Below are 70134 nucleotides of genomic sequence, written 5' to 3'. Positions count from 1 at the left end.
AATCAAGACATAGGATGAGAGTTGGGAATGTCAAGTTACCATTGGTTCATCCTCATCGTCAAGACAAGTTTGAAACTCAGTAGACAGAGATGAATTGTTCTCACCTAAATTTGCAAACAATGTAAAATTAGATGGCAGTAGTGTAACTGATTCAGGTATATATTCTAGTAAATTGTCTAAGCAAAAAAAAGTAGTGTAAGAACAACACAACAGCAGTAAAATAGGAGCAAAAGAGCACACTTGAATTGTCTTACCTAGCATGTCAGCATTAGACCAAGCCTGCATACACATTATAGCCTCAACCATCTTTGGTGCAAGCCTACTGCGATGAGGGCTAAGAATTCTACCACTTGTAGAGAATGCAGATTCCGATGCTACCGTTGTGACCGGAATAGGCAAGATATCATGAGCAATGAGTTGTAGAGTTGGATATTTTATCCCTCCAAACTTCCACCAATTGATGATATCAAAATCAGGTGTTCTTGGCAAAGTTGGCTCTTCTAAATACATATCTAGGTCTGTATGAACCAACATAGATGAAGCAGTAGGTTGTGAAGACATGTATTGTTCAAATATGTCAAAAACTTCTTCCTGTGAAGCTGAATCAGTGGGCTGTGAAGCACTAGCAACATTTGATGTTCCCGCAGAAGAGGCATCTTGGTATTGAACCAACAATTCTCGTAGCAACTGCTTCACGCGTGCAACCTCCTGACTTGCAGCCTCAGGTCCATAGAGAGGACCGTACAAAGCCTGCACCATATGGAGTTTGTATCTTGGGTCAAGAACAGTGGCAATAGCGATCAGACCATGGATATCTGTCCAGTACTTCTGAAACTTCTTTTTCATCTCCTCGGACATTTGGTGCATCACTTCATACTTCTTTTTCATCTCATCAGACATATCTTGCAACAGCTCATAATCAAGTGTAGTCCATTTGTGAATTGCCAACTTAATACCACAAACCTTAGGGAAGAACATATTTGCTGTAACATAACTAGTTCCTGACCATAAGCAAGTGACATCATAGAATAATTTGAGCCTAGCAATCATCTCTTTGGCGAAATCCCAATCAGCAGTTGTTGGACAGCAATTAAAAAGCCTTTCACGCAGACTAAGACGATCAAAAACATCCCTATACAACACAGCAATACTAAGCATTATGTGTGTGGAGTTCCACCTAGTTTTGCAATCAAGGTTCAACCTCCTAGAGTACTCAATGTTCATCAAGCGACAAGTTTTTTCAAACTTCTCATGTCTTTTTGGAGTTGCTGACCAAAACCCCACACTATCCCGCACCCTCTCAATACCATCCCCCAAAACAGCAAGCCCATCTTTCACAATCAGATTTAATATATGAGCACAACACCGCATATGCAACAGTTTACCACCTAGCATGAGAGAGGAGGAGTCTAACTTATCTAGGAGATCTTCCACTGCCTTGTCGTTGGTTGTGCAGTTATCAAGAGTAATGATTGACATCTTTCTCTCAAGATGATACTCTACCAGAACTTCATGTAGAACATCACAAATCACTTCAGATGTATGTGGTGCTGGTACATATACGAACCTGCAAAATCATAAATTATTGGGTTAGAAAGCATGAATAAGAGCAAATGTATTCAGACAAGCAGTAAGATAGGAGTAATGGTATTGTACCTTAGAAGGAATGACTTTTGATTCCAAGAACCATCAATGTAGTGACCTGTTACAGCCATGTATCCTCTCTTTTGATGTCCAGCAGTCCACATATCCGAAGTCACAGCAACTCTATTCTTGAAGTTTGCAAAGTACTTGATCAACTTATCTCTTTGTCCTTCATGCATTTCTAGAATATCTTTCTGGATGGTATTCCTACACACAACCTTGAACATAGGCTGCAACATAGCACAGAACTTTCTAAAACCTACATGATCTATCATAGCAAGTGGGTACTCATGACAACATATCATCAAAGCAAGTTCTTTCCTACATAGTTCTTGATCAAATATGTAATTCTCCACATTCACTTTCCCATCTTCCGCCTTGGTCAGTTTCAACTTTGCTTGCTTCCAAGCTGTTGTGGTCTGCCTAGCAGCACATGTTGCCAAATGCGCGTGAAGATGTGATGTCCCATCCTTTGTTTCTCCTCCAAGCTTACTATGGCACCACTCACATTCAGCCTTCCATTTTCCGCCCACAAGAACCCTCTCAAATTCATCCCACACCTTAGACTTGAGCTTTCTCTTCACACCCGCCAACTTGTGTGCATCCTGCGGTTTAGTTGCTCTTGTTGTTCGAGATGGCACCTCCAAGTCAACAGATTCAGCTGGCGTTGTATTGGCACTAGAGCTTGGCGTTGGAGTGGGAGCTGCACTAGAGGCTGGTGTATCTCCATTCGCAGCCGATGCATTTGCATCTGATTGTGTTGGACTTGATGCCATTGTTGATCCAAACAAGCAGTCCTAAAACAAAGGCACACAGCAAAATATTTAGAGAAGTTTGACATAGATAAGCAACACAATAATCAAGAATAAAAAGGATATGTGGACTGCTGGAATAAATATAAAAGGATCACAATAGTCATAATATTCAGCAAATATTCAGCAAATGGATATGTGGATCATAATATAAAAGGATATTCAGCAAATGGATATGTGGATATGTGGATCATAATATTCAGCAAATGGATATGTGGATCATAATATTCAGCAAATGGATTATAATATTCAGCAAATATTCAGCAAATGGATATGTGGATCATAATATTCAGCAAATGGATCATAATATAAAAGGATATGTGAACTGCTCTATATTTAGATAATGACTGAACAAATATTCAGCAAATGGATTACATGACTGAAAGTTCCTATCCTTAACACTTAACAAAAGCAAGCATGGCAAACATAACAAAGCACACACATCCCACAACATCAAATATCTAAGACTTCTATTCTTCATTCTTCACTGCTCCATGCAGGCATGTAGTAAGTCGACAGTTCCTCAACCTGAACATTAGACAAGTGGAAACATTAGTAAGTTACCATTGGCAAGTGGAAACATTACTTAAGATTAAAGAATAAGATGATGGTTGAGGATGGCAAGTTACCATTGGCCTGCCTAGAAGCACATCTTGCTAAATGAGCATGCAGATGTGAGGTTCCATACTTTGGATCTCCACAAAATAGCCCGTGACACCATACACAGTCAGCCTTCCATTTTTCCTCAACAAGAACCCTATTGAACTCATTCCAAACCACAGATGTGGTCTTTCTCTTCACACGAAGTGGCTTATCTTGCTGAACATATTCACCTGAACCCGATGCCATTGCAAATCTACAACAAGACACATTCAACAGATCTCGGGTCGCCGGTGAGCTGCTCACCTTGATGGTCTCGGGTCGATGCAGATTTGCTTGAGGTGGAGGAAGAGGATGCGAGTTGCTGGTCGTCGTCGCGGTCAGCTACAAAGGCACACAACGAAATATTTAGAGATCACAATAGTCACAATAATCAGGAAGCATACACATTCAACAGCAAGATCACATTGCAATATATTTATATAAAAAGGATATGCAGACTGCTGGATATTTAGATAATTTTGACATATAATTGATACATACACATATTCAATTGTGACTGGCCAAATATTTAGATGATTCTGACAAACAGTGAGATGGAAGCATTCGGCCACAACACTTCACCGGAATTGCAGAAAAACAAACATGTCAAAAATCTGACATAATTCACTCATGACTGACAAGTTTACATAATTCACTCAATGTGTGTGGACTGCTGGATATTTACATAATTCACTCATGACTGACCAAGTAACAGATCCATACACATTTAACAGCAACATTCAATTAAATGGGAAAATAACTACAAGAACTAACAACTACAAGATCCATACACATTCAACAGATGCATACACATTCAACAACACGAAATGAAACAAAAAATTACGAGAAAAGGTGCAGATGCGGCCGGTTACCTACTTACCCTGATGGTCTCAGCCTCTCGGGTCGATGAGGATGCCTCTGGACTCTGGTCACTGCTTGTGCTTGAGGTGGAAGAAGAGGAGGGGAGTCACTGGCGTCGTCGTCGCTACTATCATCGCCGGTCGCTGTTAGCTTTTGGCCCGGCCGTCGCTCGCCATCGTCGTCGTCGTGGACTCGCGAGGAGGCGAGGAGCAGGAGAGCGCGACAGGGCGCGGGACCAGATGGGAGGGGGCCGGTGCAGGGCGCCGCCAGTGTTCGTCGTCGTCGCCACTATCACCGTCGCAGTAAGCTTTTGGCGCGGTCGTGGCTCGCCATCGTGGACTCGCGAGGAGGCGACGAGGTGAACGATGAGGAGGCGAGGAGCAGGAGAGGGCGATGGGATGGGCCGCGGCACCAGATGGGAGGGCGGCCGAATGAGACGCCGGCTGGTGCAGGGCGCCGCCGGTCGTTGTCGATCTAGGGTTGGATGGATGAGTGGATCGGGAGGGATGGGGATTGGTGAGAGCGAGAGGGAGAGGCGGCTGCGGGGATGGGAGTGGAGGCGGAGTGGCAGACGAGTCGATTAGATTTTAGGGTTTCTTGTATATATACTGGGTAGCCAGTTTGACTGACAGGTGGGGTCCCGGGTATCCATGGAGGCTCCATGGAGCCAGTTTGCCCCCCATCCCCGCCCTGCTTGCTTCTCGGGTACCCGCCCCGTTATACCCATGGGGGGATTTTGGCCCCCATCACCGCTTCTTAGCGGGTAAATGCCCACGGATACCCGCCCCCACAGGGAAATCTGTCATTTTGAGCCCTAGATAACGAGGTTCTGCGTGAAGGCCCTCCTCCCATCGATGGCCGCCGCTACACCGTAGCAGTCCCAACCCAATCTGTTCCAGTTCAGGGCCGGTTTAAACACCTTTTGGACCCGAGGCATAGTAAGACCTATATTTTTATAATAAACTTTTGTAATTATTTAAACAAGTTATATAATATTGTACATTTAATTACAACACATTTACATTACGAAGCTAGCATATTTAACAACATAAGAATGTTGGTAAATCATACCTATTCTCTTTTTGTGATGTAGTTTAAATATATATCAATACAAAATTACACGTCTCAGATTTAAATTGTATGATATAAAAATATCTTTGAATTATTTTATAAAAGTTGTATTAACTATATAGTGTATAAATTTATAATTGCATGTGTGTGTATGTTTATATATATTAATGTCACATCATGATAGAGATTTTTAAGGCGTATAATCCAACAAAAAAATACCGGCTTCTAGTGTATTATTAGTTAAAAATTCTAGGGTATGCCAAATGTGTCTTGCTGAAATTTAAATTCTATTTTGAGAAATATTTTATTAACCAAAAAAGATTAAAAAAATGCAGAACGGTATGGGCTGGTGCATTTACCAGGCGGTTAGCTACTGCTTTCTGTCGCAATAGGCAAGACAAAGTGTGACGCCCGGATAATTAAGCTACAGTAATTCTCTGCTAATGGTGCCACGTCACTTCGATTGCCGTTGTTAATCTCGCGTTAATTCAAAACTGATTCGGAATTCAAATTTACAATACAGTCAAACGATAAATTTTTCAAACATTAAAACTAAAATGTTCATCATGTGGCAACTATTCCATAACTAATTATGGTGGTGAACCAATATTTTTAAGTGGTGTTTAGATGACCTAAAATATTTAATACAGGGGCAAAACAATATTTTATTCGCTTTTAAAATAATAATAATTCCAAACCAATTCAAAAGCCTTCCAAAACTATTGTGGCAGTGCTACAAAATGCATTGGTAATTATGTGACAAGTTGCATATTTTAGAAAAATCAATTCGTGGCTAAAATAAAGACAAAACAAAAAAGTGAAAACAGAAAAGGTAAAAGAAAAATAAAAGCCCCCCCACTGTGCACTTGGGCCTCAAGTGCACAGTGAGGCCCAGCCCACCAGCTCCCCTCATCCCCTCTCTCTGTTCATCAGACAGAGGCGTGGCGCCATCTTACCCGCCATGGCTGGGTTCTGGACACACGTCGGCCATCCCGCGGCCTCCCGCTCGCCGCCGACGCCTACAAGGATGCCTCCTCGTCCCCTGGCAAACCCTAGCTTAGCCATTCCCCCCTCGCGCCGCCTTCTTCTTCCTCGCGCATGGCCGAGCCACCATCGCCATGGATCTCCTCGCCCGCGTGCTCTCCGGCCACTCCGCGCCCTAGGACTATGCCAGCGAGCTCCACCGTCGACCACTTCTTCGACTACAACCCCAGCTCGAGCCGAGGAGCGCTGCATCGCCGGATCTCCCGGCGTCTTCCCCAACTCGGGCACTGCACCACATCATCGTCGCCTGTCGCCAGATGCCGTTGCTCCGAGCCTTCCCCGACCCCCTCGAGCTCGCCAACGACTTCTCCGTGAGCACCTCCACCGATTTTTCCCTTTCCCTAGTCGAACCCGTCGCCGTTGACGCCATACACCACCGCGGCTGAACTCTCTGGAGCTCCACGGTCACCTGCACGCGCGTTCCTGCTCCTCACTCCTGCCCATCCCTGCGCCTCTCCTCACCACGCGCGCACGCGTCGCCGCAGCCGTCCGCGCCTGCCTTCACCCGGCTCGCGCCGGCGCCGCCCCCTGCTACCCTCGCCACGCCCTCGCATGGCCTCGCCTTCACCTGCCGCGGCTCTGCCGCCATCGCTCGCTCTTGGCCGAGCCACCCCGCTCCCTGCCTTGCGCGCGCCCGTCGCTGCACGCCGTCCCGCGCTCGCCTCACCGCGCCGTCAGCTTCGTGTAGAGCCCCACCGCGCGTCCCTCTATTGCCGAAATCAGCCGACTGGAGTTTCCCCTGCCGCACTGGAGTTAGTCGTCGACGTGGCCTTCGTTAGCCACTAGCCACCACCCCTGATCCCCCTTGACAGGCGGGCCCACCCTGTTGATAATTAGGTTAGCTAAATTGACCCTGTTAAATAGAGTGTTACACTAACACATGGGGCCCACTGGTCAGGTTGACCGGTCAACAGTCAAACTGTTGACTGTTGACTGGACCTACTGGCTCAGCAGAGGCCCCACCAGTCAGCCTCTGCTGACTGGGCAGTTGACCCAGTCAACTAGGCCCACTGGTCAGCCTCTCTGCTCGTCAGCTGGGTACAGTTCTTGGTACACTTAACAATTACTGTTTTGGAATAATTCGAATTTAGTAATTATAATAATTCTAGAAATTGATTAAAACTTTGAAAATTAATAAAAAATAATCCGTAACTCAGATGGAAATACTTTGTACATGAAAGTTGCTCAGAACGACGAGACGAATCCGAATACGCAGTCCGTTCGTCCGCCACACATCCCTAGCATAGCAAACACGCAACTTTCCCCTCCGGTTCATCTATCCGAAAACGCGAAACACCGGGAATACTTTCCCGGATGTCCCCCCCCCCTTCACCGGTATCACCTCCTTTTGCATTAGGTCACATCTAGCACCGCGTATTGCCATGTTACGCTTTGTGATGCTTTGATTGCTCTGTTATTTATTTTGTTCCCCCTCCGTTACTTCTTTCTGGTAGACCCCGAGGCTGCCGGTGACCCCCAGTTCGACTACGTTGTTGACGACCCTTCTTCCTGTGCAAAAGAGCTTCCAGGCAAGCCCCCCTTGATCACCAGATATCGCCTATTCCTTCTCTCTACTGCTTGCATTAGAGTAGTGTAGCATGTTACTGCTTTCGGTTAATCCTATTCTGCTGCATAGCCTGTCATTGTTGCTACAATTGTTGATACCTTTACCTGCTATCCTAATACTTAGTATAGGATGCTAGTGTTCCATCAGTGGCCCTACACTCTTGTCCATCTGCCATGCTATACTACTGGGATGTGATCACTTCGGAAGGTGATCACGGGCATATGATATATACTTTATACTGTTACATTACTTATGATACTGTTCGGAGATGGGGGCTGAAGGGGCAGGTGGCTCCATCCCGGTAGAGGTGGGCCTGGGTTCCCGACGGCCCCCGACTGTTACTTTGTGGCGGAGCGACAGGGCAGGTTGAGACCACCTAGGAGAGAGGTGGACCTGGCCCTGGTCGGCGTCCGCGGTTACATCAATTAACACGCTTAACGAGATCTTGGTATTTGATCTGAGTCTGGCCACTAGCCTATACGCACTAACCAACTACGCGGGAACAGTTATGGGCACTCGACGTCGTGGTATCAGTCGAAGCCTTCGTGACGTCAGCGACTGAGCGGCGCGTGCCGGATTGGAACGTAAGCTTGCTCTTGTATTAAGGGGGCTAGTTCTGCTTCCGGCCGCCCACGCAACGTGCAGGTGTGCAATGGGCGATGGGCCCAGACCCCTGCGCCATAGGATTTAGACCGGCGTGCTGACCTCTCTGTTGTGCCTAGGTAGGGCTGCGACGCGTTGATCTTCCGAGGCCGGGCATGACCCAGGAAAGTGTGTCCGGCCAAATGGGATCGAGCGTGTTGGGTTATGTGGTGCACCCCTGCAGGGAAGTTTATCTATTCGAATAGCCGTGTCCCTCGGTAAAAGGACGACCCAGAGTTGTACCTTGACCTTATGACAACTAGAACCGGATACTTAATAAAACACACCCTTCCAAGTGCCAGATATAACCCGGTGATCGCTCTCTAACAGGGCGACGAGGAGGGGATCGCCGGGTAGGTTTATGCTATGCGATGATACTTGGTGAACTTACCATCTACTCTCTTCTACATGCTGCAAGATGGAGGTGGCCAGAAGCGTAGTCTTCGACAGGACTAGCTATCCCCCTCTTATTCTGGCATTCTGCAGTTCAGTCCACCGATATAGCCCCTTTACACAGATACCCATGCATATGTAGTGTAGATCCTTGCTTGCGAGTACTTTGGATGAGTACTCACGGTTGCTTTTCTTCCCCCTTTTCCCCCTTTCCTTTCTTCCTGGTTGTCGCAACCAGATGCTGGAGCCCACGAGCTTGACGCCACCGTCGACGACGACTCCTACTACACCGGAGGTGCCTACTACTACGTGCAACCCGCTAACGACGACCAGGAGTAGTTTAGGAGGATCCCAGGCAGGAGGCCTGCGCCTCTTTCGGTCTGTATCCCAGTTTGTGCTAGCCATCTTATGGCAACTTGTTTAACTTATGTCTGTACTCAGATATTGTTGCTTCCGCTGACTCGTCTATGATCGAGCACTTGTATTCGAGCCCTCGAGGCCCCTGGCTTGTATTATGATGCTTGTATGACTTATTTTATTTTAGAGTTGTGTTGTGATATCTTCCCGTGAGTCCCTGATCTTGATCGTACACGTTTGCGTGTATGATTAGTGTACGATTGAATCGGGGGCGTCACACAAAGTCATGTTGCAGCCAAAGCGGAGTAGCATGTCCTCGCCGTTCGCATAGTGGGTTTTCTGGTCCAACCCACACTCCTGAGCTTAGCCTCCTACAGATGGGGGAAGTATCTGGTGCACTAGAGCTTGTGGTGCTACTGGTGCACCGAACTTACATTGTGCTTTTAAAATCTTTTAAAAAATTAGCACACTCATACAACAACAATGTAGGTTGTCACAACATTTTAAGTCAAAATTCGGGACATAACTTGAAAAACAAAAATGAAAAATTCAATAGTGAATACTACGTAACATAACTTGGGCTTTAGATTTGGCCCATTTATCACACTGATGTTAAATTTGTCATTTTTCCATCTCAAACAATATTTTTAAAATTTATACGAATTTTTGTGACATCATACATTAATGTTACGTTAACGTGCTAGATTTTTTTCAGATTTTTAAAAATATTTTATGGCATCTGGTGCACCAGTAGCACCACAAGTGCGGGTGCACTGGACACAATCTCCCTGCAGATGCCCACATGATTTATTTCCTTCTCTCCCGATTTTAAAAGTGCAAGGGGTTTATTTTTCTTACATTTTACTTGAGAAATCCATATCTTGCTTACGTAATACTCCTATTTGGTGTGCACACCCAACCCTCATGAGGACGGATCCTATTTGGCAGGTAGGTCGTTGGATAGTGACCTATTGACCCCCCCCCCCCCCCCCCCCCCAAGCCTATTCCTCTCTTTCTCGCCCGGGCCACTTTCTTACCGCAAGGACCGAAGTAGCAGTGTCATAATTTATTTATTTTTGGAGTCTCTCCTTCCGGTTTTGGAAAGGTTCAACTGGCTTTCCTTTATTCTCCGTGTTTTCTTTGCTGGTTTTTTCATTTTCCTTTTTTTATCTTTTATGTTTTTGTTTTTTTAATACGGGAATTATTTCCTAATACATTAATATTATTTGAAATTCACGAACAGTCTCTAAATTTGGAACATTCCTAGAAGCATTAACATTTTTTTGTTCAGACATTTTCATTTCATGAATATTTTTTTGAAACAGCGAACATTTTCCAAATTCCCAATTTTGTTTGAAATACAAGAAAAAGTTTTCAAATTCATTTCTTAATTCGTGAACTGTTTTTTGTGATTCGTAGGCATTTTTCAAAATTGAACAATTTTTGCAATTGTGATAATTTTTTTAACATGTTTTCAAATCTACAAAAGAAATTTGAAATCTGAGAACAGTTTTCCAAATTCATGAATCATTTTAAAATGCGGGAGCATTTTCCAAATTCATGAATGTTTTTGAAATTTGGTTGAAATAAATTCAAGTTCACATTTTGTTTTTGAAATCCGAAAAGTTGTCAAATTTGTGAATATTGTTTTTATTTGTTGGAATAGTTTTTGAAATTCAGAATATTTTAGAAATCACGAACTAGATTTAAAGAAGAAAATAACAGAAAATGAGAGAAACAAAATTAAATAAAGGAGCCACGTCCTGAATATGGGCCGGCACAGGGCAAGAGCGGGTGAAGTGGGGCTGCGTGTTTCCTTTCTATTCGCCGCGTAGGTCGGGTAATAGGGAGAGCTCCTAGCTGACGCTCACGAGCATTAAACCTCACGATAGAGAGGATACGTTATTTACAAGTTGAGCTGCTGAATGCTAGTGAGTAACATGCCGCGCGAGTATTTAAGAACAAAATGCAGCGGATAAAAAAATCGTTTTTTCACCATTGAACAGCTTTGTGATATACACTGAACAATTTTTAAATACACATTTGTGATATACGCTGAACATATTTAGGTACACAAATGAACATTTTTTTTAATACTCTGAACATTGTCTTTGTATGGTGAACATTTTGTTGCATGTATGATGAACATTTTTGTAATACACGATGGACATTTTTATAATGCATGGTGAACTTTTTTCTAATACATGGTGAACATTTCCTTAATATACGATTAAGATTTTTGTAATATGCGGTGAACTATTTATATAAAACACACAAAAAAGGAAAAAATAAAGAAAATAAATGACAAAGAAAAAACGAAAAAAGAGGAACCAAAACAACAAAAGCAGAACAAAACCGCTGAAAATGGACAACCATTGAAAAAACCCATAGCAAAAAACCACTGAAGAGAAAAACCCGGCAGGAAACGCGCCGTACGTTGACCGGCCCAACCGGAGTGAAGGCACGACATTCTCAAAGAGCGTGTTTGGTAGCCCGCATCGGGCCTAACCAGGCCCGTGCGGGAAGAAAGAAGCCTGTTTGGTTGCCCGTTTTCACTGTTGGGCCTGCATCGCATACTTCTTAAAGCACCTCTGGGCCTGGCTCACTGGGAACGCACGAATCGGCAGTTTCTCCAGGGCCAGGCCCGAGCGGTGCACGTGGGCGGCGGCTGCACGCGCGCGGCCACGCTCGAGAAGCCGCGTTGCTTCCCGAAGCATCGGCAATTATTAGCCTCACCGCTCCCTCTCCCCACTCTTCCCCACTCTCCCAACTCTCACCGGCGGCGGCGGATCGGAGCAGAGAAAGAAGACCACCGGACTCCATCACCGGCGGCGGCGGATCGGAGCAGAGGAAGAAGACCACCGGACTCCATCAATGGCGGTAAGCACTTCTCTCTCTTCGACATGCACCTTAGATTCGATCCACGGCGATAGATTCGATCCACGGCGGAGGGGAATGGGAAATAGAGGTAGATAAGCATAGGGGTAGTTCATACTAGTTCATAGCAGTTCATACGAGTTCATACATGCAAGATCGGAATGCAGAAGGGGGATTGGGGGATAGGGGGTGGACAACGGACACCGGCTGACCGCGGCAGCCGTCACCGGCGTGCGGAGCGGCTGGTCGAGCCGCTGGCCTTCATCTTCTTCTTCATCGCCGTGCAGGCCGGCGGGTCGTCGTTGTCGTCCTCGGTGGAGTCGAGGTCGATCTGCCAGGTACGACGGCCTGGCTCCGGCGCCCTCGCTGGCATGTAACCGCTTCTTCTTCCTCCTCCTTAGGCTCTCCACCGATGACCGCCGGCGGCGCGATAGCCGTCTCCCAGTACACTGCGGCACGACGGTCATTATAGGAGCCCAGTAGGTCTTGTACTTGCACCACTTCTTCCTCTGTTTAGCGTCGTCGGAGATGGCCTGATTCATGGCCCAGCGAATGATGTCAACTGCCAACGCGCCCTTCGCTGGGTCAGGAATCAGCGTCTTCAGCTCTTCTTTAGTGGCCTTCATGAGCACTGCATTAGATTCGTTCTACATGTCCGGCATGGAGCCGAAGTTCGAGCACACCTCCATGGTGTTCTCGAACTTGGTGCGGTCACCAGCTGACCACCCAAGGAAGAAGGCCCTCCAGCCAATACCCCAAGGGAAGGGGTTGGCGTTGGAGCTGGAGCTAGAGCTCATGGCGATGGGGAGGAGGAAGGTTGACAGTGAGAGAAGAGAGGGGGTGGGTAAGTAGTGGTGGGCAGGGTGAGTAAATATAGGGGGGATGGAGAGGAGGAGAAGAGTGACAGTCATGCTGTTTTAACTCCATGTGCTTCAATTAGCCATGAACTGCTCTTCAATTAGCCATGAACTTTGTGCTGTGCTTGACTCCATGAATTGTGTGCAGATCGAGGAGAGCAATGAGATGGGCACGGAGGTGCTCCCGGCCCTTGACAACAAGGGCAAGCAGCCCCTTCACCCAATGCCCGACGACGTTGTGCTGCCGCCCACCACCGAGGAAGACCCGAAGACGCCTGAGGGTGGCGACGACGAGGGCATGGAGGAGCCCCCCAGCAACAAGCGCCGCAACTACGGCATCAGGAGGATGGCCCAACTCACTTCTGCAAGGTCATCCTTGCACCGAAGCTTGAGTGCGTCCCCATGCCCCTGGACTTCACCAAGCACTTCGTCGCGGTGCCGACGGAGTTCAAGCTCATGAACAACACCGGCTGCTCTTGGAAGGTGACGGTCAAGCTAATGAACGGCAGGGTGACCCTGGATCAGGGGTGGGCCACCTACGCAGCCGTTCATCAGATCAAGATCGGCTACATGGTGACGTTCAAGCTCCTCATTCCCGACACCCTCAAGGTCATCATCTTCGACGACGATGGCATTGAGGTCGTCAACAAGTGCGGGAAGCACGACGAAGCCTCCGCCGCCAAGGAGTAGGGCCGGGCCACCTCTTTCCAGCGTACTATCGAGTCTGCTTTAAACATATTTATGGTTTAGGCGTTGAACTGTTATGAAGTGTGGTACTGCTTATATCTGAATTATGCTAGTTGATACTCTGTTTATACTCTATTGTGCTTATGATGTGTGCTGCCGAAGTATGGTGGTAACCTCATCAACTAGCCAAAGAGGTTACCACACACCAGGCGTTGCATACAACCAAACATCATGCCTTGGGTTTGTCCACTAACATGCAGGCAACCAAACACCAGGCAGTGTGGTTCTGCCCATGCAGGCAACCAAATAACATGCAGATGGTGCATTTGAGGCTGCATTTGCATAGCCAGGTTGGGTGGAGAAGTGTATGCAATGCGGGCACTGTAGCGCACCGCAACCAAACACGCCCAAATAGGATCTGCCGGGAACAGGACGAGTGTGTACCTGGGCAATGGGCCGACAATAAAAGAGTCGCAACACTGCGGCCTTTGCATCGGAACTTCCAGAATGTTCTTCGGACCATTTTTTCCCTTTTTTGGCTCTTTTCATCTTGTTTTACTTGGCTTTAATTGGATTTTTATATTTTCGATTTTTTACTATTTATTTTTATTTTCGTTCCTCTTTACTTTTTTTTCCAATATATGATTTTTTTTTGAATTTGTGAAAAAAAATCAAACACATGAAAGCTTTCAAAATTCATGAACATTTTTTAAGTTCTTGAATTTTCTAAATATGTGAAGATTTTAAATTTCATGATTTTTTTCAAACTAGTCAGTTTATTAAAATTCATGATCTTTTTTCAAATTCATGGGCTATTATTTAATTTTTTAATTTTTTTATGCAATCATGCATGTGGACTGAGGAGAGGGATGGGCTGGTCTTTGTGCCAAGGCTCGGTCTTACATTTTTAAGCTTATGACCAAAGTTTTAAAATAGTGGGCTTTGGAAAATAGCGGTCGAATTGCTAGTGTGATAAACTAGTGCTACAACACGCTAAATGAAACTAAACAACTTAGTGGGATGCCCCTCCAAACGGTAAAGCGCCATTATAGTCTCGAGATAGGGCGCTATTTAAAACTATGCTTAACACCCACTCTTCAGTGTAGGCTTTAGAAACCTTAAGACCAACCTTACGTCCACATTGGAGATACCTAAGCTTGTGGGCTACCCTTAAGAAGATTCTCTTAAGATCAACCTCCACAATATATAAAGCTAGCATAAGGGCCTCATTTTGCTTATGTCCTCCTTGCAACCAACATTATGGCTGCCCTAATGGGGCTCAACCGATCAGTGTTCATCATCACCACACCATTCTTCAAAGCCGTCGTCATTCGCCCGTGCTCTGCTTTGCAAGTTCATGATGATCCTACATATCACGATGGACAAATCAAGTAGCAAGATGAAGCTAGTTGCAGTCAAACATCACCAGCTAGTTCAGCTTCCATACATGTGCAATATTTTCCCTCGCGTTCTGTTTGATGACGTTCTTCATCGCATTCAGGTGCTCAAGCTCAACAATGTCCTTTTTAGACGCATGCTCGCTGTGGTGATGCAGATGTGTGCTGTGGGTGGTCGAGCTAGGCGACTCATGGCTCGTACTATTATTTGTTCTTTCGATCCCATAGAAGTTTGGAAGCCGATGAACAAATTCAAACTTGAGAAATTAAACTCATAACATATTACGAAACTCTAGTGGTACTCTATTTAAGGAACAATCTTACCTATAAGTATCTTCGCAATTGAATTGCTAAATACAACGGCATCCTTGTTTTGTTGGGTCCATCCCAAATTCTCCTCTCTAGTGAAGCTATGCCTTGGTTTCACATTTTACTATGAGTATTTTTCTTTTTTTAGGCAAATGAGTATTTTGCTTGCAAAAGGGAAAATCTGAGTTTTTTTCAGATGCGGGAGACACTGACGGGTGGGGCCACTTGGTCAGCTCAAGGTCGAGCCAGTCAACCAGACCACGCAAATCCACACTGCCCTCTCCCCCTCGCCGCCGGCGCCACCGCCACCGCCACCGCGCCGCCGCCTACACCAGCACACCATGCTCCGCCTCCAGAAGTGCATCCTCACCCAGCTGCTCCCTTCTACCTCTGCCTCCACCTCCCCACTCCACCGCCTCATCTCCGCCGCCGCGCCCGCCGCATCCCCAGGCCCCAGCTTCGCCGTGGAGGACTACCTCGTCTCCACCTGCGGCCTCACCCGAGCGCAGGCGCTCAAGGTCTCCACGAAGCTTTCCCACCTCAAGTCGCCAGCCAATCCCGACGCCGTCCGCTCCTTCCTCGCCGGCCTCGGCCTCTCCACCGCCGACGTCGCAGCGCTCGTCGCCAAGGACCCCAAGTTCCTCTGCGCAAGCGTGGAGAGGACCCTGGCTCCCGTCGCCGTCGGGCTCGCCGGCCTCGGCCTCTCGCGTCCCGAGATCGCGCGCCTCGTCTCGCTCGCCGGCGAGTTCTTCCGCGGCAGGTCCGTCGCCTCGAGGCTGGCCTACTTCCTCTTCCTCTTCGGCTCCTACGAGGACCTCCTCCGGGTGCTCAAGCACAGCCCCAATCTCCTCGGATGCGACCTCGACCGGGTCATCAAGCCCAACGTCGCCTTCCTGCGGGAGTGCGGGCTAGGTGCTTGCGATATTGTCAGGCTGTGCAACCGTGTGCCATGGCTGCTCGGCAATAACCCGGAGCGCGTCCGGGCGATAGTGGCGTGCGCTGAAGGGCTCGGTGTGCCCCGTGGATCGGGGATGTTCGGGCAAGCGCTGCAAGCTGTCGCATTCCTCAGCCAGGAGAAAATCACCGCCAAGGTCGAGCACTTGAAGAAGATGTTCCGGTGGTCGGATGCTGAGGTGGGCGTTGCTGTTTCTAAGGCTCCAGCGGTGCTGCTGAAGGCCAAAGAATCGCTGCAGCGCAGGTCCGAGTTCCTCATCTCCGAGGTGGGGTTGGAACCTGCATACATTGCTTTTCGTCCAGCAATGCTCATGTACAGCTTGGAGGGCAGGATCAGACCCCGGTACTACGTTGTAAAGTTTCTCAAGGAAAATGGATTGCTTGATCATGACCGGGACTACTATAATACAATCGTGATCAGCGAGAAGGTATTTATGGAGAAGTTCATATGCCCTCACAAGAAATCTGCACCGCACCTTGCTGAAGACTATGCAGCAGCTTGCAGAGGGGAAATGCCTGCGAGATTCATATCTTCATGAACCAACAACAGGGCATTAAAATTTGCAAACGTGTAGTGCACAATAAAGGTTTCGCTCTGCCACCCAATAGAGGTTTCCTTGTTCTTTTTGTAACTATATGCTTTTTTTCCTGCTATTGTACGTCCCCTGTTTTTCTGAATCTGTTGCATGCTACCTTAGTCGTTGCTAGCTCCTGATGAAACTGATACTTGCATTCCTTCATGGCATGGTTTTGAACTTCTTCATCATCATGTAATGTTGACACAGTCCTCATGGTAAAATATATCCAATCGAATTTCCGAGGGCTTGATCTTGCGCCTTTTATACATACAATCCGTACATTGTTCGCCTTCAAGGGCTCATCTGCTGTCTTTAGATGTCATGTGCTTGACTCCCAACTCCCAAGTATTGAGCTGTCATTTGTCGATGCCATTATTATACTCCCTCCGTCCCAAAATTCTTGTCTTAGATTTGTCTAGATACGGATGTATCAAGTCACGTTTTAATATTAGATACATCCGTATCTAGACAAATCTAAGACAAGAATTTTGGGACGGAGGGAGTATATAATAGTGACTAGAACCCACTAAGAATCAAAATAGAGTCACAACTTAAGTATCGAAGCATTTTTTGCTTATACACTCCTTTCACAATAGAGGAGAAGTGGTTTGTGCTTGCAGAACAGGGCATGCTTATTGATAAGTGATAACTACTCCAAGGATATAACACATAGCATAAGCCATTCCTTGATCAGTTGGCTGCATCTTATATTAATATTTCTTGACTAGACTAGTAGACTTGAGCTTAAGCATGACAGCTGTGCAAGTAAAAGCTCTGAAAGAGACAACTTTATGTATAAAGTAATTTCAGAGCTCTTGACAAAATAAACCACGAATGTTGTAGGCAGCACCAAAATGGACTGTACATCCATATCAGAAGCTAATATCAGCTGGAAATTTTACCCAGAAAGATTACTGTAATAGGTGAAAAAGAGGAAATATGTGGATTGGATTGAGATCCATCTAATTTCTGATTAAATTTACTAGAGGGAAAATGTGTGGATTGTCGAACTCGCTCTCTGGCCACGACTTTGACTCATGAACTCGAGTCGGACTCATTCACTGCTGATTTTTTTTGAGGATCGTTCACTGGATGGCACACAACGAAAATTAGGTATCATGATCATCATCACAGAATATACATTCTGCTGCAGATATGCATATTAGATTGTTCTGAAGGGGTGGAAAAACGGATAAGCACACCCAAGAATCTTCACTTCCAACTAATAAGCAAGACTTGTCAGAACTAATTATGGCCTTAAAATTGCCGGTATGAATTTTCTTAATTCTGCTACTTCCTCTTTTTTTCTTTTTCTTTCATCATGGCATCAGGATGCATCGAAGTCACCTTTTTATGCTTAGAACATGTTCTGCTAATGTGCAGAAGGTTGCAAAAGCGTACAGACTTGTTATTATCTGCATGAAAAAAAAATCCCTAAACTGAATCTTGCCTTGTACCTGAATGAAACTTATATAAAAAAAATGTCTAAATTGACTGCCAGTTTGTGCCCACAACTACATCTGGCAAATATTTCAAAATGCAGTTATGTCAAGAACAGAACTATTCTAAGACTGAAACTAAACATTCAGAGAACTTTCAGTGGAACATGCACTTGACTTTAGGGTTTTTATTACTTGGAAGGGAGCACATAGGGTAAAGCACGCCTCTGGCGGCTAGGGTTAACCCAGTTCAACAACATGGTTCAAATGAAAGGAGAATGGGGCCTTTATAGCCATTACATTCAGGTAGCAAGTAAAAATAGAAGAAAGAAGAAAAGAGCAATCAGGCCGTTGCTGGGCGTTGAACAGCGACCTCCGGGAGTTTCTGAAGCGCCGGATTCCTGATCACAGCCAAGGATGAAGCCCATTTTTGAACTGGTATCTTTCGAGGAGAGCTGTCCGATGCAAGATCAATGTCGACTGGGACCTCTAAAGCGCTGGACAGTGCAGGTGTCGATTTCTTCAGCAAACTTCAGACATAATCCTGACAAGTTATTCATGGACAAATGGAGTAACCAGTAACTAGTAATCAGAATTATATGTCAGGTACGCTATAAGTCGACACTTACCCTCAAGTCTCATGTAAGTCACAACTCAAGAGTAAATATTTAAAGCTTGTCTGAATCACCTTGACAAGGTTAAAAGTTACACTGTAGAAGAGTTTTATGTATTAACACATCAATTCTGGTACGTTCTCAAGAGCTTTTATATTTGCCTGGTATGTTCTCAAGAGCTTTTATATTTGCCTGTCTTGAAGACTGAGATTGTGGAAAAAATGAACTAAAGTAGAAAAGAGATGCTAAATATTCTGCAGTTCAGACATGCTGTGTTGTACTTTCTTTAGTTTAATCTGATATGCCTAATGATTATACATTCTTGACATCCACGTGAAACATTGATATAATACTGGTTCTTTTGATTTTTATCACGTGCCTTCATCATTTGTTCATGCTGATCTTATTATTTATAAACTTTTCTTTTGCTTTGCTCTAGCACTGCTTCTTCATGCTTACCCGACTAATGAGCATCTTGTATGAATTGCAAATGCAGGATAATGTAGGAGCTATGGCTCAACAGTTTTTTAAAGGATCATCTACCAACTTGAGAAATGACCACATGTTCCAAAATAAGGAAATGGATCATGGTAATTTGGCAATTGGTTGACCACAAGAGGTCTCATCTGGTGTTGAGCATATGATCTCAGAGGAGCAGGAACCTGTGCAAGAAATCCAGAGAGAATGTCATTTGTCAATTGATATGCTTCCTGACATCATTGTGGAGAGAAGAGCAGAGTTAGTTGACAATGATCATGGCAATCGCTGATTGTTGGTCCCGTGGCCACCGCTGTATCGCCTCCACCACGTCCAAGCTCAGCTTTAAATTCAGAAGATTGCACGCGGCTCTGCGGCAATGGGCAAACAGGAAAGGAAACCTGCACCTGCTGATCTCAAACAATAGGTTGGTGCTTGATTACCTCAATGTGGTGGAATAAAGGAGGCATCTGTCTGACACTGAGTTTTTTCTCCGTCTGCTTGCAGTAAGGAAGTTAGGGTCATTACTCCAATGGCAGTCCATGTACTGGAAACAGAGGTCCATGCTTAATTCAAACAACAGGAGTCCAGAGCCGGATGGCTTCACCTATGAGTTTTATAAAGCTTATGCTATGCTTATGAAGGATGGCCTGATGGTGCTTTTTGATGATTTCTACCACTATCTGGAATCAACTGGGCACATATTGCTTTGTTACCAAAAATCGAGGTGCCCTTTTACCCTTGGAGATAAAGCACTACCTTCTGATATCCTTGGTCCACAATTTAACCAGACTGCTCACAGAGGTTCTCGCCATCAGGCTGCATCATTTCATTTCCCTGCTCATTCACTGCATGCAATCTGGGTTTATCAAAGGTTGCACGATTGTGGAAAAAATTTCTTTGGCATCTGAGTTGGTGCAATGTGCACGGAAAAGGAAGGTTCCCATGATGGTACTCAAGCCTGACTTGTAGAAGGCGTTTGACAGTGTGAGTTGGGATTGCATCTTCAAAATGCCGAGATGCAGAGATTTTGGCGAAAGATGGGTTCAGTGGATCTTTGCAATTCTGAGCTCAGGCAGAGCTAAGGCTTTGATCAATGGCCATTTGTTTGAAGGGATTCCGTTTAAGTGCAGAGTTTGTCAGGGAGACCCACCGTCCCCATATCTCTTCATTCTAGTGGCCGATATTCTGCGATTGTGTGTTCAGGCTGCAGTTGAAGGTCGCCTCACTACTCCTATTGATGGCCTGGATGTCTATCCTGTTTTGCAATATGCCGATGGCACGTTGATTTTGCTCAAGGGAGATGTGCCTCAAGCTGTTCAGATCAAAAGGATTCTGGCGGATTTTTCAGATTTCACCGGCCTTAGCATCAACTACCATGAGAGCACGTTTGTGCATATTCACATAAGCAATGAAGATGCTATGATGGCATCGGGCATTCTAGGATGTCCGATTAGTATGTTTCCATGCACTTATCTAGGGTTGCCACTATCCATGCACAAGATTCTACAGAGCGCTCTCATGCCAGTTATTCAAAAGATTGACAGCAGACTTGCAGTGCCTGCAGTAATGTTTCGTACCATCCAAGGAGACTGGACACACCTTTCTGGCGCTCCTTGGTAAGTTTCATACCATACCGCTGGTTCAGCAGACCTCAGTATGCTATCTTGGCAACGGCAGGCTTGTTTCCTTGTGGTTTGGTGTCCGGCGGGACGTTTTGCGCTGCTTTTCCCAATCCTCAAGACATTTGCTATGGGTAAGTTCCGCTCGGTGTACTCCCATGGTGGGGAGACATGGAACGTTAAGCTGCACCCGAACCTGTCACGCTCGGCTGTAACTGAACTTCAGCATTTGCAGCGTCTCCTGGATGGTATTCAGGTTTTGCTTGTCACAGGAATGGATTGCAGAACATTTTTTTTCCAGGCAAGCAGGCTACTGTCAGTAGTTACAATGGCTTACTCACCTTCATGTGGGTCGGTTCGGGATCGGCAGAGCTTATTTGGGCCTCGATCCTTCCCAACAAGTGGAGAGTGTTTTTGTGGCTTGCATGCAGAGGTCGCTTCAATCTCAGTGTGAGGGATTTCATGCTGAGGAAGCACTGGAGGAACATCGATCATTGCTTTTGTGACTTATGTATGCCCTGCAGCTGAAACAGTGAACCATCTAGTTCTACGATGCGCCCCGGCTCTTGAAATTTGGGACAAGCTGGGTGTTCTCCGCAGTGCCATGGAGTCATTCTCGCTGCTGCAGTTCATTGAGATTTGGCAGACTGAAGATCATCTGTGGTTTGTCATCGTCGCCGCTTGTGCTGCTCAGCTATGGAAGGTCCGAATGAAAGAGTCTTTGTTGTCGTCTTTGTCTCTCATGCCAGCTCATGTTACAACACCAACGAGATGCTAAATCTTTGGAGCTGTCGGACGGAAGGTCAGGATCTGAAGCTCTTTATTAGGGCCAAAATGGAGTTCCTAATCACCGTCTGCAGCTCTTTATTAGATGCCAGTTGACGCTGATAATAATTATTTTGCACATTTCAAAACTTGGCACACAGTGGTCATTCCAGTCATCCAGTGTGCCATGCTTCACTTTTCATGGTCATTTTGCGCGTTTCAAAACTTGATTTATCGGCGTGTTCATTGCCATTGTATATGGTTTAGTGATGCCAGACAAGTGATCACAAACACCTTTAATTTTGTATCAGGAATCTTCAACCGGTGAGTGTCGAAATACATGTTGAGACAGACAATATTGCTGATCCAAGTACGTTGCTAGAAGGGGCCGGCAGCTTCTCTTGTTAGTGGACACAGATCAAGTCCACTTGAGGTCACCAATTTTGGCTTCCTCGCAAAGGCTCACAGCTTCTCTTGTTGGAACTCAGGCTGATCTATCGAGTATGTCTCCCGAAGAGAGCATAGATCTGTCTGCTCCACAAAATGTAGCACCTTCACGGCATCCACCTGCCGAAGCAGAACAGACAGGTTTGTTGGGCACACAGGTCGTTCATGATTTGCAGCCTGAAATGCAATGCAACCATCAATCCTGTTTTCAGATGCTCCGCTTCAAAAGATGCACCCTGATGACAGGAGCCAAATAGATAGGATAACTGGTCTGTTGCAGGGGGGCAATGCAACTTGTCACCATTCAGGTGAGGTCAGAATGTTGGCAGGTAAAGGCAAGAAATGATGGCAATGTTGCTGCAGATCCAACTTACTTACACTGCACAAATACCAGTGTCTAGAGAATTTGAAACTCAAACTTGCCAATCAAGTATGCATGTGGAACAAAGTATGATTCCGCATGCCGAACAAAGTGTAGAAACTTTGCGGCATCCACCAGGCGAGTCAGAACTGACAGGTATTATCGGGTGAGAGGCAGCTCGGGATTTGCAGCCTAAAGTGCAACCGTCAACCTCAATCCAGGATCAACCTGCAGAAGAAGGAGCACGTATTTTCGGTGCCACGGGTGGTCTGGATTTGCAACCTGAAATGCAAGCATCGACCTCAACACAGAGTGTTCCGTCTGAAAGAACCTATAATCTATGCTACAAAGTCTTATTGTCCACCGAAGCATAGAACCTTCACTTGATTCATGGAGTAGAATCGACAGCCTCAATACAGGATCGACCTGCAGAAGCAGAAGGAGCACGTGTTATAGGCCGCAGTTGATCACTTGCTACTTGAATGAAGGCGCTCTAATAAAAGGAGACAAAAAAGTTGGTTTTCAGCCAAACACGAAAACCAGTCGGTCTGAACTAGAGCCATCAATCAGCCTGAATGCATGACCGACCTGCAGAAGCAGAGCCTGAACGGCAATCATCAACCACAGTGGAGCATATCCCACTTGAAAGAAGACGCTCTGAAGAAAGGAGGCCTACCCAACTCCCTCCAGTCAAAACTCATTTATTTAAGCACCAGTAGTAACTGAAGTGCACATGCTGGTAAGTGGCATGGCAAAGACTCTCTGTATGCTCATTTATTTAAGCACTAGTAGTAGCTGAATGTTCCACAAAGCCTAAAAACTCCACATCTTGTCGACCATGTGCAGCCGCGCCTTAGATCCTTATGGTAAGTCCCGATGTGCATGACGGCGAGCTGATACCAAGTGCAACGAGCAGAAGATGTTGTGGTTAAAGAGACAAGAGAGACTAGACGCAACAGTTAAGAACCTCTTTGAGGATCTTTGTAATGTTGCTAGAAGGAAAAACTTAACCGTGGCGCATGCCATGCTTGATGGGCAGTGGATGAGAGGGCCGGAGCGCCTCACAACTTTGGATGATCTGAATTCTTTCGTCTCCCTTTGGAGCGAAATTCAGCAGATACATAAACCTCGCTGATCAGCCCGATGAAATCAACTGGAACTGGATTGCGACGAAAGCTTACGCTTAGTTCATTGGCACAATCGAGCGTCGAGAACTGAATGCTACCTGCCGCGTCAAAACTGAAGGCAACATCAACTTCTTCCTGTGGCTCCTTGTTCGGAACCGCTTGCCAACTGCTGACAGACACAGACTCCAAGCCCAGGGCTGTGATCACAATGCAACATGTAGAGAATGATTTGGTGCATCGATAATTGATTGATCGTGCATTAGGCACATATATATAGGTACAAGGGGTGCGACCGGTATCTTGTCTCCTAAGACACAGAGGGAAACAGACACTACATGTACTGCATACGAAACCCAGACCAACGTACATGTACACATGTTCAACACCCCCCCCCCCCCCCCCCCCCCCGCGCGCAGAGACAGGACCGAAAACCCTCAAATGTCGAGGTGGGTAGTCCCTTCGTCATGACATCGGCGAACTGCTGATCTGATGAGCAACAACGCAAGGAATCCATGCTCCTGGTGGCGTCCGGTGACTGGTCGTAGAAGAACTTGATCTGGCCGAACACCTCTGCAACACCGCGATGAAAGTACTGGGCACCAGCCAGAAGATGGACATGGGCAGGTAATCATTGGTGGGTGAAGCAATCCAAATGCTCATTTGGTCAAATACAGATTGCATACCTAGGGTAATAGTCAACTCTTCTAAAGTGGCAACTAACCCAAGAAAATTCAAAACCATAGAGAGATGGCCAACCCCAACGACACCCAAAGAAGTAACACAGCTTCCTCGGCCTGGCAGGCTACTACCGCAAATATGTCAAACATTTGGGGATCATAGTCGGACCATTGTTGAACTTACTTAAGAAAGTTCAACCGTTTCTATGGACACTTGACACTGACACAACTTTCCGATTGCTGCAACAAAGCGTGATATTTGCACATGTTCTTCAGTTTCCAAACTTACTTAAGACATTTACGATCGAGACACACACATGTGACTATAGAGTGGGTGTTGTGAGCACCAAGGAGGACACCCGATTGCGTACATGAGCAAGCCTATGGGCCCCAATAATTGCGGTCTGCCGACATATGAAAAAGAGTGCTTAGCCATTTTGATGGTCGTAGAACAATGGAGCCCATATCCTTAGACATGTGAATTTCTGATCCGCACAGATCAACAAAGCTTGGCGCACCTGGATGATCAAAGATTGTCTACATCCTGGCAATAGGAGGCATTCACCAAGCTCCTAGGCTTCCAGGACAAGATCTACTATAAGAAGGGGGACAACTAACGGCGCAACTCGCACTCTCTCCTGAAGATTGCATACAACATACAACCTGTCCACGATCTCTAAATGCAAACCAGCCTGGTTGGAGGATATCATCGTCATTTATGCAAACAACACGCAGGTGCGATGGATCTTCACCAAATTAGCCATTCAACAATACTGAAAATAGTATGTTTCTATCTCCAATGGACTATTGTACTTCAGACACAGACTGTGGCTGGGTGGCGCACTTGAACTACAGCAACAAATCCTTAGAGCCTTCCACGATAGTTCGATTGGCAACCACTCAGGGCACCTATCGTTGCTTGTGTCACCCATTCGCTTGGCCCAAAATGAAAGAGCACATTCACAAGTGCACAATCATGTTATGTACGCCAACATGCAAAAGATGAAAAGGGCAAAATTTCCAGGGCTGCTGAAATCACTGCCCCTACCAGAGGGAACTTGGCAAGTGGTTACGATGGATTTCATTGATGGATTGGCTCAATCCAAGAAATCTAACTTCATCTTCATCGTGGTGAATAAGTTCACTTGGTATGCCCACTTTCTGCCACTAAATCACCCTTTCACTGCATCAAAAGTTGCCCACCCCTACCACGCCAATGTATATAAGCTTCATGGTCTGGCAGCAACCATTATCTCTGATAGATATCCAATCTTCACAAGCAACTTATGAAGAGAACTCTTTCGCATCATTGGGACTAAATTGAATATGAGTACTCCCTATCACCCGCAGACCAATGGTCAAAAGGAACGCGTGAACCGGTGCCTGAAGATTTACTTACGTTGTTTCATTTTTTCGAAAAGGGGCGCTTTATTACTTAAAAGGACTTACGTTGTTTCATACATGCCTACCCCCAACAAATGGAGCCAATACCTCGCTCTCGTTGAATTTTGGTACAACTCAATCTATCATTCTACTCTAAAGACCTCACCCTTTGCTGCACTCCATGGTCATGATCGAGCCTTGTCACTTGGGCATTGAAGAACCTCTGCTTGCAAACTCCCAGTTCTGAAGGATTGGCTCGAAGAACGCAAACTCATGCAGCAACTCCTGAAACAACATCTCAACCGTGCTCGCAACACGATAAAAGTTCAAGATGACAAAAAACGCACCGACGAGACCTTCCAACCCGGAGATTCGATGTTTGTCGAGCTACAGTCATACATTCAAACATCGATCAAGAGAAGGGTCACAAACTTTCCTTTGAATACTTCGGGCCCTTCAAAATACCGCAAGTTATCAATCCGATGGCATACAAACTCGAACTACTTGATCTAAGGTACAACCAGTTTCCCATGTTTCCTAATTAAAACATGCCCATACACCAGGCATTGTGGCAACGACGGATCTTCCCAAGACTTCAGATGCAACCCTCACTCCTTTGGAAATCATTACAAGCCGGGGGCGCAGAACCCCGAGCGGGCGGCGTGAACAACTGCTTGTCTGCTGGTCCGACCCACCTATAGTTGATGCCACTTGGGTTGGGAGGATGCTAGTCAATTGAAGGAGCGCTTCCGAAATGTACCGGCTTGGGGGCTAGCCGTCTCTTAATTAAGGGGAAGGGGATGTGTGGGTCCCAAAGTCAGCAAATGCAACGTCAGACGAAAGCGTTGCCATGGCAGCCAAATAGATGGCCTCAAGGAAAGCTAACAAGGAGCATCTCAAAAGCGATGTCTTGGCAGCCAGTCATGCATGCCACGAGGACGAATTAAGGGGGAGAATGCGTCATCATCGTGACCACATTAGATTGTACAACCAAATCACAAGTATGTGGGACTGGACTGGAGTAACGCTACATAAGTAGGGGAACCACCCCGGAAGATGGCATCCAGAAGGATCAGACAAACAAGACCGGCGCCGGCTTACCTTTTCTACTTTTCCTCCCTTGTAAGAAAGTGTACCTCAACAAGCAAATTATGTGAGTGAATGAGATAATCTGGATCGGGAACCTAAAATGAATGCCGTCAAGTTTTTATTTTGAAGATAATGTTTGTAGGCAACATTAGTTGGGTACATGATTTCTCAAGAGTTTTTATTTTCATTTTGGTGCGACTATTCAATCCAAGCATTCGCCGTCCACATTTTTCAAAAGAAAAAAAAAGCATTCGCCGTCCAATCCTCAAGAAAAAAAAGTTCCCCACTGTCCTCAGAGAAGCGCCGCCGGCCGCATCCCGTTAACCGTCGCCGCCGGTCGCCGCCGGTCGCCGCCGGACGCCGCCGCAAACCGAACCGTTGGTCCCTTCCCGAGCCCCGACTCACCAACTCCCGGTCGATATTTCCGAGCCAGATCGATGATTTCTTGTCCCCTTTTGCAGATCCCGGCTCCAGATTCAACTCCATGGAGGCGAAGAAGAGCAAGTTGGAGAGCCATCCGGGGTTCACCGACGACCTCATCCTGGAGATCCTCGCCCGCCTCCCCGCCAGATCCCTCCGCCGCTTCAAGTGCGTCTCCATGCCCTGGCGCGACCTCATCTCCGACCCTGCTCACCGCAAGAAGCTGCGCCAGACCCTCGCTGGCTTCCTCTACATGACGGACACGGACAGGTACAACGGGGGCCGGCACCACTTCGCCAGCGTCTCCGGCGACGGCGCAGCAGCCCCGTTCGATCCTTCCGTCCCTTACCTGCAGCCTAACAAGGAGGAGGGCATCACCCAGGTGGACTCCTGCAATGGCCTCCTTCTCTACCGCCGCTACAGCAAGATGGTGGTGCGTTTACCTCCTTGCTGGGCAGCAGATTTCCGTTTTGTGGTGTGCAATCCCGCCACCGGGAGGTGGGTGGATCTGCCCCTGCCCACTCACCCGGAGCCGCCGGCAAAAGGAAGCATGACAGCTCTGGCCTTCGATCCGGCCGTCTCGTCCCATTTCCACGTTCTTCACTTCGAGCAGAGGGAGGCTTACATCACTGGAGTGGACATCTACTCGTCGCGGACAGGAGCCTGGACTCATAGGGATAGTGGGCTGGCTGACAAAGTTTCGCTGTGCTTCGGGAGTGGATTTGTCTTTGTTGGCGGCATGATGTACCTGATAGGCACCCTTGGTGCCACTGGCATCAAAAAAGATTGTGTGTTGCTGGGGGTGGACATGGAGGGCAAAGTGTGGAAGACCATCAGTGTGCCGTACCCCAGAAGATTTGGCACGATTGGATTGTCGCAGGGGTGCTTACACTATGCTATAGCTTCCGTCAATGATACCAACAAGGTCCCGCTTTCTGTGATAGAACTCTGGTGCCTCAAGGATTGTGATGGTAAAGAATTGGTCCTCAAGCATACTGCCAACATCAATAAGCTTGTGAGCAAGACTGGGAAGACGTACATGGTGGTTGAGTTCCATCCGGATCGCGACACCATTTTCCTGACTTCGTGTCGACGTGATACCTTGGTATCATACGATACACGGCTTCAGAAAGTTGGCTGTATCCTTAATCTTGAGAAAAGAAACACACAACGATTTCTACCTTATGTTCCTCTGTACTCAGAGTCATTCGCAGATGCAGATGGGCAGTAGCTTTACCTTCAAACCACGCTTGTGCTTCCCACCAAGAATCAGCTCCTCTGTCAGCTCAAGTCTCCTGAATCTGCTTGAATCATGCCACTCAATTTGCTGCTGCTTACACTCCTGCTTGCTTGATTTCCAGTTCAGAGAAAATGCCTGGTAAACCTGCAGATTAAGCTTAATGTCATTTTCAAAGAACATTGTTACTCTTGGTCTTTTTTGCCTAGCATTGGCTGTTATGCGGGACATGTATTGTTTGTTCCATGTGGCTAAATTATTTTTTCTTTCCATAACAATCAGCTATTATGATTATCCTGAATCCTATTGCAGATTGTGAACCTGCTAGTGTAGTAAAAGTGTTAATTAGACTGGTTACTGGTGCAAATGTCTAGTTGACATTATTCATTCAGTATTTTGGTAAAACGAGCAAGTTCTTTTCATGCTTGTTTACTCTTTCTAATGAATTCAATAGAGCTTTGGATCTGTTAATCACAGAGAAACTGTGTCAATGTCAATAAAATAAAATTGAAGTGTGTGCAGGTGAAAGAAATCAGTAGGCCAGAGTTTTACTGACAGTGGTAACAACAGTTTTATAGAGATGCAGCTTCATGGACATGCGCGGTATTTGTCTGTCAACACGGCTGAATGACCACCAGAAATAAGGCCTCTTTGTGTGGTTGATTGATGTCCGATGTGTTGCTACCCTGTTTGAGTCGGCTCAACGAACATTGTTCCTTTATGTTTATACAACTACAGTATAGGGGGCCGGCTAACAAGAGACATTGTTTGGCTGCATTTTTTTTATTCGCTGTCAGTGGCTTGAGATTCTTCCTTCTGAAGTGAAGTGAAGAGAGCTCACTTCATTTCTGAAGTGAAGTGATGAGAGCTCACTTAAAGTGGGTACTTCTTTGTATATACTGCTTCCAACTCTGGTCTTCACTGCTCATAACCACTTCATTTCTTCAGTACTAGCCTGGCTTCAAAAAAAAATTTGCGTCATCGAGTACGAGGCATGCTTCCTGGGGACCGAACTGTAAGAGCATCTTCAGCCGTTGGCCTACCCAGGACGCATAAAAATCGCCCCTGGAGGCGAGCCGACGATACAATCGGCGCTGGGGCGGTTTTGCGCCCAGTCGTCGCCCCCAGGCACCGATATAGACCCACTTTTCAGCCCCCTTTCGGCGAATAAAAGGGCCCATATGGGCGAGAATAGGCCCATATTCGGCGTGGTTCGTCGTGGCTCGGCGTTCAATTATCAACATAAATAATTTTTTATCACATATTTCATCACAGAAAAATCAAATACTTCAACAAAATAGTACACAACAAATAGTTCAATACAAATTATATAGTTCAATAAATAAAAACTCATATTTCATCACACGTCGCGCCCGGCGTCGCCCTTGAGCCTCCATAGGTGCTCCACTAGATCATGCTGCAGCTCATGATGCACCTGTGGGTCTCGGATCTCCTGACGCATACTGAGGTAGGCAGTCCAGGTTGCCGGTAGCTGGTGATCAACTTCGGCTAGAGGACCCTGCCTGTAGTATGGTTCAGTGTCAAACACTGGGTCTTCTTACTCGCTCTCGATGATCATGTTGTGCAAGATGACACAGCAAGTCATGATCTTCCACATTTGATCTTTCGACCAGGTCTGAGCGGGGTACCGAACAACAGCAAATCGAGATTGGAGCACACCAAATGCCCGCTCGACATCCTTCCTGCAAGCCTCCTGAATCTTCGCAAACCAGGCGTTCTTGCCTCCTGGCACAGGGTTTGAGATCGTCTTCACAAATGTCGACCATCTCGGATAGATGCATTCAGCTAGATAGTACCCCTTTGTTGTAGTGCCGCCCATTGATCTCGAAGTTCACCGGAGGAGAATGACCTTCAACAAGCTTGGCAAAGACAGGAGAGCACTGCGGCACGTTGATGTCATTGTGAGTTCCTGGCATACCAAAGAAGGAGTGCCAAATCCAGAGGTCCTGTGTGGCCACCGCCTCAAGTACCACACTGCAACCACCTTTGGCGCCTTTGTACATCCCCTGCCAAGCAAATGGGAAATTCTTCCATTTCCAATGCATGCAGTCGATGCTTTCAAGCATCCAGGAAATCCTCTTGCTGCATTCTGTGCTAGGATCCGAGCAGTGTCTTCCGCATTGGGTGTTCTCAAGTATTGCGGTCCAAACACTGCCACCACTGCACGACAGAACTTGTAGAAACACTCTATGCTGATGGACTCGGCCATGCACCCATAGTCGTCGAGTGAATCACCGGGAGCTCCGTATGCAAGCATCCTCATCGCTGTCGTGCACTTCTGGATCGAGGTGAATCCAAGTTTGCCGGTGCAATCCATCTTGCACTTGAAGTAGTTGTCGAACTCCCAAATGGAATTCACAATCCCGAGGAAGAGTTTTCGGCTCATCCGATAACGGCGCCGAAATGTTTTGTCGCCGTGAAGTGGAGCATCGGCGAAGTAGTCGGAGTAGAGCATGCAGTAGCCTTCGAGACGATGCCGGTTCTTTGCTTTCACCCGCCCCGGCGCCAGCCACCTCGCCGCGGCTTTTCATTGCTCGCCAGCAGCTGGGCGAGGGCGGCGAGCACCATGAGATGCTCTTCTTCCTGCACATCGGCCTCGGCTTCCTCCTCCAGCAGCGCGGCGAGCGCTTCCTCGTCATCCGAGTCCATCGCCGAGGCAGGCAAATCGCCGAACACCTTGCGCCCGGTGGGCGTGCACCTGCCGCTAAACTGTCCCTCCGCGGCCGGAAACGCCCAGCTGCTGTTGGAGGGGCTGCCGCGGCGAACCTCTGCTATTTTTTCGGCGGGGAATGGCTGTCTAGCGGTGAAGGGCGGCGGGCGGCGCCGGGATATAGCTAGTGGCGGCCGAGGGCGCGGGGGGTGGGAGGCGAGTCGGGGAAGAAAATCTTGACTTTTCACCTGACAGTGTGGGCCAGCCGCGCTTTTCCCTTGCGCGGAGCCCCCGATCGCCCCCCAGTGCGCCGGGTTCGGCCTGCGGCCGCCGGGCGGAAAAAAGGCCGAACTGGCGCTTTTCGTCGTCCTGGGGGCGCGACTGGGGCGTCTTTTTGGCGCCCGCGCCGAAAAAATGGCCTGGGGGGCCTATTGGGGTCAACGGAAGAGTGAGGAGCAGGGCTGTCGGACGGTGAAAGAACAGTGGAGAAGGCGTCAGGGCAATATTCAGTTAAGAACAGGGGAGAAGGCGTATTCCAACAGGGGGCAAGGCGTAGTTTGTCTACGTGAGCAATATATAAGCTCGTTGACGGCGCTGAGAAATACTAAGAAGAAGAGAAGCCCTAAATTCTAAGCCTTTACTTTTGCGCACTTACATACCCTATCTTTAGTTGGTCTTGTAATTTATCCCCAATTCATTCTGGATCACCGCTCACATCCCAATTACCACTATCACTGTCTTGACAGACAGGCGTGGCAGCGTGTGACGGTGACGAAGACAGAAGCAAGGGTTTAGGGGGACAACGGGAAGCGGGCGGGGTTTTGAACATATACGCTGGAAGAAAGAAGCACCATGTGAGGGGGAAACGTCGTTGTTATTTGTGTGTGTTCTTTTTACAAACACGCAAGCGCTCACAATATATACACACACTCATTCCTATGAATACATGTATAGATACATATTAGCATCTCGACACCTCGTAGCGAGCATATCATAATAGCGGCAAAAATTCTGAAATAAAAACAAAGAATATACCAACATCCATGCCATGTCTAAATCTTAAACCTAGGTAGGCTGATTCCATCAGAGGAGACTTAACCATAATTGCATCGATGTAGACGTCGTTGTCGATCACCTCAATGGTAGCCATCCAATTCGTTCTGTACTCAGGTCCTCGCGTTCAGAGACAACACCCATTTTCTCTCAAAAAAAATTATACAATTATTATACCCTCGGACTTGAGCTTGTTGCTTTATGGTGTGTTTGGTTTGGGAACCAAGTGGAATGTAATGTCATGGTTCTATTCCACTGGAATAGGTTGGTTCCGTTCTTATATTTGGTACGACTTAAAAGATGAAATGGAACGGTTCCGTTTCCATGTTTGATTGGAGGTATAGCATGCTTGAATCAATTTAGCTGAAACCATTTTTACTTAGGAGAGATGAGGTTATCTCATATGCGTGTGCGTAAATTAGAGTGATAACTACTTATTTGTATTTTCACAACATTTCGTTGGCAACATTTATAGATTTTTGCATATAGCAAATCCGGTCTTCTATACGACCGCGGAGATGGCCCGGTCACCCTTCAATATTCGTCTATTGCATCCATATACTTCAAACTTCATTTCTCAAATCCATACTACCCCATACAACATACAAAATCTGCGTACTACTACACGCTACATAGATAAACCTAGCCTACTCCTACTCGTCGTCGGAGATGTAGACGACCTCCATGTCGGCAGTGCCGGACGGACCTGCCACATGGTGGATGGTCGCCTCCCACGGCTCCGGCTCCTCGTCGGACTCCATGTTCACGAAGATTGCGTCCAACTCCTCCCATGCCTCGCGGAGGTAGCGGCGGTTTGCCTCCACCTTCGCCCATGCCAAATCCGGCTCGGGAAACCGGAAGTGTCGGCTCCACCTTGCCTTCCTCCTCCTCATCCATCACCGCGTACGCCTCCTCCTCCTCCTCCTCATCCGCCTCATGCTTCGGAGAGTCCGAAGGCAGGCCAGTTGCAATCCGAGCGACGTGTCAGGCCTGAATCTGCTCTAGGAGTTGCATCAGGCGCTCCGAAGGGAGCATAGCATACGTGGTGACCCGCTATCGAGCCAGAGCTACGGACAGCAATCTGCGAGCAGGTGGGGGGTGGGGCGCGGAGGGGAGGGAAATGTGGTGCGGCTAGGGTTAAGGGTCATCGTCTGGCTTAATTAGTTGGATTTGTCAGGTGTCTGCGTGGCTCCCGCACATCAGTCTGACATGGCGGACGCATCCGAGCCTCCACATATTCACCCCAGATTGATGGATATGAGGGGTACCGGTCATCCCGAATGTATAGGGCCGGTTTGAGATGCTCAACGAGTCACATTTATGTGACCGGACCATCTGCCCGGACATATAGGAAGGTTTTGAGGATACCGGTTGTAGATGTTCTTAGAGGGCTAGCAAAGTATGTTATTGGTCCATGGTAGCAATTTTGAAGCCACGAAAATGGGTGACCTCGATTGGGAGTCGTTCATTGATACCTCTAATCTAAGAGAAAAGGTGTTATGGATGCCATTAGTGCCAGATCTACGTGAGCATGTTTGTCCGAGGGAAAACACACACAAAAAAATGTGTGTGTATTGGGGAGGTGGACAAATGACTCTATTTTATTTACTTTAAGCCCCCTAAAACTTATAAATGTTTGGGACATGAATCAGCACTTTTGAAGTTTTAGGGCTAACTTGACACACCCTCATTAGTTATAGGAGCTATGATGCATTTTACTCATTGTGTTACCATCCAAAGTTTAATATGTAGCTTTAGTGGCTTTCCAATGTGCATGGTGTTGTCGCTTAGGTCCCTGAACTTCCGAGGATATTTTGATAAGTGGGAATGAGAGGATGAGATTCGAGTACAAAACATTTGTTGACATCTCACACACTCTAAAATATCATACCGGTCAAAACTTGGCCAGATCAATCTCCTTAAGGACACTCGTTATATCCACACATTACGAAACACATGATCAAGATATTCGTGGATATTAAAATAGACACAGAATCATGTAAAATAATATAAAATACATCTAAGTGGCACAAATTGTTTGGTGGATGAATGTGATTTTGTCACCCTTTTATACTTTGTCTGAAATTAGACAACATTCACTTCAAAGCATAATGTCCCAAACAAAATTTTGAAATATCAAACTAACTTACACGAGAATAGAGCCCTGTATTAACATTGGTATTTATTCCTGCAACAAAAACATTGGCAAATTTTTTAAGTATCATAGGTGTGTTTTTTTTAGTGATACGTAGTTGAGTTATATAGTAATGAACTTAGTTTTATTATTTGAAAAATGTTATATGGATACTAGGGGCAATAAAGGAAAAAGTTAGATTGTTTGATAAAGATTCAACAATAAAATTAGTTAAGATTTAATAACAATGAGTTATAAACAAGTAAAAAAGATGCAATATTTAGAAATTGGAGTTTAGGTTCACACCCTTGGCTCCGCCACCCTGGTTCCGGCCGCCGCCATTCGCCCCGCCCAGGTTCTTCGCGCCATTCTGATGTCTACTACACAACTTGTTCTTGTAGACTCAAGTTGGGCCTCCAAACGCAGAGTTTTGTAGGATAGTAGCAATTTTTCCTCAAGTGGGTGACCTAAGGTTTATCAATTTGTGGGAGGTGTAGGATGAAGATACTCTCTCTCAAACAATCATGCAATCAAATAATAAAAGGTCTCTTATGTCCCCAACACATCAAATACAATGATAAATTGTATAGGTGCACTAGTTTGGCGAAGAGATGGTGATACAAGTGTAGTAATGATAGTAGATATTGATTTTTGTAACAGTAATAATAAAAAACGGGAAGGTAGAAAGTAACAAAAGTGAGCACAAACAGCATTGTAATACTTGAAAATGAGGCCTAGGGTCTGTATTTTCGCTAGTGCAATCTCTCAACAATGCTAATCTAATTGGATCATATAACCATCCCTCAACGTGTGATAAAGAATCACTCCAAAGTTCCTATTAGCGGAGAACATAAGAAAAATTGTTTGTAGGGTACGAAACTACCTTAAAGTTATTTTTTTCGTTCGATCTATTCAAAAGTTCGTACTAAAATAACGCAAAGTTATTTTTCCGTTCGATCTATCCAAGAGTTCGTACTAAAATAACACCATATGATACGCATCAACCAACTCTAATGTCACCTAGATACTCTAATGTCACCAGAAAATATCCATGAGTTAATTATATGATACACATCAAACAATTTCAGATTCATAATACTCGATCCAACACAAAGAACCTCAAAGAGGAATGATCAGCACAATCAAATTGCTGAAATTTGGGATGGGCTTTAGGCCCATATAGCAAATTCTGAAAAATCTCTAAGGGCCCATGTGGGTATATGGCACTAGGTGTAGTGGAAAGTTTAGCCCCACCCTGCTAGTGGAGAAGGAGTTGGACCTCTTTATAAGGGTTTCTCTTCTACATGCTATTGGAGCTTGAGAATAGAAGAGGCCCTCGTGCGTTCCTCCTCCGCCGCCCGCCACGCGACGCCTCGCCTCGCCGCGGGTTGTGGGATTGAGCCGAGCCGAGCTCATACCTACGTGCTTATTGCCCTTCTGGTTCCTGTACGTTTCCGATCCGCTACTTGGAGGACGCTTCAGCTTCTGCATGGCCTATTGTTTACGTAGTACGTGCATGTTTAGATCAGTATCAGTGTGTCGTTAATTCTGACAATGCCATGCTAGTCATTTATTTATGGATTAAATTAGTCAAAAAATTGCCTATTTACTTAGCACAAATGACACTCCATCTCATGGACCACGGCTTTTGTATCAAGTCCTCTTCTTCCTTCCTTCACATGTTGTTGAGGAACACTGCGCCGCAGGCTATGATGACGATCACGCCACGCACCCCCTGCATCCCCCATCCCCATCAGCATTTCGTCAATTAGATTACCAAGTCAAACCAATGCCAAACAGATAAGAGGTCAAACGCTCGCCTGGTTGATCAGCCACCCATTTAGCGCCGGGAACCCGTAGAATCGCCGCCGCTTAGAGCCCACCGCGTCGTCGTTGCTCGTGCCCTGCCCGGGAGTTCATGATATCAGTCAGTCAGGATGAAGCACGCACCAATAGTTTAACACCACTAACTAATTATCTGAGTTCTCGCACTTCTTCAGTGTCTTCTTCCCTTGTGCTCTGATGTGCATTCTTCATCGAATTCAGGTGCTCAAGCCCGACGAGGTCTTTAAGCTGCCTGCTCGCGGTGGTGATGCAGATGTGGGGGTGGCCGGCCCAGGTGATGCTAGATGTCCCGCCCGAATGAATCGGAACGATGGAGCGACGATGATGCTTTTGCTTCTCTGCACTCTCCCCCATGCTCGTCTTGGCTGCTCTGTCGCGCCTGCTGGAACTCCGTCTTCTGCTCTCCTGAGCATTCAACAGACCGGCCTGTCTAGACGCGCTTGGTTTCTTGTTGCTGATGATCGTCGTAGCGCGCCTTCCTGACCGTGACTCGGAACCTATATCCCCAGAAACATTCGGTGGCACGCCAGTAGTAGGAAGCTTGTCTGAAGGATTGGTGGAAGCCGACAGCATCCCTTCCAACGACCCTTCCGACTTGATCCTTGGCACCAAAGGCGGTCCCTGGAAGCCATGATAGAATCAGCGTTTCATTTCCCATAATGTGAGAGCCGGAAATTATGCAACAGAGAGACCAATATTTTCACTGTATAATAAAGGTGGGTTTGGGCTCGGCAGAACCTGCGGAGAGCTGCTCTCGAAGGCGCTGATCATCTTCTTCACCGCGCTGCTCGACCTGCTCTCCGGTTCACCCTGCCCTCTTTTAGAGCCAATGTCACTTCTCGGCGGTAGACCCTTCATGTCAATGGGGCCTTCGGACGTCGAAGCTTGCAACGGGGGTTTCTTCGAAGCCGCTTTATTCGTACCAATGCTTATTTCGGAAAAAACAGCCCTCCGTTTCAGATCATCCGTCGACATGCTCTTGCGGAGCGTGAGTCGGTCTTCTTTGTTTGGGATGTCGGAGATCTCTTCTGCCTGCTCTTTAGGTGGTGTGCTCTCTTGTAAAATTCGAAAAACAAAGAGAAGTCCCACATGTTGGTCATTTCAACTGAATATTTCATCCTTAACTGATTTCACAAAACAGCATTCAGAAAGCAGAGATAGAAATTTAAGAAATACTGATGCATGAATTTGTATGTTCTGAACCTTTTGTTTAGGGGGCAAACTGACACAGACACACACCCTAATGCTTACAGTTTGTTCCATGGAACTCCAAATGTGTGCTTGCAGTGAACACAAACTGAATATTATTACCTTGGAAATAAAGTTCATCGCCATTCCCAAACAGCTCTTGCTGCTTCCTTTTCATCGCAGAGTTCCTCTGAATAAAAGGAAATAGTATAAACATGAGTAGTATACCGTAACTTAAGATGAACCTTTCAAGCAAGATGTTTTCTGAGTTTTCATGGAAACAGCATGAACCATCAAATTGGCATATTACCATTTCTTGGATACGCTTGCGATCTTCATCACTAAGCAAGAACTGCAACTGGAGGATAATTTCCCCTCCACTATCAAGGGTAAACACAACATCCGTACTCCCCAGCTCGACAATCGACCGTGTCTTCACTTCTGTTGTGATTTACATGAAACCATGATGCACATCATCAGCTGGTACGTGTGCTGATGATAAATATAAGATAGGCTTATTATAACAAACTAACAGAAGAAACCTGTTTTGGATACCAATTCCTTATCTGCATCGTACAGCGACAACACCATGCTATCTCGAAGTGATGTAACTGGACTGCACATATGTAAATTTTTGGCGTGAGACAGCCTCAAAGTTTTCCTTGGGGGGAGCCTCGATGCACATTTTGTGGAAATGGAGAAGTGAACAGAGAATAAAGATCAGTGAAGGCGGTACGGAAATGGGCTTACAAAGAGAAGCCATCTTGTCCAATATATCCGCTGTACTCTTTTTTCCCCAGGTTAACTGCATAAAAAAAACGATGTTTACATACGAACGATAACATTAGCAAACATAAAAGGAGGAAACAGGAAAAGTACACTGGAATCAGAAGGCAGCAGCCAACCTTGCAAGAAGAGTGGAGCGGCGACGGGTGGCTGAATGTCTGCACAGCAAAAGATAGAGCAGTATGATCTCTTTTTCTTTTTGACGAGACGCAGCAGCGACGCTGCTTTTCATTCATTAAGGGGAGAGCATTAATTATGTTTTGCTCGTATCTTTTTACAGGAAGAAGAATAAATAAATATTTGCAGATGATAAGAGAGAGGGATAAACTTGCCTGAGACTCGGATGCTGCCCGGCATGGTTTGGTGGTGCGTACAAGCCCTCCAATTCTGATCTTGGAGACTGGGGAAGGAGGAGGAGGAGCAGCAGCTAAGCTAGTGGATGTTGTTGAAGGCAGCCTGGATGTGTGGCTGTCTGTAACAGCCACCACTAGCAAGGCCTCCTGGGAGGGACCACTGGAAGAGCTAAATTTTGTCCCCTGCTGTTGCTAGCGGTTGCTATCACAAAAATGTACGCTCACACTCCTCATACAGACACTGCCAAATCTCCTTGGCAAAAGAGCAGGTAGCAAGCAAATGTGCGGCGCATTCAGGCTCCTTAACCAATAGACTTAACTGACGAAACTGAAACTAGTGAAGATTCTGACGAAACTGAAGCATCATACTACTTGGTTCATTACATCCAGCCTTTGCCAATCTACGGCACCACACTACACCATCGATAGTCGGCAGATTCAAATAACTGACATTTAATCTCCTGCACCAATGTAGCGTCGTAGATAGAGCGATCTAAAGCTTCGCTTTGTAACTTTCTCACTGCCTCCGTGCAGTCCAGCTCCAGCAGTCCACCTGGTGCGCAAGAATCACAGCTTCCGTTTGCTGCACTGCAACAAAGCTGAGGTTCATAAATGCTCTTGTCCATGAAAACGATGAGCCAACATCGAGAACCCATCACCTGGCCCTGGATTTGGGTCCTGTTTCTTGAGTTAAACTCAGCCAATTGTCCAACTACTACTCTTCAGAGTTATCAGGAATGGGGCCTCACACATGCACTTATGATGCCTCATGCTTCTGCTGGTTTATGGATGGAAGCAATAAACATAACCTTGACATAACAGAGAACTATGTTACATACAAAACCTCATAAACAAGTCCTCTGTGGCATTGTTTTCAGACATGCAGAGACTTATCACATGATTATCTTGGTTACCACGACAAGCTACTTCGTTCCTCACGTAAATATGGTAGGGCGGCCCTTTGTTTACCCAAGTTTTGTAAAAGAAAGCTTGTGGAATAACGAAGAGAAAGCAAAACTCACAAACCTAAACATAAAACTCATTGCGGAGGTGCGACACATTGTAGGTTTGGGGGAGTGAGATTGCAACTCCAACAAGAATGAATCCACTAACAGGAACACACTGACTGGCTCGATTGTTGAGCTGGCAGCGAATCAGCTACCATCTGAATAACAGCAGCAGCATCCATTCTTCTTCCACATAACACCACCACCAGCAGCAGCAGCAGCGTTCCTCAGCCATCCATCCGCAATCCAACGGTCGCCATCAACAATTACCATTTCACACCAAGAAGACGATGCTGTTGACATAGATCTGCGATCGGACGGCCAAGACTAGTCCGATTGTCGCTGTTTAAATTCCCTTTACAGCTTGTACCCTTCTTTATGCTTTACTGATTTAGTGACTATAAGAGCCAAGAGCCCGGGCCTTGAGAGGCATCCATTCCTGTACTGGGTCGAAATCCTAGCCACCGTGCTCCGGCTGGCCTCTATATGGGCATCTGCAAGTCGCTCAAACCCGGAGATGCATGGTTCAAGTGACCGGAGATGCATGGTTCTGCTGCTGAATCTGCGGTCCGTTCTGCACACCGGGTATCACACCTGCTACAAGAAGATTGTTGTGATCTTGAGACACCAAACAGTGTTGAAATTGTCTGTCCTTAGCCAGGTGCATAGGCATACCATATGGCTGCTGCTGTGTGCTTGGGTAGCTGGTTCCTTCGGGTTTGCTCAAGAGGTGAAGAAGCTGCAGCCTTGGAGAATGATGGATCCATACTGCTGAAATGGGCAGCTTGACTGTTGCCCTGTGAAACCTGCAGGTCGTGCTCCGGCTTCAACATTTGCTACTGACCAGGCTAAAAGAAAGCAAGTATCCCATCAGCACTCTGCGCATCACATTAATCCAGATTGAGGCTGACGAAATTAAGTTAATTTTCCACAACTGTCAAGTTTAATAGTTTAAGCTTTAGTGAAGATTGGACAACAGAGTCACTTTATTAACCATGTAATGTCAAAGTTGCATGACTACTAACTAGACCCTGTTTGGCAGTCGACAGTCGTGCAGTCCAAAAAAAACTTATGCCACTAAGACATACAGCTGTTTCAAAAAGGTGCACGAAAATGATATATGAGCAGATTTTTCATAAAAGGAACTTCCATCTACTTTTTAACCAAGGTAATATTTCCTAAAGCAGGCAACTACTAACTCAAAAAGTAGCAATAAACATAACCTTGACATAACAAAGAACTAACACAAAAAACTGGAGCAACCAATTGGTAGAGAACACGCAAAGCTCATAAACGGAAACTTCGGTGGGGCCACCTTTGTTTACAATCTTTTTGTAAAAGAAAGCTTGTGCAATACCAAACAGCAAGCAACAGTCGTGAACCTGAACATAAAAAACATGCATAGCTTGAAGGATGGAATGCTTTGTGTACACACAATAATATGAGAAAATGAAAAGTGCATGAAGAAAAAGCAAAATGCGGTAAAATCACAGAATGCCAACCTTGCAAGAGTTGTGGAGTGGTTACCGGTGGTTGAATGTCTGCGTAGCAAAAGCAAAAGGCGAACACCATCAGTTGTTGCTTCAAGTAGAACTGATATCTTGTTCTAAATTTATGCAAGAAAGTAGTATAAATCAATCATGAGAGAGGGATGACTCGCCTGCGACTCGGATGCTGCCTGGCATCCATTGAGTGCCTGCTCGGCGGTGCACTGAAGCCCTCCAGTTCTGATCTTAGAGCATGGAGAAGGAACAGCAGCTAAGCTAGTGGGTGTTATTCAAGCAGCTTGGATGTGTGGCCACTAGCAAGGAGCTCAATTTTGGCTCCTGCTGTTGCCATCACAGGCCTGCATTCACCCTCACAATGACACTTACACCGGACCGGACTGCAGGGTTTTAACTGAATGAATGAAAATATTTCAGTAACTCTCTCTGTCTCTCTTTTGTGTACTGAAAGTTTCAGCAATGCTGCATTGGACTTAAAATTTTGGTGACATGGGAATAGATAGGCTGGGCTGGCACATCACTGTAAGAACACTGAACAGAGAAAACTAAAGGAAAAAAATGTGTGATGTTGAATCATATGAACCCCACAGGAAACAACTCAAGCTTCAGAGAACTACTAGTGTCAAAAACGCTCTTATATTATGGGACGGAGGGAGTACTTAGTAGTTTGCATCCAGAGACAACAACAAAAGACTTGTAACACATGAATGAATGAATCAATGAATCAGTTGACCATCTTGTTTGAGACAAACCAAATCCTTATGTTGAAGAAGCATAGAGCAACACAAGCAAGAAGTCCACATAAATAAAACTGCTCGAGATAGGCCTCTCGGCATCGCACTAACTTATAAGAGCATAATAACAGTAGCACACGTACGACACAATCAACTAACTAAAGAGTCCAATCAAGCCTTTCTCTTAGCAGAGAGGAACCAAACCAACAATCAGGCAGTGACAACTTCATTATTCTACAGCAGTCCAGTCTAGTGGTGAGCCTCCCTCATTTCAGAGCTCCCCGTCTTTTGCACCAACCGAGGCGACTCGGGACCATCCGGCCTGACCACAAAGTCCAAACACCGGGCAGACATCCCAAAGCATGGCGTACGGCCAAAGGGACGCGGTGGCAGAAGGCCGCGCTAGAACCTGACAGTTCATCTTCATCCCAGTATGATTTACATATTTACTCCGCACTCATCCCATCGCAACTTCTGACATGAACTGCGAGTCATCATGGTGGAGTATGAAGCAACAGCAAGTCGTCAACACAAACAAATTGCACTGCATCTCAATGCCTCATCGGTCGCAGCTTCTGATATTAGTTACTCCCTCCGTAAAGAAATATAAGAGCGTTCTTCTTCACCTGTTGTTGAAAAACACAGCTCCGCAGGCTATGATCACTATCACACCACGCACACCCTGCATTGCCATTTCATTACCAGGTTATATCACTGGTAGACTCTCAATAAACAAGCCTTGGCGACGGCGAGAGGAGATATCGATGCAGTAAGTACATACTTACCTGGTTAATCAACCACCCATTCAGCACCGGGAAACCATCAGACCGCCGCGCCGCGCCGTCACCTGCGCCCTGCTCCACAAGTTCATGACGGTGCATATCAGGACGGATCAAGTAGCAAGGAGAAGCTACAAGCAGTAAAGCACCAACATCATGCATACAGCTAGCATCACGCCAGTTTAGTTTTCATCATACCTGCCCTAAGTTCTCCATGGAATTCAGGTGCTCGACGTCAACAATGTCTTTCAGCTGCCTGCTCGCAGTGGTGATGCAGACGTGCGGATGGTTGATCCACGCGACGACAGACGTCGCACCACAAGGGTTCACCTGCTGCTCCGATGAGTAGGTGCAGATGGAGCGACGCCGGCGCTTTTCCGCTGACCGCTTCTCCGAGCGAATCATGTCGCTCGCTCCTGCGCTCTGCCTGGAGCTCCGTCTTCGGCTTTCTTGTGTGTTTAACGGGCCGGTCTTTCCAAAAGATGTGCTCGGTTTCTTGTTGCCGATGATCATGGCTTGCTTCCCTGGCCCGGGCCCTGTCTGGGTGCGGCCTGGAGCGTCCACTGATGCACCGGGAGTAGGAGGCTTGCGTGAAGGGTTGGTGGAAGTCTCTGAAGAAGAAACCGACGGCATCTCTTCCAACGAGCTCTCTGATCTGATCCTTGGCACCAAAGGCAGACCCTGCAGGCCAGGCAAACTTGAGAAGTCGGTGTAATATTATCTGCACTTTCTTCAGTGTGTGACAAAAGAATTTAAGCAACAAGGCGATCGTTTCTCTGTATAGGGATGGATTCTGAACCTGTGGGGAGCTGCTTTCGAAGGCACTTATCATCTTCTTCACCACGCTGCTTGATCTACTCTTTGGTTTACCCTGTCCTTTCTCGGAATCGATGTCGATGGGACCTTCGAGCATCGAAGTATTGCCACCAATTTGCAGTGGTATGTCCTTAGAAGCCACCATGTCAGAATCTACACTTGTTTCGGAGAAGAAGACCCTATTTTTCAGATCATCCAACGACATGCTCTTCTGAAGCGTCAATTGGTCATCTTTGCTTGGGATGCCGGGGATATCTTCTGCATGCCCTTTAGGCAGTGGGCTATCTTCTGATAAAATTTGAAAGCCATTTGTAAGAAACAGAACTCTTGCAGGGTGTTCGTATCAACTGCATTTTAACTGGTGACTAATTTTCTGAACCTTTCATTCAGGGAGCACACACACACACACACCTAATGCTCAATTTGTTCCATGGAATTCCAAATGTGCGTTTTAAAAAAAATTGTAATTTATACCAAATTACCTTGGAAATAAAATTCATCGCCATTCCCAAGTAGCTCTTGCTGCTTTCTTTTCATCACAGAGTTCCTCTGAATAAAAAGAAACAGTAAAAACACATATACTGTATACTTTAACTTAAACTGAACCTTTCAAGAAAAATATTTTTTCAAGCTTTCATGGAAATAGCATAAATCATAAAAGAAGCATCTCACCATCTCTTGGATGCGCTTGCGATCTTCATCACTGAGAAAAAACTGCAACTGGAGAATAATTGTCCCTCCACTATCAAGAGTAAAAATAACATCCATTGTTCCCAACTCAACAATCAACTTTGTCTTCACCTCTGTGATGATTTACAGAAAATAGTGAGGCATGTTAACTGACAGGTGTGCAGATGATAAACAGAAGAAAGGCTTAATGAACCAACAACAAATAAACCTGTTTTGGATACCAATTCCTTGTCTGCATTGTACAGCGTCATCACCATGCTATCACGAATCGATGTAACAGGACTGCACATATATCATCTGGGTGTGAGATACATTCTCGATGCGCATTTTGTGGAATTAGAAAGGTAAAACGCAAGTAAAAACAAGTGAAAGGTGGTACGGGAATGGGATTACAGGGAGAATCCATCTTGCCCTATGTCTCCGATGTACTCTTTTTTCCCTACATTAACTGCATCCAAAATGATACGACATTAGCAAACAGCAACCGATGTAACGGGAAAAGTAGAGTGAAATCAGAAGACACCAACAAACCTTGCAAGAAGAGTGGAGCTGTGACCGGTGGTCGAATGTCTGCACAGCAAAATCAAAAAACGAACACCGTCAGTTCTCGCCTCCAGAACAACAGTATGTTATTCGATTCATATTGAAGTTTTGGATAAAAATATTGCAAATCAGAAGAGAGGGGGGGGGGGGGGGGGGGGGATGACTTGCCTGAGATTCGGATGCTGCCCGGCATTGAGCGCGGCGCTGCACCAGAAGCCCTCCAATTCTGATATTGGAGAATGGGGAAGGAGGAGCAGCAGCCGAGCTAGTGGATGTTATTCAGGGCAGCTTGGATGTGTGGCTATCTGTAACCACCAGCCAGGCCTCCTGGGGCCACTGGAGGAGCTGAATTTTGGCTCCTGATGTTGCTATCACAGACCTACTACATTCACACTCGTATAGACACTGACACTTACACCGGGCTGCAAGTATTTAACTGAATGGACGAAATTGTGCCCCGGGCCAGCTGCAGTTTCTTAGTTTTTGTACTGAAAGTTTCAGCAGGAGTGCATTGTATTTTAATTTTGCTGGCAAGGAAATATATAGGCTGGGCCGAGGCATCAATGTAAGAAGACAGAAGAGAGAAAAGTAAAGGAAGGGTAAACCCACAGGAAACACCGCAAGCTCGCTGCAAAGAATCAGTTTGCATCCACAACCACAGAAAACAAAAACTTGTGACACATGAATCAGTCAGTTGAATATCTTGTTCGAGACGAACCAAATCCTTATCTTGAAGAAGCATAGAGCAACACAAGCAAGAAATCCACATAAATAAAGCAGCTCGAGATGGGCATCTCCGCGTCGAACTAACTTATAAGATGATAATAATAACAGTACCACACGACACAATCAACTAACTAAAGAGTCCAACCAAACCATTCTCTTTAGCAGAGAAGAGACATGAGGCAAAGCAATGACAGACGCAAACAGCAACATCGATCAATCTGGTGGTGAGCTTCAGCCATTCATCCGGTCTCAGAGCACCGGGAGGGTGTCGGCGCGGATGATCTGCTTGAGCAGGGCCTTGTCGTCGTCGAGCCTCTTCTTCTCGGCGGCGTCGCGTGGCTTCACCTTGCGCTTCTCCTCCAGCATCCACTTGTAGACCCGGCGCTGCTCGTCCTCGGGGATCGGCGGCAGCACCTTGGCAGGCGTTGCCACCGGCGGCTCAGGGGACTCGGCGGTGGCAGACGGGGTCGACGCCGTTGCAGTGGCAGCGGCAGAGTCGGCGGTCTTGGCCGGGGAATCCTTGTAGTAGGTCCTGACGAGCATGTAGGCTGCAGGTTGCCAAGCAGGGGATGTGAGATGGTGAAGAGGGATTAATAACAAACCAAAGAAAGAAGCAAACCCCATGGGGGAAATGGATGGATTGCAACAGTGGGAGGCCGCCATGGCCGGCGTCTTGGATCCCATCCACTCCAGAGAAGAGGATCGAATCCAGTGGCACTGACGCACGCGGAGTAGCAGTACAGGAGGGGAGTGAGATCGGGATGGAGTGCTGACCGCCGACGAAGGCGTTGACGGCGAGGAGGAAGGGGAACATCCGGCGCATGAAGCCCTTCTTCGCCTCTGCCGCCGTCGGCGGCGGTGGAGGCGGCGGAGGTGGCAAGGGGGCACCGGGCGGCTTGGGCTTGGGCTTGCCGTGGGCGGCCATGGCGACAAGAAACAATCAGAGAGATGGTGGATGTGGAACTTGGTGGGGGTTCGGGGATGAGACTAGATATCGCTTTCCTTTCCTTGATTTGGGACTTTCACCGCTGCGCATCTGCCAAGCTATCCAGCTCCCCGTACTGTACAGATATCGCTTTCATTCGGTTCATCTTCACCGCTGGCTGAGCATCTAGACTCAACTGGATGGCATATCTGTAGTGGAAAATAGTAGTGCATGGAACAGCCAGCCGCTGAGCTCAGCCGTTTGCCGGGACGGGTGAGGTACAAGTAGATTACAGTAGCACTGCTGAACGATAGATGGATGGATCCAATGCAAACGGGGCACTCTTTCAACTTTATGTTGACATATAATCAACTTCCTTGTTGTACCACTGTTATAAGTTAAAACGACAACAAGTTTATACAGTCACTACTCAGAGACACTGACTCTACCACCAACCAAGAAGCAGCAGCATGTACAGCCTTCCGGCTATCATCCATCCGACAGAGACACGGAAAACAAAACACAAGTTAGCTGTCGCACGCAACAAGCACCTCCTCCTTCCTCCTCCACCAGCTACCATCATCATATCAAACTATCTCGCTTATCTAGACTGACTGCAGCCGACCAACCTCAAAAAGGAGGGGTGGCAATGCATTGCCAAATCATCTTCTTATCTACCACCTAACAACAAAACAGCAAAAGTCGGTTTGTTCAGGACCACTGTCAGCGGCGGCTTCCATCCCATACATTGGTCCGACACCTGACAAACACACGAAACGTCAAAACATCAGGTTGCGAGATAATATGCAGAACCTATGCCGGCGAGTTGGTAGGGATGGAAGCGCGTACCTGTACAGTAACTTTGGATTTCAGAGACAAGGGATGCTCCATGCATACGACCAGCCGGTGTCGAGATTCCGTCAGCCCGGCCCTGGATTTGGGGGAGCATACATGCTGCCCGCAGCACCTGACCCTGGGTTTGGGGGAGCATACATGCTGCCTGGACCAACTGGTCTCTGCTGGAGCTGCTGATGGTGCGGCCTAGACAGCTGCTGGTGGTGCCACGAGCCACCCACCTCTTGTCCATGCACAGGCAGCAACCCGCCTGAAATCTGCCTCTGCAGCATGCCTTGGCTGGATGATGATCCACCTGAAATCTGCCTCTGCAGCATGCCTTGGCTGGATGATGTTCCACCTGAAATCTGCCTCTGCAGCATGCCTTGGCTGGATGATGTTCCACCTGAAATCTGCCTCTGCAGCATGCCTTGGCTAGACGACGGCGGCACTGAAGTTTCGTTCCCGGCAAAATTGTCCTTTGGGGAGTTGAGCGGCTTAGATGTCGATGTGACTGCAGCTGGGTCATGCGCTGAAAGCCCAGGGCTGCCTGCCTCTGAACTGTGAGATGTAGGTGTAGCTGGAATCGCCTGACTGTGCTGGACTTGGTCCATCTGTGCGTCCATCCTAGAGTCGGGCTTCATTTGGAGGCTTTGTTGCATCATCATTCTCTGAATGTTGTTCTGTGCTGGATTCATCGGCCGCTGCTGCGTGGTCACCGGGTACCTGGAATGGAGTGGGGGCGGTTGTGCACCGAAGACGGTGTGACTAGGAGGACCCTGCACCAAGCCTTGGTTACCGATATTTGGAGGCTGCTGCACTGAGGCATATAGCTTATGTTGATTCCCAGGCTGAGGTGTAACTGCTGTTGACGCTTTATTACCGGCGGAGGACCCTTGCCCATGTTGCATCAGATTTCTGTCAGGAACTTGTTTCTTGGAAGCTGTAGGAACAGCACTGGGTGGAGTTGCGTCGGCTGCAGGAGTCTGAGGTGTCACCGTGCTGTTTCCTCGTCCTAGACTCTTCATAAGCTTAGCTTGTTGACTAGCTTGGTTCCTCTGTTGTTGATTCTGCCTAGGCTGCTGTTGACCCTGCTGTTTCTTCTGCTTAGGTTCTGTAGCATTGGCAGGTCGATTGGCAAGTGCAGAGCTATCTGTTGGGCTTTGTGCAGACTGCTGCTTCTGATGCAGTGGTTGCGAAGAAGGGGTTGAAGTGACCGGAGATGCATGGTTCTGCTGCTGAATCTGCGGTCCGTTCTGCACACCAGGTACCACGCCTGCTACAGGAAGGCTGTTGTGCTGCTGAGACACCAAACGGTGTTGAAATTGCCTTTCCTTAGCCAGCTGCATAGGCATAGTAGAATATGGCTGCTGCTGTGGGCTTGGATGGCTGGTTCCTTGGGTCTGAGAAAGATGCGGGTTACCCAACATGTTCAGTGGTTGTGACATCTGATGTGGCCTTTGGGTTTGCTGAAGAGGTGAAGGAGCTGCAGCCTTGGAGAATGATGGATTCATGCTGCTGAAATGGGCAGCTTGACTATTTCCCTGTGAAACCTGCATGTGGTGTTCCGGCCTCGCCATATGCTGCTGACCAGGCTGAAAGAAAGGAAGTATCCCATCAGCACTCTGAATCACGTTAATATTTCACAACTGACAAGTTTAGTACTCCTAGTTTAAGCTTCATAGTTCGTTTAGTGAATATTGGACAACAGTTACCTTATTATTACCATCTAATGTCAAAGTTGCATGACTAGTAAATAAACCTTGTTTTAGTAGTTGACAGTCATGCAGTGTAAACAAAGGGCAGTCCTACCACTAAGACATACAAGTGTTTCAAATAGGTGTCTGAAAATGATACGAGCAAATATTTCATAAAAAAAGGTACTTTCATTTACTTAACCAAGGGAATATTTTCTAAGCAGGCAACTAGTAACTCAAAACGTAGCAATAAACATGACCTTGACATAGCAGAGACTATGCAGGTTTCAAACATGTAGAGACTTGTCACATAATTAATTATGTTGGTTACAACAAATAGCTACTATGTTCCACAGAAAACTTTTAAAAATGGCAGGACTGTCCTTTGTTTACAAAGTTTTGTAAACGAAAGCTTCTGCAAGAACAAACAGCAAGCAACACTCGTGAATCTGAAGACATAAACAGCTTGAAGGATGGAATTTTTTTACCACAGATAAAAAACAAGCGCTTTTAGGCAATTGTTTATGCATGAAAGTAAACAATTTAGATGTTTCAATAATATGAAAGAGAAAAGGAAACTCACACGAAGCATCTGCATAGGATCGCGTGGCCTCATCATAGAATTTCCAGCGGGAGACATGGCATTTGGCACTCCTTGCACACTTTTGAGTGGCATGTTTCCTGTCGATGCCATATTCAGCATTCCTGGGGAACCAGCTCTTGGAAAGCCTGCCCTGACTGCAGGCATACCTCGATTTACCCCTGTCATCATTCCAACACCATGAGCACCAGGCATCATACGAGCACCAGGACTTGTTGCAGGAACAGCTCCAGGTTGCTGAAGATTTCTACCACTGAGCATTTGATTATACTGAATCTTCTGTTGCTCATCACCCTGTATAGAGGCTGGTCTAGGAACACCATATTTCTGAGGATCCCTGTAGCAGAAATTGCATGAAACAAGAAAAAACATTGTAAATTAAATTTATCGTGCACTCCATATAATATCTGCAATTACTAGGAAGGATACTTGAAACATTTACCTAGAAGGAGCACTCAGTGTTGAAGGTGGCGAAAAGTTGCTGCCCAGAACCATACCAGGAGACCCTGGTAACCTCGAATTTGGATTGGGAGTAGGAGGAGTGGTAGTAGGACCAGCAGAACCATGTTGATTCGACAGTGTCATCCCGTTTGCATGAGAAATCTGGTTTCCACTGCCAGGTGTGACTGCATCGAGGCTCAGATTTACATCACACAGATCAAGTGGCCTGTAACAGATAGACAAGACCACAAAGATAAATGACAGAAATTAAATAGCATATAAGAAAGAAAAAATCTTGGCAATTTCCTGGAAGTGAGATCCAAAGAAGAGTTCAAAGCAACAATCACATACATCAAAATGCCCCCAGATAAGTTGTTCGGGCATGCTTGTGTAAGTGCAACAACATGAGAACTATGTGGTAGCACGATCGGCTTCAGCTCCCGGCTATTAACCTAAGGCACAAGAAAAGCATGAAGATAAGCAACACTGAAAAATACCAGTATACGTAAGAGCAGCAAAACAAAGGTACGTGAATTGTATTTCACAGAACATAAAGATTATTCTAACTATTGTTAAAAATACTAGTGCGCCGAGAAAGTCCACTAACGTGTCATATTATAGCTGTTGTTATGCACGTAAAACAAAGACAAGCATGATTCTAAAACTAATACAATATGACGCAATAACTACCCGACTTCACAAAGAACAAGAAATACCAAGATTTACTCGACCTCCACTATAAATATAACTTAAAAGTTACAAAGATAGTTACATTATACCGCTGAAGTATGAGGCCTTGAAGAAAGATAGAAGGCGAACCTGTCTACGCCTGGATAGCACTTTTGGCATGAGGAGCATAATTTTTTCAAAATGTGACTTCAGATTCTCTTCCTCAAATGGTCCTTGAAGTCGCTGGAACAACTGCCTGGCACTACCCTGATGGGCATAAGAAGATCAATGTTAGATAATTGAAGTCTGTTGTGCTTCCTCAAAAAGAAGAATATTTACCATAGCCCATAGATTGAAAAGGTAAGTATCAAAGAGAGAACATTGAAGGTTTAACAGCATATCTGTGTACTCTATATATGTGCTCCCTGTCAAGCAGTAAATGCTATTAAAAGAAATTATTAACATGCCTGTGGAATGCCAGGTATGGTGAAATGATACTGTTGAGATGAACCAGAGTCTTCTGCACTGTCAGCACCATCACCAGAACTTTTATCCACAAGAACCCTATGACGCTCTTTGCATTCTTTAGGTTGTCTATGTATAGACTGCATAAATAGGATACAATTGAACTCATAAATTTTACTACTGCTTACATAAAAAAAGGGAGCTCAGAAAATATATTTATGGAAGAACAACAGTGTCTCAAATTATTATGATAAAATTTAAGACCACAGAATATAATCTTTAGAGTAAAGAAAAGATACAGTTACTGCAAAGAGTGACAATAAGCCTAACTTGCTTTGAATGGTACCAACCAATAAAAATACTCAGAAACCAGGGAATGGAAAGAAATCAAAGTTCATACTACATGTTTGAACAATATGATTAAAAATATACGACATAGAAAAAGGTTTTATCCCAGTCATGAAACTACCTTGAACTGCACAATGTTATTGATTGCATCGCTTACTAATTCCCAATTTTGACCCAAGTCATGGACAAGGACAACAAGAGCCTGCAATATTTAAGATATTTGGGTCATTACCACAAACTGAAGTGGAAAGAGGAAAAGTTACTAATTCAAACAAACAAGAACCTGATCCTCGAAGTTTGACCATCCACCACCAGATGACATCTGCCAAAAGCATACAACATTTCAGTAAGCAACATAGAAAATTAACCGTGTGCAGGATGTGCTACCCATACACTATGATGCTTAATCACAAGAGACTTTCAACTATCATCTCGTCCTAAATATATAGACCACAAGAATGTCCAACAAACTAAAGTATTTCATCTACCAATCAATATATCTCAATGAAGTTTTCTAATTTATATCTTGTTATTCTACGACACAACTGAAACAACTACAGCTTAATACAGCTTGCTTATCTAACCTGAGCTGGACCTATCCTGACTAGTCAGTAACATATCTACGAGTAGCATGTTTCTCTACTGCTGGTAGCAAAAGGACTGCCAAGCATATCAAATGAAACCTTATTCTTGCACGACTCCAGCAGAGTAGGGTATATAAAGAAAAATAAATGGAAGCACAACCAGTCAAACCTCCCTTCCATCATAAATGACAAGGTTTCATCGACGGTGACCATATAGTGTATACGCAAACAAAGAGAAAGGAATGTGACTGTAATGTAGAGAGATGATATACCTTTAGCGCTTTCACTTTTCTCCCACGGTCCTTGTTAGTGATGATCTTTATAATTTTATTAGCAGGCGCCATATTGCTCATCTGTGATGGAACTTGAGAAGGTTCTTGTTTAATATATATCCCTTGCTTCATCGTTTTAAGCTTCTTAGAAGCATGTTGACCACCATTTGCAACTATTTTAACATAAAAACATGACATTCATCCACATGTTAGGAGCTATTTAAGTTTTCTCTCAAAATACATGAAGAGCAGATAGTTAATTCTTGTATGACATAGGCCGCAAGTGCGCCATGTATATAAAGAGAGCATGGAAGTACCAATTGTTCCATTTGAATAAAATTGTTGGGTCTCTGGTCTCTTCTTCAGATAATCCTTCTGCACAGGAAGTGTTTTTTAGTGTTGAGTCTAACCAAACTAAACTAAAACTAAAAAAGAATAAACGAATATCTCAGCAACTGATATCAACAACTGGGAGAAAAAAGGACCTGCTCATATTGATTAACTTGCGATCTCTGATCGTAGATCCGTCCCTGAAACATCAGAAGAAGAAAAAAAATATTACTCGGATAAAACATCCCAAGCAGCAATAATAAATGGGGAGCATGCTTAAGGAATTAACCTTTACAGCAGCGGCACGTGAATTGGCTGTATTTTGAGCAGTCTTGTATCCTGGGTTCTTTTGTTTCTTCTTCTTGTTAGCTTTAGTCCATGCTTCGCTACCATCATGTCTGTCAAAATCACCTGTTGATTCATATTCCATATTTTTCCATGCGGAGGACCCACCATGTAATGGACTTTGATCATCTTGGTAGGAGTTTGTGTCTCCACTTGAAACATCTGTTTTACTTGTGACTTGGGGAGTCCCACCAGCACTAGCAGGAAATGGGCTTACAACTCGTTGTCTGGCGGCTGTGCGGATGCGCTTTGTAGGAATTCCAACAAAAGATGAAGGTCTTTTGCCATTTGAAACAAACTGCCGGTTTCCTGCCTTGCTTTCCAAGCGCGGATCATAAGACACATCAGTTTCATATGGTCTTGAACCATTAATCCTCTGCTGCATACTGTGTTTCTTCTTGTGACCCTTTCGTGACAAATAAGTAGAAGCCTCGCCTTCATCCTCATAGACATTATCCTGAGCCCACCCTGAAACAAAATATAAAAGGCTAAAGCATTAGTAAGAGCATGAGATACATACAAATACGATAGGAAAAAACTTGAGGTACTGATAAATAATACCTGCAGCAGAATCACATGCAGATGCCTCATAATCAAGTCCAGTGTTGCCAATTTTCTGCAATTATTAACTCTGTTAAACATATTTCCACAAATAAAGTGCTACAGACAAAAATTAAAGAACTCTGGAGCGCTGGGTAATGTCTAAAAAATAAAAACGGCTAGAAAACTTCTCTTGGCATCCAGGCAGTACAGAACTTCAAAGCATGAACTAAATGTAACCAGATAACAAGAAATTCAGAGGGGTTTTTCATACAGTGATGGAAACAGAAGACCTCCACAGGCAGCAATTTGGGCCATGGAAGTGCTAAAATGTCTTGTTTTGATAATTGCTTAAATATATGTGTCTGTCCATGGTGTGGTTCATACAGTACTCCGGTAAGGTAAAACAAGACGGAAGAAACAAATTATGTTATTGCTTACACTGATACTGTCAGTCCATGTAGGTGACAAACATAAGGAAGAAACTAAAAGGAAAAAAAAGCAGAGTATATTCATTATGTGTCTTGAGAAGCATGCATAAAGCTTATATTCACCTTATGATACATGAAAAGAGATTCCATGGACTCCCTGTATGCCAGCATTGCACCAGGTGGTACTGTGTAGAAGAGACTTCCCTACAGAGGAAAAAAACAGAAAACAACGCTGCTGAGGTAAATGCATACATGTTGCTAGTTGGAGAGACAGGGGTAACTGTGCCTACGGGTATTTATTAGGACACTTAGCATGAGATGTCTTGCAAAAAGGAAGTACTGAAACTTAATCACCAACACTACAGAAAGTTGTGGCAAGTAACCTGTGAAAGTTGATCAGACACTTTCAAGATGCCGAAGTCATTCGGCCTGTCAGGTGTAGGTGGTGCTTCAGTCAACACAGCAGAATCAGAAGCCTGACTGCTATATTCAAGAAATCGAACTGCATAATCCTGAATATGAGATCGAAGAGGATGTATAGACTGTTCCGCTTCCAAGCTTTCATTGCCCTATACAAATTGACAGATAATGTCAACATCACAGATCTTAGACACATCAGGATCAGGTGATGCCTGATGTGATCTACATTCCAATAGAGTACTCAAGACATGATTTTATGAGGATGAAACTGTTAACGAATTATATTTTACTCAGTTGCCAGAAAGATCCATCAATATGCTGGTACTAAGAAGGAACATGTGCCATGTCATGAAAACATATAAACACAAACCGCGACAAAATGTTGCTTGGAACTAGTTTTACATACCTGTTGTTTCTCAGCTTTGGTTCCAGTAGGCTTTGTCTCTCCTAGCATATTTGAATTATTTTTTTGCATCACTTTAGATGTTTCAACAGTAGTTAGGACAGCCTCAGCTGAACGCCAAAAACTCATGACACCCTTTGCAAGAATTCTACTGACAGTTTTCTGCTTTCTAAGAATGCTTGCTTGGTCAAACTTGGCCAGACCATCGGAGGCAATCCAATGGCACACTTGAGATGCAGCCGTAATTCTCCATAGGCGTTCCTGTTAATCAGACCGTCAGATTGCACTAGGACAACATGACTAACTCTAAAAAAATGAGTAAACTAGATCAGAGGTCCTAAACTAGAACTGAAGTATCACTAAGATCCCCGAATCTGAAAATTAATTCGGCAGGCCCCTAAATTTGTAGTACACACAAAACAAGCTAATTGTGTCAATTTAGATCATTAGAACTATTACAAGTTAGCTAAAACTGTTGAACATACGAGTAAAATAGAGGTGCAATACTGATACAGTTCAATCAAATCAAAGATCCATATGGCATTTTGCAGGTACAATGAATTTTTCTTATCTAAAAGTGGTGGCATGTCAACTGGACAAATGTACCAAGCTAACACCAATCTACGCAGACACAGATCGTTTAAGTTGGTCTGTGAACGATCGATGCAGTAAACTGAAGTCACATAGGGTCTGTTTCGATGCTGCCCAGGCTAGCCCCACCTACGATGGCACGCCAATATATTGGCAAACGATTTGGCTGCCGCTGTCTCGCCAACAATTTGGCGTGGAGATGAACTGGAGAGGTGCAAGAGCCTTAGCAAGTGAAATAGTTGGTGCCCATCCAAACGTGTGACCGGCGCTCGGGTCAACGCCAATTATTTGGCTGGGCTGTTCTAGGCTCCAACCCAAACGTACCCATAATTATCAACTTCATTGCCAAATATTTGCTTCTGCATAACCACTGCACTTTAGCTAAGTTATTAAAGTGTAAACGACCCAAGTTACACAGTTTTGCAAGTTCAGGGAGCTGACCAAAGCGGCAATTCAATATAAGTTTGGGGCCCATTGTTACATAAGACAAAAATGTACAAGTACTTCAGAAATAATAGCGACCAGATTCAGTGTGCCTCCATGCAAGTTTGAGAAAGAAATAGAAAGAACAGTTAGAAAATACCTGCATGAAATCATTGGCCATCCAAGCCATCTCCTCGAGGACAAAATCCCAGTGACCCTTTCTCCTCCTTTCTAAAGATATATTACATGGAGATCGTTCACAAGCTCTCTTGAGACTCACCTATTGTACAAAATTATCTTCACTCTTGTAAGAACAAGACTAATATTACAGGATTAAAAAAACGCTAACACCTAACAGTACCTCTATAAGACGAGCTTCTCGAAGGATAGAATCTTCGTGTTCCTTGTCTGTCATCTTATTGACGCTCTCCCCATTTTTTTGAATCTCACTCTCCGCCTTCGACCCATCAGTTTTTAATGATGGTGTAGAATCAACCAAAGTAGCAGAGCCTATAACGATAGGATGGGCGGAGTTAGAATCCCCATGACAACTGTCAATCCTCTCCAAACCTGGACCTCCATTATTGTTCACAATTTGTCCTGGATATGAGCAGCTTGTATCCTTCTGTACAACCATTGCATCATCAAAAGTTTCCATTTCAACTTTGACACGGGCACGAGTACTAACTTCAGGTGGTACAGGACTAGAATTTCCAGTCACAGAAGTAGGCCTGCTAGAACGTTCCAGTTGTCCACCAGCCTTGCTAGAAATACCACTGATGTCCGGGTCTTCATGCGATTTTCCATCAATATTCATTGGAACTGGATTATTATCATCAGCTCCATTGTCAATAGTACTGGCAATGTCTTCACAACATGGATCTGTCACATTTTTGTGCAAAGTGGCAGCTTGGACAGCAGAGACAGGAATCATACTGCTGTTATCCAGTTCACCTACATGGACTTGGGCCATACCTTCATCCAGGTGATTATTGCCAACCTTCTCAGCAGCAGCACATGTTTCTGTCTTATCATGTGTGCATGCGCTAGAATAAGATGACCTTAGAACGGCTTTTGAAGTAGCATCAGGGGGTTCTATTGATGCACCTTCTTCAGCTATCTTCCCACGTTCATCAGGCTGCTGATTGCGATTCACATAATTGGGCACCATTTCGTCATATTCCACCGGTTCGATCTTTACTATGCGGTGGCCTTTGCGGACGGCTTGAATCCCATTCAACTCAATTGTAACATGTTTGTCAGAAGCTTTATTCGGCCCATTGTCGCACTTTGGTCCTGCCTGGTTTAAATTTGAACCATAGGATACACCAAGATCATCTGCTCGTTTTTCCTTGACCACACCCCTTGCATCTTTTGGTTCCGAAGCTGTAGCAGGAATCACAGGAGACGTAACAGAAGTCACGTTAGCACTCTCCCTAGATTGCTTTGACCTGTTGCGTCGAACATATGCCTGGCTCTTCACTCCAAGGCGTGACAAACCAGAATCATCAGCTCTTTTTACATTGTTGTGGCCCTCAGCAGACTGTCTGGGTTGAGCTACATTAGCTCTTCTGGATCCTCTCTTTACAACTTTCTCCTTCACAACGCCATTGTTATTACCACCAAAAAGCATAAGATTATCTGCTGTGTTGGTTTCGCGACACAGTGAGCTTCCTGGTTTGCCACTACTCTCAACTGAATCCCCACGAGGTGATGCAGCAAACGTAAAGCTGCCTTTAGCTTCGCTGCAATGCAATTGACAGCACAAAAGAGGCTTCTAAATCAACTCATGGCAATGTGATCAAATGCTACATCGGGCTCAGGAAGCAATCATTACCTTATCACATTTTGTTCCGCTGTGAGAGAAGTGGACTGCACACTGATTGATTCTACACGGTCAACCTTGAAATCTAATGGGTTGCCACCCTGTAAAAAAATAGGAGTAATTAGAGAAAGGGAACAGCAATATCCAATCTGGAAGATAACCTGCAAACTTACTTTCTCCAGAAATTCCAGCTCCCTCCTCCGTTCTTCACGGACATCATACTCCTGCCTGAAATTCATAATCGCACTGTTAAGTCATACACCTGCCATACTCAACCATCCAGAGAAAAATGCAGGGAGATCTTATATCAGTAGCCCACCTGAGCTCCTCCTGAGCTTTTTCAATGGCCACACTGCGTGGTGAAGACTTGGTACTGACACTAACGCCGTATTCAATCATTCCACCCATAGAACGCGGCTCAGGCTGAGTCTTCACAGTAGCGCAGAAGCCAAAGAATTCATCGCTCACACACCGCTAGATTCGCCGGCGAAATTACGCAGACAGGGCGTCTACGACGAGACAGTTATCTTCCCGCAAACCACCACAGGCAATAGCTGCAACAGAAGAGAGAAACAGACAGAAGGTAAATGTAAATAAACAGAAAAGGCAAAGCATAGAACAGCAATAACGACAACGGTTGGGCTGGTCGACAACAGGTAGTACATTTTGGGTATGTATCTATATCCGGGGGGGGGACAGGACAGGACAGATCAGCATGCAAAGTGTGCCGCGACGACATTGCAATTAAACAGTGAGTAACGCTTTGGCTCTACGGTAACATTTGGACATGTTCCGGTTATCTATCTATCTATATCCAATGGAAAAACAGCCCAATTCTGCCTGCAAAGCGTGCCAGGAAGGAATCACAATTAAACAGCGTGTGACGCTTGGGCGCTACGGTAATATTTGGACGTTCCGGGCATCTGTCTATATCCAAGGAGAAAACCGCCAAATCAGCCTGCAAAGCATGCCACGACGGCATCACAATTAAACAGCAAGTAACGCTTGGGCGCTACGGTAACATCTGGACACGTTTCAGGTATCTATCTATACCCAAGGGGAGAACAGCACAGCCCAATTCTGTCTGCAAAGGGTGCCATGACAGGCAGCGTCGCAGTTAAACAGCGAGTGATGCTTCGGCGGTACGGTAACATTGGGACACGTTTCGGGTATCTATCTATATATCCAAGGGGAAAACAGCACAGCCCAATTCTGTCTGCAAAGCGTGCCACGACAGGCAGCGTCGCAGTTAAACAGCGAGTGATGCTTCGGCGTAACGGCAACACTCGGACAGCCCAGTTCTGCCCGCACGCCATGCCGCGACTGCACAGCGCAATTAAGAACCGGGTAGCGGTCAGGCGCCTCATCAAACGACATATGTGCACGTGTGCCGGACATCAATCTACACACCCAGGGAAACCGCCCCGATTCCGCCTGCGGCCTGCTAGGGTATATGCCGCAATTAAAACTAACTACACGGCGCTGAAGGCGCAAAGCGGGCATTATTTAGGGCACGGCAGCGACGTTCCAGCCGCGCCCTCTCCGTCAGAGGGTGGGAAACACGGGCGCGTCGGCAACGGGAGCAGGGTGAAATGCGGCCGGGGCCTGATCACGGCCCTGGCCGGCGGCCCTCGGCCCGGCGGGCATTTCACGGCGCGGCGGGCGCGGCGGGCGCGGCCGGGGCAGCGGCGCGGGGCCGGAGGAAGGAGGAATGGGGCGTGAGACGTACCTCGGGGGCCGCGGCCCGCGGAGCTAGGGTTAGGGTTTGGGGCGGAGGCGCGCGGGGCGGGACGCGGCGCGGCGCGGGTCGAAGTGGTCCTCCGGGCGCCGCGGGGGAGCGCGGGGCGGCGGGCGGCGGCGAGGTGGGCGGCGCGGGGGCGCGGAGGGTCGCCGGAGACGCGCGCGCGCGGGGTTGGAAAGCGGGCGGGGGACGGGCGGGGGCCAGGCGAGAGGAGAGAGACAAGGAGGGAGGCAGCGCGTGTATTTTATTTCGATCGCTGTCAGAGTCGGGCCCCACCTCCCGGCCTCTCCCTCGTGGGTCGTGGCCGGCTGCGGTGTGCGGTCTGGTCTCCAGTCCGGGTCCGGGTCCGGCCGCATTTCTCTTTGGATTCCTGGCTCGACGGGACCGACCGGTCGGGCAGGGGTTTCCTGGCTCGACACGGCTTCGTTCGAACTTTGTTCTCTTTGGATTCTTTTGAGTGGTTTTGAGATGGAGTGGCTTTGGTCTATTATTAGGAGATGTTTTGAATTTGGCATGAGCAATGGTGAGATGTGGCTCCCGCGGGCCTAATGAGGTTTCTTCGACGAGCCTGGATTTTGATGCGAGCGAGCGTGAGATGAAGCTTCGAGATGGGTTTTGGAGGCAGTGAAAAGTATTACCCCCGTCCCAAATTAGTTGTCTTACATCTGTCTATATACGGATGTATCTAACACTAGAACGTGTCTAGATACATTCATATCTAGACATGTCTAAAGAACTAATATGGGGCGGAGGGGGTCTATTCTAGCGCGAGTGATTGTGAGATGCAACTTGGGATATGGAAGATTCTAAATGTTTAATCTTGGCGCGGAAGAGGGTGGCACCCAGCTTCGAGGGAATCTCAAGCAGTTTAAAAGGTTTTAACTTTGGGGGCCAGGCGGGCTTTTGTCGGTTTTCGGTTAAACGTGTTTGGACTCAAGCATGATTTAGTTGTGTTGGAGCTGTGTTTTTGGTTTGATTGTGCAATTTTGTTAGCACGGCAATTTAATTTAAATTGGCATCAGTTTATTATTATAAATAGTTATGGATGCTTATTAAAAGGTGATATCTCAGAAGGGGACGCGATGGAAGCATAACTACGTGAAAATGGGTCTGAGGTGTAGATTTTTTTAATATATAAATGGTCCTTTGTTTCCCGCGGGGAAATGTGCATATGGGATAACTACAACATTACTGCTTTATAATATTATATTACATTATCTAACCTTGTTCGATCTTAATTGCGTAATTTTACAGCTCCTCTTCTTTCCACCGGCTTGGATACCTTGTAGTGTTCAACTCATACCATCGGTCAGAGAAAGTAGAGAGGGTTACGGCAAAAACTGGATGCACTTCGTGTACAAAACGGACAATCTCTTTCGAAGTATCAGGGTTTCATACGGAAACTCGTCTGTTACAAAGGGATTTCATTTTTTTGAACTTATTTGAACTCCATAGTTTTTATGTGTTCAAAATGCACCATTCAAAACCACATCATTAATTTTTACCCTTTCTGACTTCATTTGTTATCTTTCATGCATTTACTGATTATTTTGAGCCATAAGACCATGAAATTGAAAAGCAGTTGAAATGAACTCTGAAAAGGTTGAAAGTTGGCATTGTATCATCATTTCACCCACATAGCATGTGCAAAAAGTAGAGAGGGTTACGGCAAAAACTGGATGCACTTCGTGTACAAAACGGACAATCTCTTTCAAAGTATCAGGGTTTCATACGGAAACTCGTGTGTTACAAAGGGATTTCATTTTTTTTTTGAACTTATTTGAACTCCATAGTTTTTTTGTGTTCAAAATGCACAATTCAAAGCCACATCATCAATTTTCAACCCTCTCATGAATAGATAAGTGACCAAATTAATAGAAGTTCATCATCACATTAAAACCAAAGTACATACATAGTTCTCATTGAACAACATATAGCTCTCCAGAGCATCTAATTAAACCATACATTGAAATTATGTAAAACATTTCAATGCAACAACAAATGCGATCATAATCGCAACCAAGGTAACAACTGATCCAACTGCATAATGATACCAAGCCTCGGTATGAATGGCATATTTTCTAATCTTTCTAATCTTCAACCTCATTGCATCCATCTTGATCTTGTGATCATCGACGACATCCGCAACATGCAACTCCAATATCATCTTCTCCTCCTCAATTTTTTTATTTTTTCCTTCAAGTAATTGTTTTCTTCTTCAACTAAATTTAACCTCTCGACAATAGGGTCGGTTGGAATTTCTGGGTCAACCACCTCCTAGATAAATAAAATCTATGTCACGTTGGTCGGCATAATTGTCATAAACAATAAATGAACCAAATAATTATCAAAAGATAATATATACCACATCCGAATCATAGACAGGACGAGGGCCGACGGGGGCGGATACGAAAACCATCGCACTATATAATAACAAGGAATAATAAAAGTAAGAAAATTAGACAAGTATCTATCTGAAGTAAGAATTTTTTTTTTCTTTCGGAAAGAAGATAAGAACAAGAGGCTCACCACGGTGGTGCCGGCGACGAGATCGGCGCGGACGATCTACGACGATGAATACGGGGACGGGACGTGACGGACCGCTAAACCTAGACAAATCTCGGGGGAAATGGAGCTCGGAGGTCGAGTTTCGAGAGGAGAAAGATTAACTAGTGTGGCTCGGACATTTCATCGAACACCTCAAGTCACGAACCGGGACCAATTGTTGTGGGCCAGGAGCGAGGACCATTGGTTCCGGTTCGTGCCTGAAACCAGGACAAATGGGTCCATACGAACCGGGACCAATGCCTACAAGGCCCCGGCCGGCACACTGGGCTCACGAACCGGGACGAATTCCCCCATGGGTCCCGGTTCGTGACTGAACCGGGACTAATGGGCTGGCCAGGCCCGAACGAAAGCCCTGTTTTCTACTAGTGTATCGATTGCACTTGTAATAGATGCCAAGGAAGTTGTGTTTCCGTTGAAGCGTAGAATTGTCCTTGCTGTCTTGTTTGGATAAGTTTTTAAGAGGAACCGGTGAACTATGTGTCCTAAATGTAGTCTCGTGAATTGGTGTAGTGAAGCTTTTAGTTCAATGGCCCCAATAAATGAACTTGGATGTGTTTATTTTTGTTTGGAAGTTATGTTTTAAAACATTGGTTATGAATCAATACTCATGAAAGTTGAGGAGTGAGGATTTGAGGGACTAAAATTTAGAGGTTCGGTTAGAATACCCAACGGAGTAATTAAGATTCAGTTCCCCCTCAAAAGAAAATAAGATCCAGTTCTCCTAAAAAAATAAGATTCAATTTTGTTGATCATCCCTTTTCTACTAGCACAAATCTCGTGTTTTAGATCAAAAATGGTCTCCACCTAGATACCTAGCATTGACTCGGATGCACGTGATACGCGTGCACGTGCGTCCTTGCTGCGGTCCATGGACCGGGATGCTGATCGATGAACATGGAGTGGTACAAGCACATGCCGTGCCCACGTGGAGGATGAACATGGAGTCGGCCGGATGCGTCTCCCCCAGCGTGGCACGGTGGCAGCCACGATGAACCTCGTCTGCTCGATCGTGTGCCGCGTAAAAAGTCGCCGGTGCACATGCATACCGTGTGGCCCACATCATCGGCCTTGTTCTGATCGGCGCCGATCTTTCTCCCTCGAGCTAGCCACGTCGCTCTCGTTTCTCCGCGGCCGGCGGCGTGATTCTCCATGCACGCACGTGTGATCGAAGCCAAGCGATCGAATTTCGAATCCAGAGCCAACAAGACAAACTAGGGTGTGTTTGGTTGCAGTAGTGAACAGTAGCTGCGTTGCATACACATTTCAGCCCAACCTGGCTTTGAGAAAACAGCCTCATATGCGAATCTGGATGTTGTTTGGTTGCCTGCATCTAGGGTCCCTGCATTAGGTAATACGCAAGTGCACTTTGTTTGGTTGTCTGCATTGGCCCAAGCGGCACATGAACACGGTGTTTGGTTGCACGCATGAGGTATGATTAAGAGCTAGCTCTTGCACTTAGCACACAAGGTTAAGAGCTAGCAGAGGGAGGGGGAGAAGAAATGCAGTGTGCGCCGGACAATGGCGATTGCAGTGGATAGTGGTCGTGGCGCCGTGTCTGACATGACGAGCATGGAGTCGTGGACGAGTGACCCCATCGGCGGCATAGCGAGCGACACCATCGGCGAACTAGTTGCGGTGCTCGCGCAAAGCTAGTCGACAGAGGAGAAGAATGCAGTGCTCGCGCCATGGTATCGTCAGTGCAGTGGACAAGAGAGGAGGCCGAGATGATTGACGCTGGAAACGACTCCAGTGTAGTAGGGCGAGAGAGAGGAGGCCAAGATGATCGACCCCGTCGGCGGCGCGGCGAACTGCAGTGTGCACGGAGGCAGAGGACACGAGAAAGCAGTGTGCGCGTCATTGCAGCGTCATTGCAGTAGGAGGACGACAGAGAGCAGGCCGAGATGAGCGACGCCGAAAATGACTCTAGTGTAGTAGGACGCGGACAAGGAGATCAAGGGGAAGGGCATCGGCGTCAAGAGGGACGAATAGGAGGGCTCTAAGCAGAGGACAGAGGAGCTCGACATGGCGGCGTGAGTGCACTAGACTGCTGTTGAAGGAGAGATGAAGCTACGATCGTCGAAACCAAAAACTTACAACACGAATGTTGTGCGGAACTGCAAGATTAGGCTGCTGGTCAAAGGAACTTTCAAACGATTGATCGTGCGCGTCCAGAATAGCTCCAAACGGGAACACGAAAAAAGAACTTCCAGCCGACGAAACTACGAACCGATCGCCTGAATGAAACCGTAGCATCGAGGTGCATCTTTTCCGTGTAGAGCTTACCTCGAATCGAAGCATCGTTGTGTAGATCAGAGGGAGAAGGAAGAGAGGAGATTAGAGAGAAGCTTACTGGAGGTTGAAGAAGACCTCACGTAATCACCTCGCATCCCTCCCGTCTCCACTCGTGCAAGGGCCTGCTCGCTTGCGCTCGCCTCAGCTTGGCTCACGAGAAACTGCCGATTCGAGCGTTTCCAGCGATCCAGACTCTGGTCTGCTTTAAGAAGCGTGCAATGCAGGCCCAACAGTGAAACCAGGCAACCAACAGGCCACTTCCTTCCCGCACGGGCAGAGTTGGGCTCGATGCGGCAACCAAACACGCCCCTAGTGGTACTAGCACACATTGTTTCTCCTCGATCTGGACAACTTCTAATATTTAGAGCATCTCCAGCGGTTCGACCCTCAGGGGCTTGAAATAGCGTCGCCTAGGGGCGCGCCGGCTGAAAAATCGGCGTAAGGGCGATCGGTTTCCCAGCCGCCGCCCCGAGGCGCCTTTTTTTAAAACATACTCGGCCAAAGTTCGGCCAAACACAACACAGAATTCGACGAAATTTAGGCGTTCCATCGTTTTTTTGCATAGTGAAAACATAATCTAAAACAAAAAAACAACTACTACTACTGCCGCGCCACCTACAGGTCGAAGAGCTTGCCGAAGGCGATGTAGTTGTCGCCATCGTCCTCCTCCTCCTTCTTCCTCACGCCATCACCGTCCCTGCTGCACCCCTGCCCTGGGTCGCCTCGGCGGACGGGTTTGGCTGGCGGCGGTGTCTCGTCGTCGCTGTCTTCGAGGAGGAGGACGCCGCCCTCGTCGCGGCCGCAGCACCGAGCAGCGATCTTCTCCAGGGCGCATCGTTGGCGCTCCATCTCCAGCTGGTAGTAGTCCTCGCGCGCCCACTTGATGGCGGCCTCGTCGGCGGCGGCCATGTCTCGTGCTCGCTCTGGACAGCGACGAGCCCCGGCTCCGTCTTCGGCTTGACGAGGCGGGATGAGGGAGCAGGGGCCACCACCGCCCTCGTTGATGACGAGGGCGCCGCTGCGGTGCGCTGCCCGAGCGGAGTCTCCACAGGCTCGGACTTGACGTTGGCGAGCGCTGGCGAACCAGAGGAGCGGGAGGAGGAGGAGGAAGAGGACCCGCCCGCCATGCGCTTCGGCAGCCAAGGGTCGTCGCTCCGGCGGGGGACCGGGGCCGCCGGGTACTCGAGTGGCGGCTCGTTGCCGCCCTCGAGGTGCTCGAGGACGAAGCGGAGCATGCGCCCGGGGATGCCCCACCACAGGCAGCGGCCGTCGGTGTTGTGATGCCCCCTCAACGACGCGTTGTTGGTGGAGGCCAGCTGTTCCTCGTGGCGGCGTTGGAAGTACGCCGCCCACTGCGTTGTTGGCAGCGTTGGAAGTACGCCGCCCACTGCGTTGTTGGCGGCGTACTCCAAGAGGCCCCGCACCTCCTCCCGTAGGGAGGCCCCAACGCACGCGATCTCGCCGTGGGAGCGGTCGGCGTCGGGCTGCGGGGGAACGGGGACACCTCCGGCTGAGTCTCCACCGCCCCAGCACGCACATAATAAGTGGCGTCGGGCAGTCGGCCTCGTGGAGGAGGTAGGCCTCCCACTCGTGCAGGTGGCGGCGGCCGAAGCCGTTGGCCGCCGCTCCATCGCTGGGGAATCGCTCCCCCATCGGTGGTTGTAGACGCTGGAGGCGGGGGAGAGAAGAGAGAGAGAGAGAGAGGCGAGATGGGGCGTAGGCGGCGAGAGAGGGACTGCGGGCGAAGGAGAGTGCGTCCACCGGCGAGGGAGGGGGAGGCGTTTATAGCGGCCTGGGGGGTAGATGTGTGTACATGTGGCGGGAGGGAAGGGGCGTGTCGCCATGCCATCACTGTGCCGCCCGTGAGGAATCAATGGAAGGCTGACCGGCGGCAGCCTTGGCATTGATTTTCAGCGGGGAAATGAGGCGATGAGGAAGACGAGACGCGGCTGGTCGCTGACTCGGCGGATCCACCGTGCTTTCGCGCCAAAAACGTTTTCCCGACGCGCCGGGTTCGGCCTGGGTCCGCCGACGGCAATTTCGTGCCTAACCGGCGAAAATTGGGTTTTTGGGGAAGCGACTGGACCGTTTTTTTAGCGCCGGCAAAAAAAAAGGCCTTGAGGGGCCTGTTGGGGGGGGGGGGGGGGGGGGGGCGAGTGGAGATGCTCTTAGTCTCTGTGTTCCACACCTGTTTTTTCTTGAAACTTTCTTGCAGGTTTAGTCAATTAATATGTTAGGTATTTTTCGATAAAGGGGGCTTTTGTTGGCAAATAATGTAGCATTCAGAAAATGAGCACGCACTTGGTCTCTGCATAGTAAGATGCACACAAACCAACACCAACTCACACATAAAATCTAGCCGACAACTATCAAAGTCATATAAAACCAAAACAAAACTATGCGCATACGAGAAAAAAAAGGTTCGACGCGATCAAATCTACTACGGACAAACTCCACATAAACTTTTCCGGCACCAGAGCCCAAGAAAACTCCAACGCCCGTTTAAACAGTTAACATTTTTACCTGGAGCTTCACCCAGTCATCAATAATGTACTTCTCCGGTGATTATGCCAGCTTGGTTGCAGCAAACCCTATTCGACGCTCGTGCGTCGTACTGTCGACCAAAAGCACATGGTCAAGTGTACTGCCCGGCCCATTTAGTTGTTGTTGTTCGCTACTTCCTCGTCCGGAAATACTTGTTATCAAAATGGATAGTTTTAGATACATCCTCTTTTATTCATTTTAATGACAAGTACTCCCTCCGTTCTTAAATATAAGTCTTTATAGAGATTTCACTATGGACTAGATACGGAGCAAAATGAGTGAATCTACACACTAAAATGCATCTATATACATCCGTATGTGATTCATAGTGGAATCTCTACAAAGACTTACATTTAGGAACGGAGGAAGTATTTACCGACGGAGGGAGTACTATTTTGGCAACCTTCTAGCAGGTCCCCTTCTGGTTTTTGCGGATTTGGGAACCTTTAAAAGGTTCTCTGAACTATTTTTGCCTATTTATTTTCTTGTTTTTGTTTTGTTTATTTACTTTTATTTTATTTTTGCTTTTTGCCTACTTTTTCTGTTTTCTAAATATAAATTGAAATATTATTTTTCAAAATTTCTCAAAATATGTTCATGTTTAAAAAACCAAATTTATTCAAATTTGACAAAAAATCATAAATATACGAAATTTGTTGATAATTCAAAAAATTATTAAGAAATTTCAAAAAGTGATTCCCAAAAGTTTGTTTATTTATTCAAAATTTGTTTGATTTTTTGAAATAAGTTTGGAAATTCAAAATTTGTTTGTCTTTTCAAAAAAATATCCACTTTATTTGAATTTATTTGAATTTGAAAGCGCATTTTACTGGCGGAAATATACATGATAGCGTTGGATGGCGGCCTCCCGCATCTGTGTTCGCGGACTGGTCCCCCTTTAAGTGGACGGATATGGTAGGATATTTGCGGGTCGCCTTGGAGATGCCCTAAAACCCCGAACGTGATAGGGGAGTCGAGGCTGCCGTCGGATGACTGGTGGACGAACATGCACCTCTGACATCGCGTCGCCTGAGTAGGCTCGCCAATGTTAGAGGAGCTCGTTCCGCCAGAGTGGGTAGCAGATGTTTTTGAAAGCCTTTCCAACGTCGATCCATAAAATTTGGATGCCAAGCAATCTAAGAAATGTAAGAGAAATCCTGACTCATTCTTGCTCGCAAGGGACAACATTTATCCTCGGCTCTATGGAATCCCGACTCATTCTTTTTTTCTCTCTATAATACACACGAGTGTATGTATCAGATATTGAAGGAAGGGAGGGGTGAAAAGCCCACGATCGTGGTGTTACATCACATGAGGGCTACAATTGTGCGCATGCCTGAACCACCGATCGCCCTAACAACATACACAACTACTCGCTTGAGTGCCACGTGTCAAGTGCCGCAAAGAAGGAAGAAAAATCGCCCTACAGTAATCCTGCCACACTCCAGGTTCTACTCTCCTTGGCAATTACGGAGATCGCCCCGTGCACTGAAGGAGTCGCCCCTTCAATCCCGACTCAATCTTGCTAGCAAGGGACATTTTTGTTATTGAGCAGCTGTTGGAGGACATCCCCCCCCCCCCCCCCCCCCAAAGTGTCTTAAAAATGGCTTGTGTCCTCTTATAGGGCACCAGTTGGAGATACTCTAATGGCGAGGTGGGTGGGTGGGTGGTTTGGGGGGGGGGGGGGGTGTTGCCTCCCTAACTCTCCGGTGGCGGAGCAGGGCTTCTACCTCCCAAGGGAGGCTTGGGCCCTAAAACTTCATGAATTGATTACATGGCCCCATGAGGTTTAATACAATGTATTTAAACCCCTGGAGTTTAGGAAGCTAGATAAATCATCCTCTAAAGCCTTACATATAGTGGTTTTGAGGGTGGCTTTGCTGCTTTTTTTCCTTTCTTTCTTTTTGCATAGTATCATGTGACGTGGCAATTTCATGGAAGATGGCTCGCGAAATTGAATTAAAAACAAATGCTCTTTCCGCGGGCAACTCGTGTCGCCGAGCAGCTGGGCACCGTGAGGCTGACGTTTGTGTGTGTACTTGTACGCCGGCAAAAGCAGACCATGCCCTTCGAGTCCACAAATAGATCGTCAGCTGTAACAACCCATGTCAGTGATCTAAATGCTTTTCTATTTCTTTACGGAGGAAGTATAAATGTAAGCAGTGTCTGAAGAAACGTGGCAGTTCAGTAAGTATTTGAAAGTGGACATATTCACCTTGCTTCTCATGTACCAACACACAAATCCACCCAAGACTATTAATTTAGTACTTTGTCTGTTCAGCGCATGGGCAGCAAATAGAATAAGTTAGCGTGCATACTTATGAGATAATGCTCAAGAATTCGCTCGAAAATGGGTGACCCAATCCAACAATGTGTACCCGTTCTTTTCCGGCTCTGTTGGAGTGACGCATGAAAGAGTAGAACATGAGGGAGGGGTACTACCCGTTGACAGGTGGGCCATTTCATGTTGCATTATCATGTTGAACCACCATCCAAAGGTCCTTAAGGTTGATCTGCCTTATCCTATATACTTAAGAAGTTCATCCCCATGATCATATTTATCATAACATGCAAGCTGTCCACATCAGCAACCATGCCATCTAAGCAAAAACTGATTCACTTTGCAGCCACGTCATCAGTGCCCCTACAGCTGCCGCGCACACAATTCCATCAGCAAATCATGGGACATTAGTACGCAACCTGCTCACACCGAATGCGACCCGTCGTTTCCATAGGATTCAGTTTTTCTTAGTACACAGCCATCCTGTTCACTAAACCAATCCGTCGTTTCACTAGGATTCAGTTTTTAATTGATGCGCTGTAGTCCTGGTCACATAAGCGATCCATCATTTCCTATTCACTTGGTTGACATACTCTGCCACTTGGATATAGGGGCCATACTCTGCCACTTGCACACCGCTCAGTGGTGCATGATTCACTTGGTTGATACAACCCGACCATCGGTTGCATTGTTCATGAATGGTGCTCCAACGATGTCCAAGAGAACCTTGTGTATGGCTTGATCGCACGTCCATAGAGTTGTTGCAATGGTCGGTAATTCTCTCCCAAAACATAATCTTGGCCGGATCCATTCCAATCGTTGCATCCATGGAGATCGCGCAACAAGCATCACAAAGAGCAATATCCTCCTTTTGGTTGTTGTTTCGGGTGCGACACCATGCACCTTCGTGCTTAATTCTGTCACCTCCACAACCTCCTCTTCCCCGGTCACCTCTTACTCCATGTCTTGGGCCGCCTCGGAATGGTCCCAAAACGAGTTGTTGTTGAGCTCATCAAATCCAACGGCGGTCGAGGACTCCAAAGATGCGAGGAATTAGGCCGTGCTCATCTCCGCACTATGACAACAATGGAAACAACATCACCATCGGCTACCAACAAGACGCGAGATTTTTTTACCTTGTTGGCATTTCATCGAGCACTTGGCGGCCGCGATGCTTGTTGCCGGCTGTGGCTGCCGCCCACGCTGGAGCAGTAGCTATAGGGGTCGTTGGAGTAGCTACACGAGGCGCTGCTGTGGCCTTCTTCATCTCTTCTTCGCGGCCGCCTCGGCGAGCGCCGCCACCTCCATCGTCGGTATTCGAGCTCGTTTGGCTCCGACAGGAGGGCGGCGCGCCGTTGCCAGAGAAGCGGTGGCCAGCCCGGAG

At 46.5% G+C, this 70134-nt stretch overlaps 6 protein-coding genes and 1 long non-coding RNA gene across 26 annotated transcripts; 3 read left to right on the top strand and 4 right to left on the bottom strand.

Moving 5' to 3' along the window:
- Positions 1–6092: 6092 nt before the first annotated feature.
- Positions 6093–9219, top strand: LOC141023155 (uncharacterized). The gene is made up of 2 exons (XR_012183860.1): positions 6093–6385; positions 8915–9219. It is a non-coding gene; the product is annotated as an uncharacterized lncRNA (long non-coding RNA).
- A 6146-nt stretch (positions 9220–15365) lies between these two features.
- On the top strand, positions 15366–16934 carry LOC109782181 (uncharacterized). Its single transcript, XM_020340783.4, has one exon. It carries the CDS (start codon positions 15502–15504, stop codon positions 16651–16653), a length of 1152 nt encoding a protein of 383 aa, XP_020196372.1. The 5' UTR covers positions 15366–15501; the 3' UTR covers positions 16654–16934.
- A 9784-nt stretch (positions 16935–26718) lies between these two features.
- LOC109782198 (putative F-box protein At1g50870) lies at positions 26719–28755 on the top strand. The gene is made up of 2 exons (XM_020340799.4): positions 26719–27070; positions 27155–28755. Exons 1-2 carry the CDS (start codon positions 26854–26856, stop codon positions 28342–28344), a joined length of 1407 nt encoding a protein of 468 aa, XP_020196388.2. The 5' UTR covers positions 26719–26853; the 3' UTR covers positions 28345–28755.
- Positions 28756–35243: 6488 nt separating this feature from the next.
- Positions 35244–38524, bottom strand: LOC109782189 (uncharacterized). 18 transcript variants are annotated; one of them, XR_012188650.1, is made up of 11 exons: positions 38360–38524; positions 38147–38185; positions 37992–38046; positions 37784–37857; positions 37552–37682; positions 37365–37431; positions 36792–37108; positions 36201–36674; positions 36029–36112; positions 35811–35943; positions 35244–35702 (listed from the first exon to the last, which is right to left on the bottom strand). XR_012188650.1 is itself a non-coding variant. In XM_040392752.3 (10 exons), exons 1-10 carry the CDS (start codon positions 38382–38384, stop codon positions 35884–35886), a joined length of 1326 nt encoding a protein of 441 aa, XP_040248686.1. In that variant the 5' UTR covers positions 38385–38524; the 3' UTR covers positions 35244–35883. The 18 variants fall into 18 exon arrangements, 7 of the variants coding, with proteins under 7 accessions (XP_040248686.1, XP_020196377.2, XP_073359185.1 ...); XR_012188648.1 differs by having other exon boundaries at positions 35819–35943; XR_012188660.1 differs by having other exon boundaries at positions 38121–38185; positions 38360–38519.
- A 3088-nt stretch (positions 38525–41612) lies between these two features.
- On the bottom strand, positions 41613–44864 carry LOC120966562 (uncharacterized). 2 transcript variants are annotated; one of them, XM_040392757.3, is made up of 10 exons: positions 44623–44864; positions 44443–44481; positions 44305–44359; positions 44120–44193; positions 43894–44024; positions 43704–43770; positions 43205–43509; positions 42604–43086; positions 42412–42480; positions 41613–42308 (listed from the first exon to the last, which is right to left on the bottom strand). In XM_040392757.3, exons 1-10 carry the CDS (start codon positions 44645–44647, stop codon positions 42249–42251), a joined length of 1308 nt encoding a protein of 435 aa, XP_040248691.1. In that variant the 5' UTR covers positions 44648–44864; the 3' UTR covers positions 41613–42248. The 2 variants fall into 2 exon arrangements, with proteins under 2 accessions (XP_040248691.1, XP_040248692.1); XM_040392758.3 differs by having other exon boundaries at positions 44291–44359; positions 44623–44770.
- Positions 44865–45307: 443 nt separating this feature from the next.
- Positions 45308–46202, bottom strand: LOC109782201 (uncharacterized; the record flags this gene model as incomplete). Its single annotated transcript, XM_020340807.3, is given in 2 exon segments — positions 45308–45728; positions 45955–46202. Coding segments are annotated over 2 exon segments (669 nt in total), but the record flags the coding sequence as incomplete, so codon positions are not given.
- A 224-nt stretch (positions 46203–46426) lies between these two features.
- LOC109782200 (chromatin modification-related protein EAF1 B) lies at positions 46427–59271 on the bottom strand. 2 transcript variants are annotated; one of them, XM_073503068.1, is made up of 24 exons: positions 59054–59271; positions 57644–57878; positions 57498–57552; positions 57337–57425; positions 55861–57244; positions 55660–55779; positions 54489–54746; positions 54046–54231; positions 53786–53866; positions 53253–53307; positions 52636–53159; positions 52502–52546; positions 52334–52391; positions 52017–52189; positions 51444–51482; positions 51282–51362; positions 50815–50952; positions 50498–50614; positions 50030–50130; positions 49680–49904; positions 49220–49574; positions 47346–48534; positions 46955–47300; positions 46427–46865 (listed from the first exon to the last, which is right to left on the bottom strand). In XM_073503068.1, the coding sequence occupies exons 2-23, from the start codon at positions 57730–57732 to the stop codon at positions 47026–47028; spliced, it is 5637 nt and encodes a 1878-aa protein (XP_073359169.1). In that variant the 5' UTR covers positions 57733–57878; positions 59054–59271; the 3' UTR covers positions 46427–46865; positions 46955–47025. The 2 variants fall into 2 exon arrangements, with proteins under 2 accessions (XP_073359169.1, XP_020196390.1); XM_020340801.4 differs by having other exon boundaries at positions 46955–48534.
- Between the last annotated feature and the right edge of the window lie 10863 nt (positions 59272–70134).

The sequence above is a fragment of the Aegilops tauschii genome, chromosome 1, assembly GCF_002575655.3.
Source record: "Aegilops tauschii subsp. strangulata cultivar AL8/78 chromosome 1, Aet v6.0, whole genome shotgun sequence".
Taxonomy (NCBI): Eukaryota; Viridiplantae; Streptophyta; class Magnoliopsida; order Poales; family Poaceae; genus Aegilops; species Aegilops tauschii.
This window is presented reverse-complemented; position numbering and strand designations above follow the sequence as displayed.

Bases quoted from the DNA above. Each gene is read 5' to 3' on its own strand.
- LOC109782181 (XM_020340783.4), top strand. From the start codon at position 15,502: ATGCTCCGCCTCCAGAAGTGCATCCTCACCCAGCTGCTCCCTTCTACC.
- LOC120966562 (XM_040392757.3), bottom strand. From the start codon at position 44,647: ATGCCGGGCAGCATCCGAATCTCAG. The intron at 44,194-44,304 runs GTAATCCCATTC...ATATATGTGCAG, and splicing joins GGGCAAGATGGATTCTCCCT to TCCTGTTACATCGATTCGTG. The intron at 42,309-42,411 runs GTAAGTATGTAC...ATGGCAATGCAG, and splicing joins ATGGGTGGTTGATTAACCAG to GGTGTGCGTGGTGTGATAGT.
- LOC109782198 (XM_020340799.4), top strand. From the start codon at position 26,854: ATGATTTCTCAAGAGTTTTTATTTTCATTTTGGTGCGACTATTCAATC. The intron at 27,071-27,154 runs GTTGGTCCCTTC...CCCCTTTTGCAG, and splicing joins ACGCCGCCGCAAACCGAACC to ATCCCGGCTCCAGATTCAAC.
- LOC109782200 (XM_020340801.4), bottom strand. From the start codon at position 57,732: ATGGGTGGAATGATTGAATACGGCGTTAGTGTCAGTACCAAGTCTTCA. The intron at 53,160-53,252 runs GTATTATTTATC...ATTTTGTTTCAG, and splicing joins TGCATGTGATTCTGCTGCAG to GGTGGGCTCAGGATAATGTC. The intron at 52,392-52,501 runs GTCCTTTTTTCT...CTTCCTGTGCAG, and splicing joins AAGTTAATCAATATGAGCAG to AAGGATTATCTGAAGAAGAG.
- LOC109782189 (XM_040392738.3), bottom strand. From the start codon at position 38,384: ATGCCGGGCAGCATCCGAGTCTCAG. The intron at 37,109-37,364 runs GTAATAATATTC...GAATTTTACAAG, and splicing joins CGATGAACTTTATTTCCAAG to AGAGCACACCACCTAAAGAG. The intron at 36,113-36,200 runs GTGCGAGAACTC...ACTCCCGGGCAG, and splicing joins GGGAAGAAGACACTGAAGAA to GGCACGAGCAACGACGACGC.